The 72,089-nt window shown below is 40.4% G+C and overlaps 1 protein-coding gene across 1 annotated transcript; it reads left to right on the top strand.

Moving 5' to 3' along the window:
• Positions 1-17,374: 17,374 nt before the first annotated feature.
• LOC126419010 (NADH dehydrogenase [ubiquinone] 1 alpha subcomplex assembly factor 3) lies at positions 17,375-47,492 on the top strand. The gene is made up of 4 exons (XM_050086062.1): positions 17,375-17,548; positions 17,678-17,795; positions 25,951-26,095; positions 46,988-47,492. Exons 1-4 carry the CDS (start codon positions 17,478-17,480, stop codon positions 47,242-47,244), a joined length of 591 nt encoding a protein of 196 aa, XP_049942019.1. The 5' UTR covers positions 17,375-17,477; the 3' UTR covers positions 47,245-47,492.
• The last annotated feature ends 24,597 nt before the right edge of the window (positions 47,493-72,089 follow it).

Raw genomic sequence — 72,089 nt, 5'->3', positions numbered from 1 at the left:
TGGGAGAAAAGGAAGTGGTGCTATAAACGATGAATTTGTTGGGAGTGTCCACTATGGGACAAGCAGAAAGGGAACAAGTAGTTGTTGATACTTACCGGGGACAGAGCGCTGCCAAGATGGTGGGAGCTGATGGCAGCAACGTCCAGAGTGATGTGATGACAGCTAGTGAGGGTGGCGGCTTTGTCAACTGCAGTGGTGGTGCCGACGATAACAGAGACAACTGTAGCAGTGGTAGCTACTGTGATAGCTTCGAGATAGCAGCAGTTGATGGGATGATGCACAAAATATATTGATGATGAGCACGCACACGCACAGAAAAAGTCTCGAAGATATAATAAACTACATAAAGGAACAAGTATGGATGCAAAGCATTTGGGAGTGCTCCTATCAGTGTATGCGATAAGGAAAGCAGCAGTAGGAGAACTACACTGAAGAGCCAAATAAACTGGTACACCTGCCTAATATCATGTAGCCCCCCTCCCCCAAGCATGCAGAAGTGCTGCAACACGACGTGGCACGCACTCGACTAATGTCTGAAGTAGTGCTGGAGGGAATTGGTACCATGAATATGAAACCTGCAGGGCTGTCCATAAATCTGTAAGGATTTGAGGGGGTGGACATCTCCTCTGAACACCATGTCGCAAGGCGTCCCAGACATGCTCAATAACGATCATGTCTGGGGAGGTTGGTGACCAGCGGAAGTATTTAAACTCAGAAGAGTGTTCCTGGAGCCACTCTGTAGCAATTCTGGACGTGTGGGGTGTTGCATTGTTCTGTTGGAATTACCCAAGTCCGTCGGAATGCACAATGGACATGAATGGATGCAGGTGATCAGACAGGATGCTCACGACGTGTCACCTGTCAGAGTTGTATCTAGACGTATCAGGGGTCCCATATCACTCCAACTGCATATGCCTCACGCCATTACAGAGCCTCCACCAACTTGAACAGTCCCCTGCTGACATGCAGGATGTATGAATACATGAGGTTATCTCCATACGCATACACGTCCATCTGCTAGATACAATTTGAATCGAGACTTGTTCAAATGGTTCAAATGGCTCTGAGCACTATGGGACTTAACATCTCAGGTCATCAGTCCCCTAGAACTTAGAACTACCTAAACCTACCTAACCTAAAGACATCACACACATCCATGCCCGAGGCAGGATTCGAACCTGCGACCGTAGCGGTCGCGCGGTTCCAGACTGAAGCGCCTAGAACTGCTCGGCCACCAGCGGCCAGCGAGACTTGTTCGACCAGGAAACATGTTTCCAGTCATCAGCAGTCCACTGTCGGTATTGACTGGCACAGGTGAGGCATAAAGCTTTGTGTCATGCAGCCCGAGTGGGCCTGTGGCTCCAAAAGCCCATAACGATGATGTTTCGTTGAATGGTTCGCACACTGACACTTGTTGATGCCCCGGCATTGAAATCCGCAGTAATTTGCGGATGTGCTGCACTTCCGTCATGCTGAACGACTCTCTTCAGGTGTCGTTGGTCCCATTCTTGCAGGATCTTTTTCCAGCTGCAGTGATGTCAGATATTTTATGTTTTACCAGGTTCCTAGCATTCGCGGTACACTCGTGAAATGGTCTAACGGTAAAATCCCCACTTCATCGCTACCTCAGAGATTCTGTGTCCCATCGCTCGTGCGCCGGCTATAGCACCACGTTCAAACTGACTTAAATCTTGATAACCCGCCACTGAGCAGCAGTAACCGATCTACCAACTTCGTCAGACACTTGCTGTCTTATATATGCATTCGATTAAAGCCATTGCACTGGAAATAATGACTAGGGAAAATTCTCCTGTGCAATATTTACTGACATGTAAGTTTTCCCAAGATCATATTGAACTCTTCTTCTCATGTGTGAGATCTAGAGGGGGTTTGCATAACAACCCAAATTCATATCAGTTGAAGTGTGCTATGCGCAAGTTGCTTTTAGGCGCTAATGTTAGCACTGTTGGGGGAAACTGTACAAATTTTAACATGTGCTTCAATGGTACCTGTAGGATTGTATGATTTCTGATTTCAAAAGTGTCCTCTTGTAGATGATTCTTGTATGTTTGTAGATGAAGTAGAAAAATGGTGCTCTCTTATTGAAGAGGGTACTCTGTTTTCCACATACAAGCAGAACATTTTGTACTACATTGCAGGGTATGTTGCCCTCACAATTTCAAAACAAGTTACATGTAAGGAATGCCTCTACATTCTTAGGCCACCCATTGTTTGTAATGACACAACATATGCACTTCTTAGTATTGCAGAAAAGAGCTCATTCACAAAATTTCTAAGCCGAGGCAAGCTTATTGAAACAAGTAATGTTGTATACTCTGTGGTGGAGCACTCAGAAAAATTGTTTCAAATGTTTGTTTGAGGCAAAAGCACTTAATTACTAAGATTGTCATGTGTGTTCTTAAAAAAATTGTGAACTATTCATTCCCTAAACTTGACCATGACTCTCATAATGAATACAGACTTGAAGATTTGCATGCGACACAGCTTGTACGTGAGATTGCATCCAGGTACATTCAGGTGCGGTTGAAAACAAATGGGAAAAGGTTTTCACTTGAGAAAATACATCACAATACAACTAGTGTAAGACAAAAACTCAGTCAGATTATTTTATTCAGTAATGTGTAGTGTCGTGCATGTAACATTGCAGCAGTGGTTAAAAATGTATGGAAATGACAAAAATAAATTTCGTGTTTCAAATGTTTGTGTTCTCATTTCAATACCCATACTCATGCTTAATGTTTACAGTATTCATCATTTTACAAACGATAAAAAAGTACAGATGTATGAAGGTGTTCCTTGGAACATTACAATCAGGGTAACTTTTAACTAAACATAGTATCTTTGTACCAATTGCTAATCTTGTTTCAAATGGCTGGTGTTCCACCTGTTTGTGTTATTTTGTACCAAATGTAACGTTTTTAGTACCTCTGTGATTCATTCAAATGTCTTTCCACCTACCTAAAAGCTCTTAGGCTTGTGATTTTTCTTTAATTGCTTTGACTGTGAAGTGAGCTTGTGACAGTGATGTAAGATGAACACAGCCAGGTTGATACAAATATCTTGATATTTCAAAGTAAATCTGGAAACTGAATCAACGCTGTTTTTACTTCTTATTAACTCCAGATTTCCTGTTGTTGGGGTGTAAATTTATTCAGAACATTAGATATGGGAAAAATACTATGTTTTTTAAGACTAGTTACCCAGAATGACTGAGTAATTTTGTACCAGTGTTAAAATTGAAATTTTACTCCAAGAGAACGTCTCTAGTACATATTTCCTCATTGCCAAACACACCTTTGCAATATGGGCGAAATTTTGCTGTCTGTTGTGATGTACATTGTGTGTGCAGTACTTTCAAAAAGACGGAAAAAGTGGTGCAAAGTTACCCAGATTGACAGAACTGTTTATATACGTTAGTTCTCAGTTAAATATGCACTTATAAATAACTGATTTCATCGCAATTTCCATGTCGGTACATGTGAATTAGTTCAGTAAAAGAAAAGAGCAATTTTCTTGTCAGTGTCACACGTAATTTTGGTTGTTTCGTACGGTGCCTGACAATAATTAGCATATTGTTGTGGATATCACCACAGAACACCAGTATAGTAGAAGTGCAAAGACCATGTTATTATACGGAAACACAGAACGACACCAGCGCTACTTGTGGCCTGACTGTGAACTTCAATACGAAAAAATATGGCGCGAAAATCTCTTATGTTTATTTGTAAATACGCGAATTAGATGACAATATTTTTCATTTAAACTTTGAATGTGGGCTGCATAATGCAGTAATAAAGGTTTTTGAGATCTTGCAAAGTAATATATAAAAGAAATCTCAATCAAAAACACACATTAACTACTCGTAGCTGCAGTTTACATTGTGAAAATTTTCGTAAATTATGACGTCACCTTTTGACTGTGAAATTTTTTTGTAAAACTCAATATTGCGATTTTGGCCGAGTGGCCGTTAACATGTGGAAATAAACGAGCTTTAGCACATATCAGACTAAACAATCATCTGACATTGCATGCATATATAAATGATTTTTACGTTTCCACATATCCTAAAGCACATTATGTCAACTCGCATGATCGAAAGTGGAATAGTAGGTTACACAAATAAATAACTACACAGCTAATGGATAACCAAGAGGTCATTTACAAAAAAAATCTGTGCTACAAGCCAAGGATGTACTGTAAAGTCTACAAAATCCGATTTATTATTTTTTCTGTTGATTGTTATTTATGGATATTCAGTCATCTGAAATTGAACTTCTGTGCAGTTCAAATAAATTTATGAAACACACAAAATGCTACTTTACATCAACTGAAAAACAAATTGGGAGCAGAGCAGGTAGACACTCCATGAATGTAGCCAAAATGTTTTTGCCAATGAGACATACAAAGAAAATTAACTGCAACACACAATTTTTTTTTTCTTTTTTCCCCAACTTGGCTGTTATTTTGGCAACACCCATCATGTTTAAACAATGAAAGAAGACACTGGTACAACATTTATTTTTAACATTTTTATTTATTTACTTCCTCTTTGAAAACACTGTTTGGTACACTACTGAAAATTAACACAAATTCCCCTTTACAACACTTTCTTCATTATACTTTTAGGATCCAATCATCACATCTAGGAAGTGTTAAGTTATGTGCCTGCTGAATTACCAGATTTTGTCATAACAAGTCAAAGGCATGATTTTGATACAAGAACATTTGCATATGTATAGGGAGCTTACTCTCATTGTACACATAATAAACAAAATACAAAGTCTTTTAACATGATTTGAACTTCTTTTTAAGTTGTTGCATACACAATTTCCTTTTGTTTGTAAATTTCTTTTCTTTCACATGCTTGTATATTATGAATGGAATACTTGTCTTCAGAAGTCTCTCTTCAATGTCATGTTTATTACAAATTGTTTCAGACAGAACAAATGTTTTTTTTTAAATTATCATGTAGTTTTGTTGTGTGACCATGACTATTTAGATACTCATACAGCTGATCATGGAGTGCCCTTAGGAAAATCATGACTCTTTCACTTGCATATTTCAAATGAGAATGCTCCTCACTATTCTCTTTAAATGAGATAAACAAATGATTTTCAGTCACAACAGAGGAGTAGTGACTGGTATTACATGTTTCACAATCATCTGGTACATCTATGGCTTTTAGTACATAGCCTGCTACATAGGCTAAGGATAGTTGATCTTCTACAGACTCGATGATACCATCTGAGTAAGAATAAATTTGCTCAGCCGTATCAGTGTCTTTCATCTCACACTCACTTAAATGTTCACTCCTACCACTAGCTGCCAAAAAGTGACACAAACTGCTCAAGGAAGTGTAATCATCATTTTCATGGCTTTGAAAGGCAAAGTCATATGATTGACAACACAAGTATTCAGAGCTTGTACAAACTGAAAACAAGTTGGGTTTGTATTAGCAATACCATGTTGTCTTATACAACAAAAGAAATTTTCTAAAGCATCTTGATTGAACGCCTTTAAATTTAAGTACTTAAAGCCAACCACTTTCAAGGTCTTCCACAAGAAAATAATAGACTGTAATGTAATCTGCCAACCTTTTATGAAGCTAAACATATTAGTCTTGTTTCTTCCCGTTTTTAAATCTATTATTTGCCAGCTGCCTATTTCCCTCAATATGCTATACCACATTTCTAAATGTGGCGAATTTTCTGATAAAGCACACCTAAATTGTTTTCCATCCCTGGGATATTGCTCATTACTGTTGAGTGAATCAAAGAGATTATCTACCTTTTCCACAAACTCAGCTGTGTGTATAGCTTCAGATGGCAATGTGTGAGTAGAAACATATGTTTCAATTGCAGCTGCAACAGTATGGCTCATTTGTGCAGCAGTAACTTTTACCTTCATTTTGACATGGGAATCAGAAAATTTAAAGTGTTGTGCTTTCAATTTGGGCAGAGTTTTGAACCTTTTTTTTTTATCCAAAAAGAACACTGTACTGATGTACTCAAACTTTGCTGCTTTGTGAGGTTCAAATTGAATTTTATTATCTATCAAAGCATTTCTAGTGTTTTTGAGCAGATGTGGTACATCATAAATGGTAACAATTGGTTGATTATTGACGACAAAATGAAATATACTGGGCTTCAACAAATTTGCTTCACACAGTTGCTTAAGGGCCTTTTGGTTTGTTGCATTCTGGTCACATACAGTACAAACCACTTTGAACCCAGTATTCTGTAGTTCACTTATGATGTGAACAATGAGTGATTTCAAATGGGTGTAGTGGAAAGTGGTTGGAGTAAAGTAATATGCTAGAACTTGTTTCCAAGTTCTGTGAATGCCTTTCAGCATAAAAACCAATGCTTGCCTAGCAGCTACAGGTGAACATCCTATATGACCCAAGTCCTGATACCCATAGATTAGCTGTTTGTGTGCATCATAGTACATACCATCATCCAGAGACATTTCATCAAAAAGTAGAGCACAATACTTGTCATTTTCATGCATATTACTTACTTCCCTTGCTAAAAAGTTTAATAAAGCTGGATTAAGTCCTGTATCAAATGGTATGTGGGAAAGCACTCCCTTGAGCAGCCTGACAGATGGAAGGGAGAAGTATGTGACCAAATATCTGTACAACCGGGGACTACGCTTATAAATAGATAAAGCAAATGCCTTATCTTGTATAGACCACCGTGCTGCTGTGGGCTGCATATTGGCATTTCTTAACTGACTATTAATAAAAGTTTTAGTCACATCATTCAACTCTTCTTCAATTAACTGAAATTTCCTGTCATTATACAACTCTCTTAGAATTTTCAATTTATTCCTCTCATTCTGTAGCTGTTTTTTCAATTTACACACTCTGGAAACTGTAATTCTATGCTATTTATATATTTTGTGTTTTCTTGGAGTTAAATCACGTTTAGAAACGCCAGATCCCATTACACCTGCACTACTTTCAACATCATAAACAGGTGAGGATAAAAAGCTGTACTCACCATCATCTGTGCTCTGTAAAGGGGGACTGCTTTGTTGTATTACTGTAGATTTTGCATTGTGACATGTCTCGTGCACACTTATACACTCCTGGAAATGGAAAAAAGAACACATTGACGCCGGTGTGTCAGACCCACCATACTTGCTCCGGACACTGCGAGAGGGCTGTACAAGCAATGATCACACGCACGGCACAGCGGACACACCAGGAACCGCGGTGTTGGCCGTCGAATGGCGCTAGCTGCGCAGCATTTGTGCACCGCCGCCGTCAGTGTCAGCCAGTTTGCCGTGGCATACGGAGCTCCATCGCAGTCTTTAACACTGGTAGCATGCTGCGACAGCGTGGACGTGAACCGTATGTGCAGTTGACGGACTTTGAGCGAGGGCGTATAGTGGGCATGCGGGAGGCCGGGTGGACGTACCGCCGAATTGCTCAACACGTGGGGCGTGAGGTCTCCACAGTACATCGATGTTGTCGCCAGTGGTCGGCGGAAGGTGCACGTGCCCGTCGACCTGGGACCGGACCGCAGCGACGCACGGATGCACGCCAAGACCGTAGGATCCTGCGCAGTGCCGTAGGGGACCGCACCGCCACTTCCCAGCAAATTAGGGACACTGTTGCTCCTGGGGTATCGGCGAGGACCATTCGCAACCGTCTCCATGAAGCTGGGCTACGGTCCCGCACACCGTTAGGCCGTCTTCCGCTCACGCCCCAACATCGTGCAACCCGCCTCCAGTGGTGTCGCGACAGGCGTGAATGGAGGGACGAGTGGAGACGTGTCGTCTTCAGCGATGAGAGTCGCTTCTGCCTTGGTGCCAATGATGGTCGTATGCGTGTTTGGCACCGTGCAGGTGAGCGCCACAATCAGGACTGCATACGACCGAGGCACACAGGGCCAACACCCGGCATCATGGTGTGGGGAGTGATCTCCTACACTGGGCGTACACCACTGGTGATCGTCGAGGGGACACTGAATAGTGCACGGTACATCCAAACCGTCATCGAACCCATCGTTCTACCATTCCTAGACCGGCAAGGGAACTTGGTGTTCCAACAGGACAATGCACGTCCGCATGTATCCCGTGCCACCCAACGTGCTCTAGAAGGTGTAAGTCAACTACCCTGGCCAGCAAGATCTCCGGATCTGTCCCCCATTGAGCATGTTTGGGACTGGATGAAGCGTCGTCTCACGCGGTCTGCACGTCCAGCACGAACGCTGGTCCAACTGAGGCGCCAGGTGGAAATGGCATGGCAAGCCGTTCCACAGTACTACATCCAGCATCTCTACGATCGTCTCCATGGGAGAATAGCAGCCTGCATTGCTGCGAAAGGTGGATATACACTGTACTAGTGCCGACATTGTGCATGCTCTGTTGCCTGTGTCTATGTGCCTGTGGTTCTCTCAGTGTGATCGTGTGATGTATCTGACCCCAGGAATGTGTCAATAAAGTTTCCCCTTCCTGGGACAATGAATTGACGGTGTTCTTATTTCAATTTCCAGGAGTGTATTTGCACCCGATGTGGTGAAACCGCCGCCACCACCACCACCAGTGTAACACAGATGGGTGGGGGGAGGATGATACAACACCAATTCCATGTGCTTTGGTATAACACCAGGATTTAGCCCGTGTCTAGTAAAGTTCACAAAATCTGCTTCATAAAAATGATCCTCACACACATAATAATAACTACAGTTGACACCTTCATCTATATTACAGATCAATTTCCACTTCTTTAAAGTCTCACTTTTTGATGCAGCTGGAAATTTATAGAAATGTTTATTCTTGTGTTTGGAATTTATTTTTACATAATAACTACTCCTGCATCCAGGAAACTTGCACGAGTATTTCAATTTCAATCTCAAACTGGATTCTTCTCTTCCTGTATGATCCATCCTCATGTGTCTGAAATGTTATTTGAACCAAAAATTAGGAACGAGAAAAAAGATCAGGTATGGTTTACATTGATTAATGTTGAAGAAAACTCAATGTGAAATTAATGTCACTATCAAAAATCATATTGGCTTATGTCTAAATGCAGCTATCCTGTACTGAAGTATTGATAACTGCTATCATGGTTTGTAATCTGATGTGTTATTGCTACAAATAGTGAAAAAACGAAACAAATTCTCATTTCTACTACGGATATGCACATCACTCTATATATAACTGTGTGAGCGTAGTTGCACTATATTCTATATTCAACACTACTTAGTTAAACAGTGCTAAACAATGCTATCAGGCGGTAGAAACACTGCTTATTGTACCATTTCAGTATATTTCAGCATCTAGATACCATGGTAGATACCAAATTCAACTGTACATACACTGCTTATTGTACCATTTCAGTATATTTCAGCATCTAGATACCATGGTAGATACCAAATTCAACTGTACATTATCAGTAACAGTTACAGCTGTAAATCTGTATTACATTGTGTTGAGCATTAAAGTGCGAGAAGATTTCTACTGCATTGGATATTGCCACAATAATACGTGTAAATGTTCAACTGCTTGAAGGGCCTGCTTTGTGTGACTTCAAAACAAATGTCGGGTCTAGTGCAGCAGGGGATACAACCTGTCAGCTTTGAACAATGACGTCATTCCTTAGTCATAGATCGTAATGTCTTCACTTCGAGGCATAGATAATAAAGCAGTTCTGTGTTCTAATAAGCACTATCATTAAAATAATTGAATGTAAATCTAAAAGTGATCGCTTGATATTGGGTGCATCATTAAACGTGCGACTTAATTAACTTAATTATTTGTTTTTTATTCGGCCGGTACTTAATATTTTTCGTAATGATATTAAGGTTTTTTGCTGTTATGTTTCAGTTTCGTTTCTTTACTGATTGCTTAATGAAGTAGGATCAGTTTATTCTATCTCGTGAGATTTTTTTTAAAAAAAAAAGCCAAAAAACTCTTATTACGTACTGAAGGGAGCTAGAACACTAAGAAGAATCGCTTCTCGGCTTTTGACAAGATATTGCTTAATAAAGTAGGATTTATTGTTTAATAAAGTAGGATCAGTTTATTCTATCTCGTGAGATTTTTTTTTAAGTCAAAAAACACTTATTACGTACTGAAGGGAGCTAGAACACTAAGAAGAATCGCTTCTCGGCTTTTGACAAGATATTGCTTAATAAAGTAGGATCAGTTTATTCTATCTCGTGAGATTTTTTTTTAAAAAAAGCCAACAAACTCCTATTACGTACTGAAGGGAGCTAGAACACTAAGAAGAATCGCTTCTCGGCTTTTGACAAGATATTGCTTAATAAAGTAGGATCAGTTTATTCTATCTCGTGAGATTTTTTTTTTTTAAAGCCAAAAAACACTTATTAGGTACTGAAGGGAGCTGCTTAATAAAGTAGGATCAGTTTATTCTATCTCGTGAGATTTTTTTTTTAAAGTGAAAAAAACACTTATGCTTTTGACAAGATCAATGTTTATCTCTCTCGCATTCCTTTGTTTCTCAACATTCTCCTCACCTCTTTCATCTCTGTAATACATGCTCTCTGGCGACTTGTGACGTCATTGTTCAAAGCCGACGGGTTGTATCCCCTGCTGCACTAGTCCCCAAATGTCTTATTATGTGAGAACACAACCTTTGTCGATACAACAGCAACAAATACTTTTTACCTGGATAGAGTGTTATGTGCTGTACAGAATATTTACTGTCGAAAACGGGAAATAGAACACACTCAAGGCATTATGAATCAATTGTAACACGTCCAATATTTGGTATGTAGTAAACGGCACAATAAATAATACTTATTATGTCACTAAGAGTATGTTGTTGTTGTGGTCTTCAGTCCTGAGACTGGTTTGATGCAGCTCTCCATGCTACTCTATCCTGTGCAAGCTTTTTCATCTCCCAGTACCTATTGCAACCTACATCCTTCTGAATCTGCTTAGTGTATTCATCTCTTGGTCTCCCTCTACGATTTTTACCCTCCACGCTGCCCTCCAATACTAAATTGGTGATCCCTTGATGCCTCAGAACATGTCCTACCAACCGATCCCTTCTTCTGGTCAAGTTGTGCCACAAACTTCTCTTCTCCCCAATCCTATTCAATACTTCCTCATTAGTTATGTGATCTACCCATCTAATCTTCAGCATTCTTCTGTAGCACCACATTTCGAAAGCTTCTATTCTCTTCTTGTCCAAACTATTTATCGTCCATGTTTCACTTCCATACATGGCTACACTCCATACAAATACTTTCAGAAATGACTTCCTGACACTTAAATCAATACTGGATGTTAACAAATTTCTCTTCTTCAGAAACGCTTTCCTTGCCATTGCCAGCCTACATTTTATATCCTCTCTACTTCGACCATCATCAGTTATTTTGCTCCCCAAATAGCAAAACTCCTTTACTACTTTAAGTGCCTCATTTCCTAATCTAATTCCCTCAGCATCACCCGACTTAATTAGACTACATTCCATTATTCTTGTTTTGCTTTTGTTGATGTTCATCTTATATCCTCCTTTCAAGACACTGTCCATTCCATTCAACTGCTCTTCCAAGTCCTTTGCTGTCTCTGACAGAATTACAATGTCATCGGCGAACCTCAAAGTTTTTGTTTCTTCTCCATGAATTTTAATACCTACCCCGAATTTTTCTTTTGTTTCCTTTACTGCTTGCTCAATATACAGATTGAACAACATCGGGGAGAGGCTACAACCCTGTCTTACTCCCTTCCCAACCACTGCTTCCCTTTCATGTCCCTCGACTCTTATAACTGCCATCTGGTTTCTGTACAAATTGTAAATAGCCTTTCGCTCCCTGTATTTTACCCCTGCCACCTTCAGAATTTGAAAGAGAGTATTCCAGTCAACATTGTCAAAAGCTTTCTCTAAGTCTACAAATGCTAGAAACGTAGGTTTGCCTTTCCTTAATCTTTCTTCTAAGATAAGTCGTAAGGTCAGTATTGCCTCACGTGTTCCAGTGTTTCTACGGAATCCAAACTGATCTTCCCCGAGGTTGGCTTCTACTAGTTTTTCCATTCGTCTGTAAAGAATTCGTGTTAGTATTTTGCAGCTGTGGCTTATTAAACTGATTGTTCGGTAATTTTCATATCTGTCAACACCTGCTTTCTTTGGGATTGGAATTATTATATTCTTCTTGAAGTCTGAGGGTATTTCGCCTGTTTCATACATCTTGCTCACCAGATGGTAGAGTTTTGTCAGGACTGGCTCTCCCACGGCCGTCAGTAGTTCCAATGGAATATTGTCTACTCCGGGGGCCTTGTTTCGACTCAGGTCTTTCAGTGCTCTGTCAAACTCTTCACGCAGTATCGTATCTCCCATTTCATCTTCATCTACATCCTCTTCCATTTCCATAATATTGTCCTCAAGTACATCGCCCTTGTATAAACCCTCTATATACTCCTTCCACCTTTCTGCTTTCCCTTCTTTGCTTAGAACTGGGTTTCCATCTGAGCTCTTGATATTCATACAAGTCGTTCTCTTATCTCCAAAGGTCTCTTTAATTTTCCTGTAGGCGGTATCTATCTTACCCCTAGTGAGATATGCCTCTACATCCTTACATTTGTCCTCTAGCCATCCCTGTTTAGCCATTTTGCACTTCCTGTCGATCTCGTTTCTGAGACGTTTGTATTCCTTTTTGCCTGTTTCACTTACCGCATTTTTATATTTTCTCCTTTCATCAATTAAATTCAATATTTCTTCTGTTACCCAAGGATTTCTACTAGCCCTCGTCTTTTTACCTACTTGATCCTCTGCTGCCTTCACTACTTCATCCCTCAAAGCTACCCATTCTTCTTCTACTGTATTTATTTCCCCTATTCCTGTCACTTGCTCCCTTATGCTCTCCCTGAATCTCTGTACAACCTCTGGTTCTTTCAGTTTATCCAGGTCCCATCTCCTTAAATTCCCACCTTTTTGCAGTTTCTTCAGTTTTAATCTACAGGTCATAACCAATAGATTGTGGTCAGAGTCCACATCTGCCCCTGGAAATGTCTTACAATTTAAAACCTGGTTCCTAAATCTCTGTCTTACCATTATATAATCTATCTGATACCTTTTAGTATCTCCAGGGTTCTTCCATGTATACAACCTTCTTTCATGATTCTTAAACCAAGTGTTAGTTATGATTATGTTGTGCTCTGTGCAAAATTCTACCAGGCGGCTTCCTCTTTCATTTCTGTCCCCCAATCCATATTCACCTACTATGTTTCCTTCTCTCCCTTTTCCTACACTCGAATTCCAGTCACCCATGACTATTAAATTTTCGTCTCCCTTCACAATCTGAATAATTTCTTTTATTTCATCATACATTTCTTCAATTTCTTCGTCATCTGCAGAGCTAGTTGGCATATAAACTTGTACTACTGTAGTAGGTGTGGGCTTCGTATCTATCTTGGCCACAATAATGCGTTCACTATGCTGTTTGTAGTAGCTTACCCGCATTCCTATTTTCCTATTCATTATTAAACCTACTCCTGCATTACCCCTATTTGATTTTGTGTTTATAACCCTGTAGTCACCTGACCAGAAGTCTTGTTCCTCCTGCCACCGAACTTCACTAATTCCCACTATATCTAACTTCAACCTATCCATTTCCCTTTTTAAATTTTCTAACCTACCTGCCCGATTAAGGGATCTGACATTCCACACTCCGATCCGTAGAACGCCAGTTTTCTTTCTCCTGATAACGACATCCTCTTGAGTAGTCCCCGCCCGGAGATCCGAATGGGGGACTATTTTACCTCCGGAATATTTTACCCAAGAGGACGCCATCATCATGTAATCATACAGTAAAGCTGCATGCCCTCGGGAAAAATTACGGCTGTAGTTTCCCCTTGCTTTCAGCCGTTCGCAGTACCAGCACAGCAAGGCCGTTTTGGTTATTGTTACAAGGCCAGATCAGTCAATCATCCAGACTGTTGCCCTTGCAACTACTGAAAAGGCTGCTGCCCCTCTTCAGGAACCACACGTTTGTCTGGCCTCTCAACAGATACCCCTCCGTTGTGGTTGCACCTACGGTACGGCTATCTGTATCGCTGAGGCACGCAAGCCTCCCCACCATCGGCAAGGTCCATGGTTCATGGGGGGGCACTAAGAGTACTTCGTGGCAAAAAGGAAGACGAATCAAAGCCAGAATTATATTCCATTACAGGATTCGGAAAGTTGAATACAAACTATGTCAAAAGCTGCTAGCATGGGATTCTCTATGAAATACAAGGAAATATTAACAGAAATAAGAAATATACTTACCCTGTAAGTAAACTGAGCAACGGAAATTGCATTTATTTGCAGGAACAAATATACAAGAGTCCACAGAACGTAATGTGATGATACAACCTCGTGTTTATATGAAACAAAAGTAAAAAAGTAAATACTGAATCATCACACCATCAAATATTACGAATGCATCCAGAAATTAAGCAGAATAATAGCAACATACTTACGCTGCAATTTAAACGAAAAATCACGATCACGTTGCTACGATACCAAAACAATTATGGAAGACTATAAATTGCTAAACTTGCAGCGCTCCAAGTGGCCTGGGACCAAACCAACGTCGTGTTACCAGAAATCCCTGTATGAGTTTCACCCCCCTGGGATATCACGTTTAAATAAACCCCATTACGTTTTTTGTCGACGCCAAAGATGATGTCGCCACTGTTAAGTGCATTACATATGTAAATAAAACTGTTCCTTACGCCTGGGAAAAATATTGTTTCGCTTTTAGGTACTTTATATTTACGATATTAAAGTAGACTTTAGTATTCATGAGCGTGAAACGAAATTGGTAGTTCATTGCTTTAATGTTAATCTAGTTACTTTTATTACCGTCAAGAATGTAAATACTTTCGAACGAAAACAAGTGCCGCCTTTCTAACTAAAATATCACATACAGTTTCTTGCCTAACTGCAATATGGCGGCGCTAGCACACGACGGCACGCGGTGACAGTCGAAGTTCGCCATCCAGTTATAGAGATCACTGTTGAATACGCATGCCTATACCAGTTTCTCTTACGCTTCAGCGTAGTATTAGAGAGTACCCTAGCCAGTTGCTGCTGAGGTAGGATGTAGGATCTTGTTTACAAGTGCGTACAGGTACTTAGTTTAACAAAAAAGCACCCTGTTGATGAGAGAACATACGGTACCTCAAACGAGCACCCCATTGGTAAGGAGATACGCCTCACACAAGCTTTTTACACACTTACTGGCCACCTCTGGTTTTCTTTTTTTTTATCTAATATATTTTGCTCAAGATAATAGCATTTTGGAACTTAATTGTAATTTGTGGATCACAGCGCCATTCATCGTGTAACGACAAAAGTGATACATACTGAAGCCACGCAACTTCTCCCCGCAAATCCGAATTGACGGTAACAATAGGATGTTTCCATTAAGATTTCAAAGTTGCTCCCACCCCGGGGGTGGGGTTGGGAGTGAGGGGGTCAACGTAGATATGGCCGAATAGCACTTCTAAAAATATTCAGCACGTATTTTTCCAGTTTTTAATCCGATGCGTAGTTTAAGAGATATTTCGTTGTCTCAAAATAAAAAAAACTCGCTCTGTGTGCATATATTATTTACGTAATGTATCTGATATGTCCCATACTGTTGTACTGAATGGTTTATGGACGAATAAATAAATGAATTATTGACTTAGAACAGACGTAAGTCATGAAGGTTACCAGTACGGCGATGTCATGAACATTAGCCGATCAGGGAACACAATTCCTTGGCAGCCTCGGGATGGAATATCGCGTGGGTCGCAGACATGAACAAAGCTCTCAATTCATGCTTGTGAAAATCTTCACGTTTCTCCGAACAGTTACACCATTAGTAGCGTATTTAGTGAAAAACATACAGCAACTGTTTACAGCTTATACCTCTGCCCAATTACACTGCACTGAAATTCTGTAGATGATGAAATACAACTTCGTTGGGCTACCAAAAAGCCGGACATTTTCTGAAAAGCAAAAATGCCAGCTGGACATTAAAAACAGCGTCGAAAAGCAAGACGGTTCGTAATCCTAAAGGCCCGTCCACACGCAACGATCGGTCTGCGCACATCACATCTGCGCAGACAGATCGTTGCGTGTGGACAGGAGATTTGCACCAACCTGAGGTGTGTGCAAACCTGGAAGTTGGAGTCGGAGGTTTGAGCGAAACCTCTCAAATCTGTGGGTTCAAACCACATCTGCGCAGACAAGTTGGAGCGTGTGAACATGAGATCGCCGCAAATCTGGCGCGAAACAGCTGTTTGCTCAGTCTAGTGTTTGTATTTGTGCGCACAGGACATTAAAATGGTTGATACTCGTCAGTGTTCTCGAAATTTTGTAAGTGAATTCATTGAAATATGTAGAAACCACCCATGTTTGTGGAAGATTAAAGTAAAGAATATAGTGACCGAAACAAAAAGACAGCAGCGTACAATGCTCTAATTGAAAAATTGCGGGTATTATTTCACTCAACTCTTGTTTCGATATTGCAGTTGAAAATTCCAAATCCTTGTAGCTCCTTCCTGTTGCTAGGAATCTTAATCTTACCACCAGCCGTTCATGAGGAGAAATTGCCCTGCTCTATACAAGTATTTTTTCTCATGATATGAGCGGTTACAAGTTTTAAGAGATAATTATAAGTTTCGACACCCATCCGCAAATAATTTCGTCAGTCGTTAGGTTCGCCCTGCAACTCTCGCAGTAAATTTACGTGAGAAAACTGCTTTCGCTTTAGCAGCCACTGTCTACAACATTTTGACCGCTTTCTCTGTTTCCTGCGGTTGGTCTGAATGTTTTTTGCCACACAAGTTGCGAACACAGACCACAACAGAACTTCCTCCATTTCTATATTTCAAAATAACTGAATTAAATTTTTGACGTTTACGTGGAGTATAGTCGCTTGCCATTGATATTTCTTTTCTACACCGACAGATGACGGGCGGGTAGTAGATCGGGGTTTGTGTGGTGTGAACACACCACATTTGCAGCGATCTTTTGCATGTACAGACATCTGCCCCGATGTCTGCGCAGACAGATCGTTGCGTGTGGACCGGGTTTAAGTGGAAATCGGCCTCCTACGCAACGCTCCCGTAGGTTATACAAAGACAAGATTCGAATAATTACAACAAGCACGGAAACATGTAAGGGTTACTCTTCCTCATTGCATACTTAAATGGAACGTGCGGAAACGCTGCTCACGTTACACAATTGGAAGTTACCTCTGGCGTTCAAATTACATGTTGCAGAGTAGATGTTTACCAACGAGATAATCGACATATCGCAACCGCGGAACTTGTACTCCAGTGATCTCCATAGTATAGAGATCACTCGTGTAGTCCAAACGAACCAAAACTTCACCACGAAAGATATTTCATTGCAATCTGAAGTCTGGCGGGTTGCTGAAACCAGTTGCAGCAGCTAAGTTATTTGTGTAGTCGTTTTTGTGTGGATTTTTGCCGTGTTATTTATGTTTAGTTTAGTTCCAAACCTCTCATGGAGGTTTGCAGTGCTCAGTAGGAGGCATGTCACTGTACTGGGGTATGCTTTCATTATTACGTGAAATGTAGCGTATAAATCACTGTGTTTACCGGTTATTGGGTTATGGATATAAAACTGTAGGAGCGATTACTTCAGTTTTCGTGAACGGGACTTACTTTCTGTTGTTAGGAGAAACTACTTCCGGACTCCTCCTTCGTTGCACAGCTATGATCCAGATGGCAAGACAACTGTGCAAATTCTCAATAGAGAATTTGACCTAGGCTTAATGATTAATTCTTACAGCCAGGTAAATGCTCACTAACTTTGCACTCAGATTCGAGAGACCAGAGACTGAATATACAGTTATACACAATGTAGTCAATGCTGAATACTCCTAACATCTGAAAAATGTGTTACATGAACCCAACCGAGAGTAGGGCTAATACTTTTCCCAAAGAACTATGAGCGGATTCCATATTAAATTCCAGTCGTTTTTTGGCTCCTATGAAAGGGGCACCCTTAAGAATACAGAAATGTAGTTTAATAAGTTGTCATCTCGTTGACTGTTGTCGTTGTGGTCCTCAGCCCCAAGACTTGTTTCGTGCTGCTCTCCATACAGGTCAATCTTCTGCAAGCCTCTAATCTCTACATAACCGTGCAGCCTCCAACCATCTGAATCTGCTCAGTGTAGTAAATCCATGGCCTCCTTCTGTAGATTTTGCCTCCCCCACCTACATACGTCACCACATTCACAATTCCTTGATGTCTCAGGACTTGGCCTATCAGTCGATGCTTCCCTACTACCTGGAATTCAGGCAATGTTAAGTAAAGTTTCATTTTACCACAGCTCATTTTCCCAATTGTAAATGTCAAATGAAAAGTGGGAACAGTTTAGCCACACAATTTAATGCTTCAAGCATTTTAAACAGGACATTTGGCACTGTCAATTTAAATTTACAATTTCAGTGTGACATATTTGAAAGAATGGAAAAGCTTCTGCTGCTGGGCAGTGGTGTTAAGAGCACTGGTAATTTATTCATGCAAATGTGCTCCAGGTGTACTTTACACTATAGTAATCACTGCCTTACTTGTATGAAAGGTTTATTGCACATTTGAAATGTGGGAAAAAGACTAGGTCATTAGCGTGTGTTAACTCTTTGAGTAGTGGTACATGCAACATTTTAAGTGAGTTAGAGTGCAGTATTACACCCATGTATCCCTCCCCTTGAAATCTTGGTTGTTGTGACGTTGATCTGTATCACAGCCCAACTTATAGTTTGGTTGAAAAATGGTCTTTGATTGTGAGTTGGTGAAGCGAATGAATGCCAAACAGACTAACATGTTGCGTAGTCTAATATTTATATTCGTGCAATATTTAAATGCACTTTGCCACAAATTTTCATCGTAAAAAGTAAAATTGCAATTAAATTCTGAAAATGTGCAGTAGATAATGAATAAGTCTCTAATGGATATTTTGATGCATATTATGTGCATAATCACACATAAACTACAAAAAATGTTGCGAGGCTGGGGGAGGGGGGGGGATGTTGTCCACTGCGCAACTTTTACCAACTACTGTGGTTGTGGTGCATTGCTTTTCTCAAAGTTCATCGATAAAGTCTCAGACCATTTTTTATTTAATTGTCCTGGAAATCTAGTGTTGTAATGCGTACAGTAACATTGACTAGTTCTTAAGAAATAAAAAATTTCTTACAGTAAATGACAATTATGTTTCATGTAGTAATAATAATACAACTACTGAGAACACTTTACAAGTATTGCAGCAACAAGTTACACAATTTTGTTTGGTAGATAACTTACTTCCTCGCAGAGTGGAAGCAGTGCTCAACCAGCTATCTTTTACTGATGGCTTGGATTTATCTGTAAATGCCTATTATTATTTTTATTAAACTTGGTAATGCATTATACAGTTTGTTGTTAGGGTGGAGTATGTCTTTCTTGGAATAGTGGCGTATTTGTCTGCTGTGTCTATGACATTTACTTGTCTTTGCACAGATTCAGTATGGGTGATACACTGATTACTACTATTCATTTTTTCTTTTATAGTACATAATTTTTGATTAGGTACATTCAGAGAATCATAGAATTTTGTTTTCTTTAAATAGTTCTCTGCATGATGTTTCCTGAACTACTTCTACTGCTGAAACTTCCTGACAGATTAAGACTGTGTGCTGGACTGAGACTCGAACTCGAGCCCTTTGCCTGTCACGGGCACGTGCTCTACCAACTGATCTACCCATTCATGACTCACAACCTGTCCCTGCAGCTTCAATTCCGCCAATACTTCACTTCTTACTTTCCAGGCTTCACAGAAGCTCTTCTGTGAACCTTGAAGAACTAGCACTTCTGGAACAAAGGATATTATGGAGACACAGCTTAGACACAGCCTGGCGGATGTTTCCAGAATGAACTTTTCACTCTGCAGTGCTAGTGCTAATCTAATGACCTTTTTCGGAAGTCTGGAGGATTTGTGGCTTGCTCCACAATTTCGTCAAAATACTATCCCATATTCAGTACTGAATAGTCGTGTGCAAAATGTTTGCAGTCCTTAAATTATTGTATTAGGTGTTGTCCTTTGTTGTTGTTGTGGCTGTCAGCTCAAAGACTGGTTTGATGCAGCTCTCCACACTATTCTATTTTGTATAAGCCTCCTTATATCTACACAGCTACTGCAACCTACAGCCAACTGAACCTGCTTACTGTACTCTAGTTGTGGTCTCTCTCTACAACAGCCCCCCCCCCTCCCCCCCCCGCCCCCCCCCCCCCCCACACACACACACCCCTCGTCCATTACCATAGTCACCGTTCCGTGATGCATATGGGTGTGTCTCATTATTTCGTGTAGTAAACGTGTGCCACAAATTTCTGTTTTAGCCTAATTCCAGTCAGTATCCTAGGATTTTTATCCATCTCTTATTACTTCTTTCACCTGTGGCAGTGTTTGTTGATATGAAAAATGCAGAGTTGCACCATGGTTTGGTATCCACATTAAACTGTACGTCACTGCTATAACTGGCTGGTTGAGTCAGTTCAAAGAATGGAGGAAGGCAACAGCATACCATCTCCAATAGGACCATGCCTAGTAAAGCTCTGTGGTGTTCAAAAGAATTTGTATTGACGACTGCTTTATTTTCATCCTCTCCTCTGATCTGCAGCATTCTTCTGTAGCAACGTACTCCTGTCTGAACTGTTTATTATCCACATTTCACTTCCTTTCAGTGCTACACTCCACACACATACCCTCAGAAAAGACTACTTTACACTTAAATCTACATTTGGTGTTAACAGGTCTCTAAATCTACAGATATTAAAACCATAAGTTTGCCTTGCATTATCTTATCTGTTAAGATAAGTTGCAGGATCAGTATTGCTTTCACATTTGTCTGAAGCCCAAACTGACGATCTCCAAGGTCGGCTGCTACCTGTTTTTCTATTCTGTAAATTTGTTTCACTATGTTACAGGCATGATTTATTAAACTGAGAGTTCTGTAATATTTAAACCTGTCTGCAAGTTCTGCCTTCTTCAAAACTGGAATTATTACATTCTTCGTTAAGTCTGTGTTTCACATGTCTCATATATACAGCACATCAGGTGGAACATTTTTATCATCACTGGGTATCCCAACGACCTCTATAATTCTGAGGGAATAGTGTCCATTCCAGGAGCTTTGTTTTGACTTAGGCCTGCCAGTGGCCTGCCAAATTCTTTTCACAGTATCATATCTCCCAATTCATCTTCAGCTAGGCCTACTATCTCTTCCCTTTCTACAATATTGCCTTAAAGTTCATTTCCCTTATATATCCTATCTGTACATTCCCTCCACCTTTCAGCTTTCCCTTCTTTGGTTAGTATGGTGTTGCTACCCAAGCTCTTAATATTCAGACAGGTGTGTCCTTTCTGTTCAAATTTCATTAACTTTTCTTGTTGGCAGCATATATCTTTTCCCTAGTCGTGCATGCTTCTACAGCCCTGTCTAGCATTTCCTGCTTTGCTGTTTTGCAATTTTCAACCTAATTTTTTTCTTTATTCCCCATTTGCCTGTGTTTTTATGTTGTATCCTGTCATCAATTACATCCAATATCTCTTGTGTTAGTCAAGAACATATGCTTTTGTCTTTTCTAATCTGCAGGCATTTTCTTATACCAGGAGTGGTCCAGCTGTTTCTGTTGCTTATTTTTAAATTGCTAGTGTGAAGTAGAAAAGTTATATCAAAATATTGTTTAAATGTATCTATGAATATATTAAATATGGATATAACAGAGGGAAACATTCCACGTGGGTAAAATATATCTAAAAAGAAAGATGATGTGACTTACCAAACGAAAGCGCTGGCAGGTCGTTAGACACACAAAATTCAAGCTTTCGCAACCCACGGTTGCTTCGTCAGGAAAGAGGGAAGGAGAGGGAAAGATGGAAGGATGTGGGTTTTAAGGGAGAGGGTAAGGAGTCATTCCAATCCCGGGAGCGGAAATACTTACCTTAGGGGGAAAAAATGACAGGTATACACTCGCACACACACCCATATACAACCGCACATACACAGACACAAGCAGACATTTGTAAATATACCAGATATACTTCCTGGACTATAAATTTGAACCCAGACTCTTGATTTAAGTGCACCTAAATGCTTCATGTTACTAATTACTATAAGATCTAATTTTGTACATTGTTTATTATTCTGCGAGGTATTGCTTTCCAAGTAGAAACTTATGATCTGGCCATAGTGGCTTGTTATTCCTGTTCTAAATATTTTTAATTTGTGTTGCTTCTGATTGTCATTGACTATTATTTGATTGACAGTGGGCTGTGTACAGGAAGTTTCTCATGTAGGGGAATATATTGTAATTTCTAGGTTACATGAAAGTAACTGGATTTATTATTTCAGTTCTTCTATTATCTGATTTGCAAAGTTTATACTGAAATCAGCAAAAACTGAGTAAAGTTTGCATATTTTTTGCAGTTATTGTATTTTCTAGGTCTTGGAGAATTTTTTATTTACATCTTCATCGGATCTGTATAGGTATACTACAGTTATTGTGAATGCTGATGTTTTCAAATCTTTTTTCTGTAGTTAGTAGCTTAAGTTGCTTATAGACTTGGATCCTGTTCCTATCTTAACAAAGATGCAGTTTCCACCACAACAAAAGTGCTTTCTGCAATGTAGTCTGCCAATTCATTGTCACCTATATCTACTATTACTGTATCTCTGTCAACCAGTGTTAATTTAGTCACATGACAGGAGCAGCACTCATTAACTCATATGGACGTATTAATAAAATCAAACAATGGAAAAGCCAGGATGGAATGTAACAATATTGAGAAGGAAAGCTGCTACTCTCCATATAGCAGAGGTACTGAGTCGCAGATAGGCACAACAAAAAGACTTCTGTAATTAAAGCTTTTGGCCACTAGCCATCATCAACAATACACACACATGCAAACGCAACTCACCCACATGACTGCAGTCTCAGGCAACTGAACTACACTGCCGATTGGTAATGTCGTGGGTGTGGAGAATGAAGGTTTGCAAGGCAACAAGAGAAACACAGGAAATAAGAGAAAGAAGGATGGACATTGAGTATAGTGATGCAAAAGAAAATAATAATGAAGGAAAACAGCACTGGGTTAGGATCAAAGAAAAGCTGTCAGGCAGATATCAAACAGTGGAAAATCCAGGATGGAATGTAACAAAATAATGAGAAGGAAAGTTGCTACTCACCATATAGCAGAGATGGCAGTGTGGTTTCAGTTGCCTGAGACTGCAGTCGTGTGTGTGTGTGTGTGTGTGTGTGTGTGTGTGTGTGTGTGTGTGTGTGTGTGTGTGTGGTGTTGTTGGTGGTGGTGGTGGTGGTGGTGGTGGTGGTGGTGGTGAAGGCCAATGGCTGAAAGCTTTAATTGTTAAAGTCTTTTTGGTGTGCCTATCTGCAACTCAGTATCTCCGCTATATGATGAGTAGTAACTTTCCTCCTGAACATATTAATAAATAAGGGAAAGGCAACCACACACCTATAGTGGGCTTATGTGTGGCACATAGACGAACATAATAGGTAGCAATATTCTTCAGCTTTCAAGCTCTGGCCTTTTTTTTAAAAAAAGTACAGATGCCTAGCCACACGCTCCTGCAGCTATGGCGAGACTAATGACTAATTGTAGATTATTGAGAGCAGTTGCCTGAGATGATGGAAATGGGGAGGGGACAGGGAGGATGCAGGAAGCAAGGAGGAGGTAGTGGAATAAAGTGAGGCAGGTCTTTTGACGCACGACTTAGTGGCTTGATGACGAGGTGCGTGGAGATTAGATGGTAGACCATACAAGAGGGAGATAGGGAGGTGGGGAAGGAAAGAAGAGGGAGACAGAAAGACAGAGGGATCACAAAGGGAGCAGAGAGAGATTGCCCATGTGGGTGGGGACAAGGAGATGAAGAGCAGTGCAAGAAGGCAGTAGTATATGATCTGGACAGGGTAGGAATGATTTGGGCAGTAACAGACGAGAGAGGGAAGAAGATACATTGAGCTAGTGGGAAACAGGTTAGCAGAGGTTTAGGCCAGAGGAATTGTGAGAGTGCAAGATATGCTATGTAGACAATTCCCATCAGCATGGTTCACAGAAACTTGAGCTGGCAGGGTGTATCCAAATGGTTCGCATAGTGAAGCAGCTGTTGAGGTCATTTGTGTCATGGTGTGCATTATGATTGGCAACTGGATGGTCAATTATGCAGTTTCTGACCAGGCACTCATGTGAGAAGACAGTTAGTTACAAGTCAGGCTCATGTAGAATGCTGTACAAGAAGCCTGTGACTGGAATGTGGAAAGGGGGGGGGGGGGGGGTGGAGGTTGTATGTGATAGGTCTTGCACCCCCATCAACCATGAGGGAATGACCCATGGGGTTGCAGGATTGGAATAGAGACGGACAGGGATATTCTGTAGGTTGAACACTACTTTGGGTGACATGAATAGGATTTTGGGTATGTACACCTCATCTCAGAGCTCGACGAGAGGCAGCTGAAGCCCTGAGAAAGGGGTTGACATTTTTGAGGCCAGGGTGATACTGGGTGGCGAGAGGAGTGCTGGTCAGTGGCTGATTAACTTATTTATCAGCATCAGAGAAGGAGATTACAAGGGAGTACTTTCTATGGATGAGGCGGATAGGATTATTGTCTGTCAGTAACTGCTCTGGCAAGGTTGTCAGTGTTTTAACAACTCCTGCTTTCCACTGCAGATGTGGAATCCATGGTTGGCAGTGCTATAAGGAAGAGAGTTTTTGACGTGGAAGACATGACCGCTGTCGAGCTGGAGGTACTGTTAGTAGTGACGTGGGACAATCTGAGAGGTGAAGATTGATATCCAAGGAGGTCTGCTGTTGAGTTGAGAAGGTCGAGGTGAAGAGAATGTGAGAGTAGATGATGAGGTTATGGAAGAAAGAACATACATTGTTGCAATGCCTGGACTCACAGCAAAGACAACATTTTCTCTTTTCTTTTTATCAGTTGTGTTGTGCCAGAAGTGTTAGGAACATTTAGGAAGTTAGTACTAATTTAACCTACAACACCTGTGTTAATATCCATGTCTCCACATTTTATTATGTTAGTTTTGGGGTTTGAACTTTCCAAGACTTCGGTTAATGTGTTGAAAGTGTCCACTTTTCCACAAGGTTAGTGGCACACTCATAGAATGACTATCTATTTAGAGATGTGTAGCTTTATTAGTTTGAGAGGTGCCAATTCAAATTATCTTCACGAAATGTTATAAGGTCTTCTGTAGCTTTAAAATGTGTGCCATCTCTTACATAAATACACGATCCCCAACCCATTATGGTCAGTGCTAACTTGCACAGTCATGTGACAAAAGGACTACCAGCATATGCCATAGTTCAATACCTACATGCCAATGTTCTGTAATGCATACCGCTGTGCTGTTCAAAGACTGTAATTCAACTTGAAGCTAGTGTTTGTTTTGAAGAACAATAGATGAACACCGTTCATTGTAATGCACATGTAGTGTTTTAATATCCTTGAGACATTTTAATTCATAGGTTAATGAAACTTGTAAAGGTGATGAAATATGTGTAACATTGGCTGTGTGGTTTTCAAATATAATGTGTAAGTGATATGAATTGTGATTAGGGTGTATTATGTTGAAAATATGTATCACTTACTAAGTGTTTAGGCAGTAATGTGGTTTTGTAGCTGCTGATTCTGATGAATTTTCCTGTTTCACAGAATTTAATTTTTGATATTTATCAGTGTTCAGGCAGGAAATCAATTTTACATCATTATCATATCATCACACAAGTCACTAATACAGTTTCCACATAGTGGTGGTAGAATCGCCGCAAATATTTTATGGAACTTTGGCTTTTGTGAAATTTTTGCAGTTTGCACATGTCTGTCTTCCTCCATTTCAAGATGAATAATTATATTTAAAAAATATGTTTCAGATGGGATTTAGACTCAATAACGGGTTGTTCATAGTGGGACCTATGGCAATCTTTCCAAAATCTGTTCTCAGCTGGAATGTGTCAGGCCCAGATGAAATAAATGAAGATTCCCTTTGCTTGTTTTTCCTTCTTGAACCAAAAATAGGTGAGCTTTCGTTTTCTTATGATTTTGCTGTTGTTGTAATGACTAGGGACATGACAATGGTAACATCTCTTTTGGATGAAATTAGCTTCAAAGTTTACATAAATTAACTAATTTGATTTGACCTATAGATTTAAACACACATGAATTCTTAATATTTACAAGGTATTTTACATATTGTACTTGGCAATTACTTCATTGATTGCTACTGTTTCATCAGTTTTTTTTAGAAGAAAACAGAACTGATATTTTATGAGTGAAATGGTATCAAATGTGAAAAAAATGGTGCTAATATAATTTGTAAGTGAATTGTGTGCAAGGTGTGAGTGTCTGCGTAAGAGGATATACAAAATTCTGTTAGTCCAGTTAATTTCACTTTTTGACATACCAGTAGGACAAGAGGCATGATAAAATTTTCATGTAGTTGTATTACAACAGTCACCACAATGATGCAACTCTTCAAACACAGCAAGTATCCCACTTAGGATGTTATAGTGCTACAAGAAAATGAACTTGAGTATGGGACTTACTTTACCAAATGTCTTGTGTATAAAGTAAATTGGGAAAAAATTGTGACTGGCATCAGGAAATGAAACCACCTTGTTTTTTATGGTACGTGTTCCGTATGCCATTTGCAGTTCTAGAGTACTCATTTTATGTTCTCTGTAACAGTGCATCAGAACTTCACAGAGCTTAATGGAAAATTTGACAAATTGCATTGCACTGTATGACTTGTATGAGACAAAAGTTGTGAAAAGGTTCATACTAGTAGGAAACGTGGACTACTTACGTTCTATGCAACTCATTTCTAGAATTCTCCTTTTGTGGATGCTGATGTAAAAAAGCTCAGGGCTCTGACATGTTTCTGAAAAATAATGTGGTATTCTTGTGCACAAGAAATGCATTTTAATTGTAGACTTATCCCTCAGATAATGCCTCCTTCAAAATTCGAGAATGACCACAAACAACAGTGAACAGAAGAACTGAGTTGCAGTTCACTTCACAACTTGAGGGCTACAAATAGTGTGATATTCATGTTGTTTTTAAGAAACACACATTCTGCACATAAGAGTGTGCGTACTAGGTCACAGGGCTGTTTCTCCCATTATTTGTAATATACACCCTAACCTCCAGTCTGACTGATATTTCTTGCACAAAGTCCTCTTGTGTGGTAAATCTTTATTCAAGAATCCACCAATATATGCCGTAGGCATGATTTCCAAGCTATTCGAGTAGAACATTTGCCTTTGCCAAAACTTTGACAGTACTTTTTCTGAAACTATCTTTGTCTCATTTTCTTCTTTTAGCATTGTTGTGCTTTCAACAACTGATATTTGTTTGTGTTGAGAAGTAGCAACAGTTTTCATAGGTGTGTTACCCATACTGGACAACACTGTAAATAAACAGAACTAAACCGGGCACAAGATACCAGGTCCAAATAATGTGATTTTTTTTCTCTAGGCACAATTTATCCTTTTTAGCTACATGTTGACATCAAATACAAAATGCCATTTGCAACACAGATTCTCGGACACATTGCTATAAAAAAATTTGGCATTAATAGTAACATCAAAAAGCTGTATCAAAGTAAAAAATATTGTCATATAACAATAATGGAAATTCCTGGATGAAAAAGTATGAAATATAGGAGAGAGGCAGCCACTTACCTATATAAGACTGGTGCATTGTGCACAGAAACATTTAACAGGAAACAGTTAACATTAGCTTTTGAGCTCTTGCTCTTTTTCTAGTAAGAATACGCACTTGCAGACACCCAAATGCGAATGTCCACATTTGTAATGTTGTATATGTTTGGGTGTCTGTGTAGTTGGGTGTGAGAATGTGTGTTCTCTAGCTAGAAAAGAAGCAAGAGCTCGAAAGCTAGTGTTAATGTGTGCCACACACCAGTCCTCTGTAGGTAAGTAGTTACCTTTCCCATACTTTATTTAAATATTGCATATATTAGTTTTGGCACTTAATGTTGCTGTAACACTACAGCTCTGAGGATGCTAGGTGTGTTATTAAATATTTTTACTTCTTATATTATCTGTTTTAATGATGATAATCAGTGTTTGAAAATATAATGTAGTATGTATAGATAAAAAAATCTACTCGCCAAGTGGTGGCAGGAGAGAACACATATAAAAGATATGGGAACACCCAAGCTTTTGAAGCCAGTAGCTGCTCATCCTGGCAAAAGGACTGAAGGGAAAGGAAGAGGGATGAAGGAGGATTGATATGGTTCAGGAAATGGTGAGACTTCAGAAAAGTCGCCAACAATCCTGGGTCAGGGGAGACATACTGGACAGATTGAGAGGGAAAGATTGATTGTTGGTGCCTGTGCCAGAAGAGATTTGAATACCTGAGAACTTAAAGCAGGGAGAGAGGCTAATAACTAAGCCATAGATTACTGAAACAACGTGGTGCAAAAGCCAATAAGATTCGAAAGCTAAGTGTATTACACACGGAAGACAGGTGAGGGGGTGGGAAAAAATAGGCAGTTTGTAAAATAAAAGGTTTAGAAAAATAACGAGAGTGGAGAAAAGTTATAATTACTGAAAAGAAATGTTGATATCACAGAAATTAACATAAATTTGGGGCAGATGGGTGACGAGAACCAAGCACATGTTGTAACGCCACTTCCCGCCTGTAGAGTTCTGAGAAACTGGTGTCCAGAGAGAGAATCTAAACACCAACAGGATATTGTGTGTTACCCGTATACAGGGTGTTACAAAAAGGTACGGCCAAACTTTCAGGAAACATTCCTCACACACAAATAAAGAAAAGATGTTATGTGGACATGTGTCCAGAAACGCTTAATTTCCATGTTAGAGCTCATTTTAGTTTCGTCGGTATGTGCTGTACTTCCTCAATTCACCGCCAGTTGGCTCAATTGAAGGAAGGTAACGTTGACTTCGGTGCTTGTGTTGACATGCAACACATTGCTCTACAATACTAGCATCAAGCACATCAGTACGTAGCATCAAAGGGTTAGTGTTCATCACGAACGTGGTTTTGCAGTCAGTGCAATGTTTACAAATGCGGAGTTGGCAGATGCCCATTTGATGTATGTAGTACGGGGCAATAACCGTGGCGCGGTACGTTTCTATCGAGACAGATTTCCAGAACGAAGGTGTCCCGACAGGAAGACGTTCGAAGCAATTAATCGGCGTCTTAGGGAGCACGGAACATTCCAGCCTATGACTCGCAAACGGGGGAAGACCTAGAATGACGACGACACCTGCAATGGACGAGGCAATTCTTCGTGCAGTTGACGATAACCCTAATGTCAGCGTCAGAGAAGTTGCTGCTGTACAAGGTAACGTTGACCACGTCACTGTATGGAGAGTGCTACGGGAGAACCAGTTGTTTCCGTACCATGTATGGCGTGTGCAGGCACTATCAGCAGCTGATTGGCCTCTGTGGGTACACTTCTGCGAAAGGTTCATCCAGCAATGTGTCAGTCCTCATTTCAGTGCAAATGTTCTCTTTACGGATGAGGCTTCATTCCAATGTGATCAAATTGTAAATTTTCACAATCAACACGTGTGGGCTGACGAGAATCCACATGCAATTGTGCAATCACGTCATCAACACAGATTTTCTGTGAACGTTTGGGCAGGCATAGTTGGTGATATCTTGATTGGGCCTCATGTTCTTCCACCTACACTCAATGGAGCACGTTATCATGATTTCGTACGAGATACTGTACCTGTGCTGCTAAAACATGTGCCTTTACAAGTACGACACAACATGTGGTTCATGCACGATGGAGCTGCTGCACATTTCAGTCGAAGTGTTCGTACGCTTCTCAACAACAGATTCGGTGACCGATGGATTGGTAGAGGCGGACCAATTCCATGCCCTCCATGCTCTCCTGACCTCAACCCTCTTGACTTTCATTTATGGGGGCATTTGAAAGCTCTTGTCTACGCAACCCCGGTACCAAATGTAGAGACTCTTCATGCTCGTATTGTGGACAGCTGTGATAAAATACGCCATTCTCCAGGGCTGCATCAGTGCATCAGGGATTCCATGCGACGGAGGGTGGATGCACGTATCCTCGCTAATGGAGGACATTTTGAACATTTCCTATAACAAAGTGTTTGAAGTCATGCTGGTATGTTCTGTTGCTGTGTGTTTCCATTCCATTATTAATGTGATTTGAAGAAAAGTAATAAAATGAGCTCTAACATGGAAAGTAAGCATTTCTGGACACATGTCCTCATAACATATTTTCTTTCTTTGTGTGTGAGGAATGTTTCCTGAAAGTTTGGCCGTACCTTTTTGTAACACCCTGTATATCCTCTAAGCCCATTCATCCTAACTAAGTGGATGGTAGTCATACCAATGTAGAAGGTCAAACAGTGTTTGTATAACAGCTATTACACAACATGTTGATGTTGTTTCACAGGCTGCTCCTCATTTGGTAGTATACATTTTGTGTGTTATAAGGCTGGTACAGATGGTAGCAAGAGGATGTATGAGGCAAATCTTACAACAGGGACAATTGCAGAGGTAGGAGCCATAGAGTAGGGAAATGGGTGCAGAAGGAACATAGGATTTGAGCAGGATATTGCAGAGATTGGTGGCAGGAGGGGAGGGGGGGGGGGGACAAAAAGCTGTTCTAGCTGTGGTGGGCAGAATGTCAGACAGAATGGATGTCATTTCAGCATATGATTTTAGGAAGTCATAGTCTTGTCAAAGGAGCTGATTACTACATTCATTACTAGCACTGTGTGCTCATAAGTTTTTTTGGAGAGGTCAGCAGTACTAGGACTGGATATGATAGTCCAAAAAATCTGCTTTTGAACTAGGCCAGTGGAATAATATGTGCAGTGAAGGCTTAGGTGAGAAGAGTGAAGCATGACAACTGTCAAACTGTTACTACTGTTGTTTGTGTCTAGCTTTAGTGTGAACAGAAGTGTGTAGCAACATCAAGGAAAGTGAGAGAGATTTGAAATGGGGCAATGTGAAATTTAATTGGGAGACTATATTTTGAGATTTCACATACTTCAGCTGGTCAGCCTCACCATGACTCCATATGGGAAAGGTGACATCACTGTATCTAAAACCAAACCAGAGGCTGATGGCTTGCAGATCCCAGGGAAGCCTTCTCCAGACAGCCTATTGAAAGGTTGGCATAAGAAGGATCCATCTTGGTTCCCATGGCTATACCCCTGATCTATTTGTAAGTCTGCTGCTCAAAGGTGAAGTAATTGTTCGCAAGTATAAAGTTTACTAAGGCGAGTAGGAAAGATGTCATAGGTTAGGAATCAGGGGGGGGGGGGGGGGGAGGGGGGGGGTGCTGGATAAAGCAGTGTTCAGCAGTAGACAGATCATGCACATGGGGAAATGTTGGTGTAGGGGGAGATGGCATCAATGGTAACTAGTGTGGTGAAATTGGGAAAGGCACAAATTTCAGGTGATTTAGGAAATGGTTGGTGTCTTTAACATAGGAGGGGAGTCTTTGTACTGTAAGTTGCAGGTGTTGATCAACTAAGATAGGGATATATCAGTGGGTGCTTTGAAGTCACCAAGTATGGGATGGCCAGGGGGATTCAGTGTGTGGATCTTAGGAAGAAGGTAAAAGGTGAGTGTGTGTTTTGGGTGGGATAAGAAGTTCTATGGATCGACGTGCTAATCCTCGTAAGGGGCCTGTGGTTTTAATGAGGGACTGCAGGTCAGTTTGTACCACAGGGACAGGATCATGATGGCACGGTAGATCCCTTGTCCGCTCGGAGGATAATGATGGAATCATCAGTTTTTAGGGAATGAAGCACATGGAAATCTACAGAGGACGGGTTAGGGTAATGATGTAGGTACCTGAGAAAGGGAGGTCGACCAGTTTGAGATTTTATGAATTCTTGGAAATCCTTTAAGGGGTGATTTTGAGGTAGCGGTGGGGGATCAAGTTGGATTCTTGGTCAAAGCTGTTCAAGCCAGGGCTCAATGTCAGGTTTGCTTTTGCAGAGGTTCTGAGATTGGATTGCAAAGTGATACTTTTTGTATTAAGGACAGTAGGTCCTTAATCAAAGCAGCACGATTAACGGCAGATTTAGGGCTAAAAGTGAGACCCTTGGATAATTTGGGGGGAGGGGGTGGCTTAGGTTGGAGGTTGAGAACACTATACAGTTGAATCTACTTGTGCTCCTGAGTTTCCATTGCTCTGGGTAGCAGTGGTGAAGGTGGGGGATGTTAAGAAGGTTGGACACAGTCGGTGTGTAGGACAGGAGTGGTGGCTGATAGTGTGGTATTTAGAGAGCTGGAGTGGGACAGGATTTCCTGGAATCCATAAGCCTTCAGCCTCTGGTTTGGTCTTAATACACTGATGATATATTTGCCATAAGGACTCATGGTAAGGCTGACCTGCTGAAGCTTTTGGAATCTTTAAATACACTCTCACAATTAAATTTCACATAATCCTATTCTGAATCTCAAGCTGTTGACAACATCCTCACTGAAGGTCAGCTACACATTTCTGTCCACGTTAAAACTACAAACAAACAACTGTACTGACACTGTAACAGTTACCATTCTTTTTGTGTCAAACATTGCCTCCCTACAACCTTGGGATTAGAGGCAAACGTATTTGCTCACATGCAAACTCTTTACAGCAATACGCCATGATTCTCACTTTAGCGTTCATTGTACGTCATATTATTCCACAGGCTAGTTCAATAGCAGATTTTTCAGGCCATTATGTCCAGTCCTAATACTGCTGATCCCTACAAACAAAACTTCAGAGTACATCTCTTGTTGCCTAGTATTGTGCCGGCCTTGAAAGTATTAATCAGCTACTTTGACAAGGCTGTGACTTTCTAAAATCATGCCCTGGTATGAGGTCCAATGTGTCTGATATTTTGCCTGCTAAACCTAGAGTAGCAAACCTACACCCCCGCCCCCCCCCTCCCCTTCCCACAAATCTCCAAACTATCCTTCTCAGACCGTATGCTCCTGCACCCATTCCCCTACCCTATGGCTCCTACTCCCGCAATTGTCCCACTGTAAGACTTGCCCGATACATCCTCCTACTACCAGCCATGTAACTCGCAAAACGTGTAGTACCAAATGAAGAGCCACTTATGAAATGACCAGTTGTGTACTAGCCGCTACGTAAACACTGTTTGGCCTTCTACATTGGTATGATTACCACCAAGGTATCAGTTAGGATGAATGCGCATGGAGGGTGCATACTGATAACACACTACATCTTGATTCAGAGTGCACTTTAAAACCCTCCCCATAGGGTTACCACTCTTTGGTGAGTTTGTGCTTGGCTACCATGGTACCCCAAACGTAAGCAGCTCTCCCCGTTCCATGCTGCATATCTATCCTCTATGTGTTCCTTCTCCCCTGCCTTCATCTTATACCATTTCTCCGCTTCAGCATTTGGGGTTTCTCTTTATTTCTTCTTCTTCCTTGTGCACTTGTGAAGGCCAGCGGGGACAGGCAGGTAGGGTTCGCACATACCGCTGGTACAGGCCAGGCCCAGGGAGGGGTGATAGCATGAGCTGTGACCTTCCCAAATTGCCAGTAGGTCCCTCTGTCAGGAGTTTGGTGGGAGGTGTAAGACCAGAAGTGTGAACAGTCGCCTGAGGTAGGTGAGCCCCCTCTGAGGAGACCCTGAGTTGGCAGGAGTGCTCCATTGGAGATACTGGGAACCATGGGGAATTTTTTTGCAGTGAACCAATCACTTTCTCACTCTGCATCCACTAAACATAAATGGAATGAGGCTAATGATTCAAAGACACTCCCAGCTGCGCCTCGGTACCTCAGCCTATCACACCTCGGTACCTCAGCCTATCACATACTGAAGAAGATCAGACCTTTGCTACAGTTAAACTGCTTATTATTCAAAAAGGTGTTCATGCAATTGCAGGCACTGTGAAATCCTGTTCTTGTTTATGTAATGGAACTTTGCTTCCGGAGGCAAATTGTGATTTTCATTCCCAACAGCTGCACACATTTTCACTCCCCCACAGCTATCCTGTTTGTGTCGAGGCCTGTCGCTGAATTCTTCATGTAATGTTATTTACACTCGGCTGCTTGATGGTCTGACTGAGGGAGAAATCCAAGCCGTCACTGCAGTCCATCTGGTAATGAATATGTTTGATGCAACGTTAGTGCCAACATGTACTCTTTTTCTCATGTTTGATCAAGTAGTGCTTCCATCGAAGACCAAAGCAGGCTACGAAGTCATCACAGTCTGATTGTACATTCCAAACCTTATGTGTTGCTACCAGTGTCAACGTTACAAACACACTCCCGTGTCCTATGAAAACGTGGCCAAATGTGTTACTCCTGGCAGTTGTACTCACGAGGGCAATTGCCTGCCTCCTCCCCACTGTATCAATTGTAATGATGACCATGCCACCTCATCCCAAGAATGTCCTGTGTATCTCAATGAGAGGGCATTCCAGGGGATCCGGGTGAAGGGAAAAGTACCTTACCTTGACCCTTGCAAGTTGTTGGCTAGTTGAAAGCTTTCCCATTGTACTATCTGGCTCTTATAGTGCCGTTCTTGCTACATCTCGCTCCATGTAGCATATGGCCATGCAGACTTGCGACTGCCAATTCAGCACTGCAGTTCTAAAATTACTTAGTATCATGCTAGCATCCCCGTCTCCTTCACCTCCAGCTGTGCAACAAGCCACCAGATCTTCGCCCCTGGTGACGAAATCACCTGCTACACAGCCGGCAGGCCATAAATGACAAAAGGAATGTTCCTACGTAGACTTCTTACGTCCCTCCAGTCAACACACATCTGAGACTATATCTGCCAACCGCAAAGGCCCTAAGAAATTAAACAAAGGCAAATGGTCTTCTCCTTCCCCATGTTGAGATCATCTTCAACAGTGTCGCCATGTGATACACTCACTCAGCTAGACTCCCATTTCACCAGTGCACACCACCTATTGTTTTTCTGCACTGGAATGCACAGGCAAACCCAGGGAGAATGCTGATGCCTCTGTAGATCTCATGTAACAGGATCTCCAGCATCTGCATCCTGTGGCAGAGAGTTTTCGAAGGCTGGCATTCGGCAGCCACCAGGGGTGACTACCCTTCATTTGTTTCCTCCTCTCCATTCCCCATTATGTCTCTTCTCCAATGGAATGTTCATAGCATTGGATCCAACAAGGAGGAATTATGGCTGCCCTTGGAATTGCAGCATCCACATGCTTCCTGCCTCCAAGAAACAATTTTGCATTCTCACGACTGCTTTGACCTCTCACATTTCCTTTTGGTAATCTTTGACCTTCCCTTCATCCCATCTGGGATGAAGTTCATAGCCAAACTGTCTCACTGAACACTCAGCTGCAAGCTGTTGCAGTCTGCATTATCCTTAGTTGCTTCACCTTTTCTCTTTGCAACGTCTACATCCCTCCATCATTCGGTGTCACCAGGGTAGGCTTCCTTCAGCTTACCTGTCATCTCTCTCAACCTGTTTTGTTGCTCAGTCTCTTTCATGCACACCTTCTTGGTTGGGGTTCTTCCAGAACCTGCCCGAGAAGTGTCCTCTTGGCTGACCTTTTCAATCAACTCAATCTTGTCTGTATTAACACTGAAGCACCCATGTTCCTTTCAGACTGTCCGCAAACCAATTCCCATTTGGATCTGTCGTTCTGCACTGCCCAGCTTGCCTGTCATCTCGAATGGTCTGTTTGTCTGACACACACTTAAGCGACCATTTCCCATGTGCTATCCATTTTCTGACTCCTATCCCACCTACGCGTAAACCCAATTGGCAGCTTTCTAAGGCGAACTGGAGGCTTTACTCCTCTCTGGCAGCCTTCGACGAACAACATTTCCTCAGTCGTGATGATCAGGAAGAGTACCTTATAAAGATTATCCTTACTGGCACAGAACGTTCTGTACCTTGCACTTCATCTTTACCGCGCTGCCCCCCCCCCCCCCCCCCCCCCCCCCCCCCCCCCCCCCCCCCCGGTGGACTGTAGTGTATTGCGATGTGATTCGCACACAAAGATGTGCTCTTTACCTTTTTACCTGTCATCCTATGATGGCAAACTGTATTCATTATAAACAGTTGTGTGTGCAGTGTCATCACATTCTTCACAGTATTAAATAGGCTAGCCAGATTTCACTTACTCATTCTTTTTACTCCCACTTCCATTGTGTGGGGGCAGCCTCCGTCGACTCTCTGGGACCAAGGTCTACTCCATGATTTCTGGCCTGTCCGTAGCAGATAATGTCATTGTGGACCCTCTAGCTATCTCCAACACCTTAGGCCACCATTTGTGGAGATTTTGAGTGCCACACTCACTCCATCTTCCTCCCTCAGAAACGAGCAGAGGAGGCTCAGGCAATTCCCTTCCCCTCTCAGAATCGTGCATGCTTCAGTGCCGCATTTACTATGAGGGAGTCAGATTGTGCTCTCAGTTTATCCTGATCTTCCGCCAGACGATGTTCACACTCGCATTTGGGAAGATTGCATGTTTCCCAGATGCTGATACATACCTATACCTAATGCTGGTAAGGACAAACACCTTCCTTCTAGCTACTTCCCCATTTCTCTCTCCAGTTGTGTTTGCAAGGTGATGGAATGTGTGATTCATGGCCAGCTGGTATGGTGGCTCATGTCTCACAATCTGCTAAGCACTGCACACTGTGGATTTCGAGTGTGCTGTTCTGCAGTTGACCATCTTGTCACTTTGTTAACTCATGTCGTGAATCGTGTTCTGAAGAAATACCAGATTGTGGTCGTGTTTTTTTATTTGGAAAAAGCCTATGACATCTGCTGGAAGACTCCTACCCTCTGTACTCTAACCCATGGAGCTTCTGAGGCTGTCTGCCCCATTTCCTTCAGGAATTTTTAAAAGCCCAAGTTTTCAAGGTACATGTGTGTTTGGCCTTGTTGGACCCCTTTTTTGCATGAGAATGGGGTGCCTCAAGGCTCTGTCATGAGCATCATCCTCTTTGCTGTATCCATTAACCCTGTTATGCACTGTCTCCCACCAGACATCTGTGGCTCCCTTTTCATCGATGACTTTGTGATCTACTGCAGTTCTCCATGGACTTGTCTCCTTGAGCGGTGTCTTCAGCGATATTTCGATTGGTGTTACTCGTGGAGCATCAAAAACGGCTTTCACTTTTCTACTGACAAAACCATTTGTAAGAATTTCTGGCAGCACAGTGGGTTTCTTCCACCATCTTTACATCTTGGGCCTGTGACTCTTCTGTTCACTGAAACTATGAAATTCCTGGGGTTCATGCTTGATAGAAAACTTTCTTGGTCCTCCCACATGTTTTACCTGGCCACATGCTGTACCCGATCCCTAAGTGTTTTGCGTGCCCTAAGTGGTATTTCCTGGGGAACGGATCGGACCACCTTCTCCATTTGTACCAATCCCTTGTGCGTTTGAAACTAGACTATGGGTGTTTCGTTTATTCATCTGCCCGTCCATCCACCCGTCTTATTCTGTCTTAATACAATCTACCATTGTAGAATCCATTTGGGGCCTGGGGCCTTTTACACTAACCCAGTTGTGCATTTCTATGCAGAAGCTGTTGAATTACCACTGTCGTACCGGCATGATGTTTTCCTGTGTAGATACGCATGGTGTTTGTCTGCCTTGCCCAGCCGCCTGTTGGACACCCCTTTTTCGATGACTCCCTTGACTACCAGTGTGGGGCACATCCTTTTTGTCTGTTACCTCGCAGAATTCGTTTTCGACTCCTGCTTTGGCACTTCGCACTGTCTGCCATGTTCCTGATGGGTGTGAACCATTCACCACCTTGGATTTTTGCGGCAGCCTAAATTCATCTTGGATTTCATTCGCTTCCTAAGGGAACTACTCCAGATTTGATCTAGTGTGGTAAGTTTCTTGACCTTCACATGCAACTTAGTGATAGCACCTCCATGTACACTGACGACTCTAGGACTGACTGTGGTGTTTGTTGTGCCTTCATCTTTGGCACAAACCATTTTTGGCATCGGCTTCCAGGACATTGCTCAATATTTACAGCAGAGCTCTTTGCACTCTATTAGGCCACCCAGTATATCCAGTGGCACAGGGTTTCTAATTGTTTCATATGCTCTGATTCTCTCGGTGCCTGTCAGAGCCTCTGTGTGCTGTACACAGTCCGTCACTTACTACAACTGGTCCAAGAAAGCTTCCACTTGGCCACTGTTGAGGGAGCTGCTGTGATGTTCATGTGGGTTCTGGTCACGACAGCTCTTCCAATCCTTCAGATGATATCTATGTTGCTGTCCGTTTGCAGCTGGTGTCACTTTGGCATCACCACTGTTTTTTTCTTCATGGGAAAAAAGCGCCAGGGAATTAAACCTCTACCACCAGCGTAGCCGACCTCCTCTCGGCCCTCTCACTGTGAGGAATTCATTTTAGCTATTTTGCGTATTGGGTGCTTGTATTTTAGCCCTCATCATTTGTTAAGTGTTGATACCCCATCACTTTGTGCTCATTGTCGTCAGCCTCTGACAGTTGGTCATTTCCTGAGAGAATGCCCTTTTTTTTTTTTTTTTTTTCCCCCACTTACGTTCTAGTGTATGTTTGCCGTCTGAGTTATCAGCCGTTTTAGCAAATGATTTGTGGGCTGTCAAATGCATTTTACTTTTTATCCTTTGTAGCAATATGGTGAATGACATTTAATCTTTGGTTTGGGACCACTCCTGTCTCTACGGCGTATTTTGTGGACTGTTCTCCAAGGGGAAGCCCATGTTCTTCTCTTTCCTTCTGTTGATTGGGCTTAACATGTTGCTGCTTTTAACTCATTTTTGGATTAGTGTTGTTATGACGTGCATTTATGACCTCAGTTGTTTTTGCTCCCTCAGAAAAAAAAATCACTCTATAGCACGATAGGCGTAACATCGGTGCTTTTTTCACCACATGTACCATCTGGATTCACCCCTGGACACAAGCTCCCTAAAACTCTGCAAGTGGGAAAAGGCATTACACCATGTGCTTAGTTCTTGCCACTCACTTGGAATAAATTTATGTTAATTTTTGTGGACTCAGTATTTCTTTTCAGTAACTATTGTGGTGTCACCACCAGACACCACACTTGCTAGGTGGTAGCCTTTAAATTGGCCGCGGTCCGTTAGTATACGTCAGACCCGCGTGTCACCACTATCAGTGATTGCGGACTGAGCGCCGCCACACGGCAGGTCTAGTCTAGAGAGACTCCCAAGTACTCGCCCCAGTTGGACAGCCGACTTTGCTAGCGATGGTTCACTGACTACTTACGCTCTCATTTGCCGAGACGACAGTTTAGCGTAGCCTTCAGCTACGTCATTTGCTACAATCTAGCAAGGCGCCATATTCAGTTACTATGTCTTCTGAACAGATAATATTGTGAGTCATGTACCGTCAAGAGCGACGTTCATCATTAATGGATTAAAGTTAAGTACCAAACTAATTTCGTCCACTTTCTGAATTCTAATTCCTTGTCATGTTCCATACCTCACATCAGTATAGTTCTTCCCTCCTCACGCTAGCCTGCGTGAGGTAAAATGCGTGCATTTCGGCCTCCTCTAGTAACACGGTGTTGGCTCTTCAGCCAACACAACTACTATAACTTTTCTTTGCTCCCATTTATGTTCCTACATCTTTTATTTTCCAATCTATCTATTTTTTTCCTCACCATCTCACGTATTTACCACATATAATACACTGTTATTGACGCTTGCATCATGTTGGGTTCTGTACCTAAGTGGGAACACTTATAGGATTTCTTCTTTGTTTGCCTGCCTGACTGTTGAGGCCCCTTTTTCTCAGCAATGACAAGGTGTATCAACTTCAAAATTATGTCACATTCTGAGTTCTGTGGTCCTTTGGCATTCTAAAACATTTAAGCTTCTAATTCAAAATAATTAATACATCTGCCATTATGTCACATATTTTGACACTCCCAAAGTTGCCCATCAAAATGTATAGGTCCTGTTGACCTATACTCATGAAATTCAACAAGAAGCAGGGTTTCACAGTACCAGTAAAGGAAAAAAAATCAAAAATTGTTAAATTGTAATATTGGTTAAAAATATCTGTTTGCCATTAGAACAGCATATCAGAAAAATATTACTACACACAAATATAAAATGTTAGTTGCAGTCATGTTTATGTAAGTAAATAAAAAGTATTTTATTTAATCTTCTTTCTCTACATATATAAACTAAAGTCCCCTGCTTGCTTCCTTTCGTATGTCTGGGCTAGTCTCAGGAACTACTGTAGGCCGACTGATTTTGATTTTGTCTTGGAATTTCCAGGACTTACATCTTGCCAGTGTCAATATTAATAACAATCAAAAATCTTTTGAGATTTTCGATTCCTGGAATGGTGAACTGTCTACATACATGATTAAGTTTGTACAGAATCCTCAGTATGCTAGTTCTTCTTGCTCTTGGTTACTTTATTTTTGTCCCATTAATATCAGTCTTGCTTATTACTCTACCTTCCACCTTTAAGTTCTCAGGTATTAAAGTCTCATTTGGTGTAGGCACCAACAATCATTTTCCCTTTCATCCTATCCAGTAAGTACCCCCTGACCCAGGATTCTGCAGGACTGTCCTATAACTCTCCCCATTTCCTAAACCTTGCCAGTCCTTTCCCTTCATCCTTCTTCCTTTCTCTCCAGCCTTTCTGCGAGAAAGAGAAGCTACTGGCTCTGAAAGCTTGCACATTCCCATATTTTTTATTTGTGTTTTGCCCTGCTGCTGCTGCTTTGTGAGTAGATTTCTTTAAAATCCACCCATACTACATAATATCTTCTGTGTTGACATACTGGACCCATAAAAAGTTTGAATTAACATATTTAAACACTGTGTTCTGCTACATTCAGGTCACACACATAGTTTGTCACATATTTCTTTAGTGTTACTGCGAGCTAACACACATTCAGCAGCTGGTTTACTTAGAGCAGCTACTATCATATTTTTCATGCCAATACACGTTCACACTTATCATTAATAGTGTCTTCCAGTTCATATGAATGAAGGAAGCACCATAGAGATGTGCCATTTCCATTTTGCCCAATCATTATGTCCTGCAGGTTTTTCAATATTTACTTTACAACTGACATTGGTAGCTATTTTCTTATAGAAGGTTCCTATTACTGTATGACTTATTACGCCAAGTTTTGAGATTGCAGCCAGATGACATCAACTTCTTCCCACGATATTTCAGCTGACAACCATTCAGCCATCTTCTGGTGTGTCTTTCGTCTTGGAGGTTGCTAGTTTTCATCGCTATCTTTATACCGAAAATTGAGGCCGAGATGCGTTTGCGAAGGCAGCCATTACAGAGCAATCCCTGCCTTTGAATATTGCTCCATTTGTGGTGCACAGGCGCATGTGTAATGGTGATACTACACGCGCGCTCTCTGTCAGAATGCATGCTCATTGAGTTAAAATTCAGATGTCAAATTAAGAAAATTAACTGTCGCTAGATGTGTCATCAGTCATAAAGCGTTTTATTTCTGAAGATATCACTGGCTCCCGCATCTTATCCAGGTGAAAGCTGCCATCACCATGAATAAGATCTCCTTAGTAACTGAATCCCAGAAGGATCTCATTGAGGCCAAGATTTCCATGGTAGTATAAGAAAGAGGGCATTAAACATCACAGAGGTTGCTCATGTATTGGCTGGCTTTGTGTGTACATCATGGCCCCAATTTTTTGGTACAAAGCTAACAATGTAAACTAGCAATCTCCAGTGCAAAACACTCACCTGAAGATGGCAAAACGGTTATCAGCCAAAATATCATGGCAAGAAGTCAGTGCCATCTGGCTACAATCCCAAAACATCATGGAATACTCTATACCAGAAAAATTGCACAGAACACCATATGACTTGTTTCAACAAAAAAATTTCAACTACCGGCTTGTGCAGGATTCCTAAAACCATGTTAAGTTCATTTTTATGTGGCCCCAGGAAATATTAAGTTTGACCTACACTGTTTCATTTATGAATTAATTATTCATGGGATATGAAACTATTCAGTAACAAAAATATTACAAATGTACCATAGGATGACAGTTTACATTGAACCCTTAAATATCTTTCCTTTCATTACAAAAAAAATCTAACTTTGGGCGTTAGGAATGCTGTTTTGAAAGTCTTTGGTTGCAATTAACCTAATATGAAAGTGAAACATGGGTGACAAACAACAGATAATAAGAAAATTGAAACTTCAAATGTGGTGCTACACAAAAAAGGGTAGATCGAATAACTAAATATTACTGGTGAAAAAATAGCTTTATGGTACACCTTGACAATGAGAAGGGTAGGTTGACAGGGTACATCCTGAGGTGTCGAGGTATAGTTCAGTTAGTAATATGGGGGAGTCTGTGGGAAGGAGTGGAAGGGGAGAGGGGGATAAAATTGCAGAGCGAGATCAAGGCTTGAAACAATAAGTAACGTCAAATGGATTTTGTTTGTCGTAGTTACTGAGATACAAAATGGCTTGTACGAGGTAGATAAGTGTGTAGATTGTGTCAAGCCAGTTTTTTGGGCAGATGATACTAATGCAACATACAGTTTGTCATAACTGTCCTGATTAGCATTTTTTTACACACACACACACAGTTACAACTACATGTAGACTCCTCATGATCTCCAATACCTCACAAGGGAAAATTTTGTCTATGGGTCCATGAAGAATTTTCTCTGGAAATTGCAGTGCCTTAGGTGTACTTTCTTATTTCATTGTTCACTACTTGTTTTGTGGTTACAGCGTGACAGCTTGGATGATTTTGACAAGAATGTGTGTTTGAGATAGCACTGCAATCCTGAAACTAGCAGCAGACAAAGGAATTTAAAAAAATGAAAAAGCTATAGCCTTGGAACTCTTATGACCAGCCAAAAAAACTATGTATTGTATGTAACTTTTTAATGCTCCGTTGTATCTTTTGCATCATTTGTTTTGTTTGTATATAAAATCAGTTTGTATCAAATAACATACAAAGCCTGACTTCTCCTTTTACTGCCATGTTGACCCCAGTTGTCCTATGTATCCATATCATAAATCCATAAGTCCACTGCCGTGTCTTCCTGTTTGTATGTGAAGGTTTATCTGAGGAACTGCTGTATGGACAGACTCATTCATGAAGCAGGTTAGCATATGTAATTCATTACCGTTACACCAATTTCAGTAGTAGCCCCTTTCCTTGGTGATATGTGAGAATTGTGTCTTATCTTATGAGTATGGATAAGAGTAATGAATGTGTGTATAGTGTAGTATTGCATTTTTGTTGTATATTACTGAGGGAAGGGGGAGAATGAAACCTGGTGCCGCCATGTAGCCTGCTCCTGTAGAATAGAACCAAGGGGCCCATTGAGCTTAATGTCCCCATCCAACGGCAGATCTACACCAACAATGTCACATCTGCTGACTTCATGAGACGCTTTGGAGAGACATGAAATTTAATCACAGGAGTTAGTACAAAGACTGGCGACTAGGGACTTTACACTACCCCCACTCCACCACCTTGCCAACCAAATACTGGCAGTGACAATTTCATCCACCGTAAAGGTGTGAACTGGTGTACTTCAGAGTCAAACACCACTGCACAGGTCTGTATTACTGACCTCATCTGCAGAGCCGGGTATGACTTGGTTGTGTGCACATCACATCCAGACATGATAGTTCCTTTCTGACATTGTGTCCCATCTACACATTGACCATCGTACTGCAGTGATTCCATACAACTGACTGGCTTATACACATCACTTCATTGCCATGACTTAGTCAGTGGTGGATGGCCTCACAATCATCCGGTGCCAGTTCTTGTACACTGCCTACAGTGTTGAAAACTAACCAGTGTCCTCTTTTAGTGTAGTGACTAAAATTTTGTCTAGTTAGCTTGTAAGGAAAATCATTTCTTATGTTAGTCCCCATAGTAAAATAGTGAGAATGCTTGACCAAAAAATGAAGCATCCATCTTTGCTTCTGGCATTACCAAGGATTTTTTCCTGTGTGTTTGGTCTGAAACATGGCACACATAGCATTTTGGGGGTAGTTGGAAAGCTACTTGAAGGAGAAGATAACACCTACAGCTTTGAAATACTGATATGAATGGACAGAAAAGTGGTGTGATATCAATATGCCCTTGAATACCTATGTCTATTGATGCCACAGACAGATGATAAAAGTAGTCAGCCACCACTGCGTGGCCCTGTGCATCATCATGGTGTTGCGCATTTCTTGTTCTTGTAGACACCACTATTCCCAGTGTTCTCCATAACTATCTCGCCCTATATTCTGGCTCAAAATAACACTCCACATTTATGTTGTGTTTGCTAGACTAAATTTACACATCCTGTTTCTTTATTTACATATAATGTCTTTTTTTTTTTAACTTCTAAGTTGGACAAAACATACTGCCTCTAGAGGTGGCCCTCCTGTTTTATTTATGCTGTGCTCATTATATTCCATTTTAGCTGAGTTTCATTATGTGGATAATGCATGATCAGTTAGAGACATATTATAAATCACTCAAAATAGTATTAAATAAAACAATTTATTTACCTGTAACTGGGTATGACTCATTTTCAGGAAGCGAACAGATTTCTTGCGAAAATTATATAAAAACAAATAATGGTGCTTAATAGCACATAACCATTAAACTTTATGACAAGATTATCACACTAATGAAAAGAAAGTGTTTTTATTAAAATAATACAGAACACCACCTGCAAACAAAACTGAGTATAGCCTAAGGACAACACGTTGGTTACAGTAGTTTGCATCTTTTTTGGCTGCAACCTTCCCTGGTTTCACAACAGGTACCACTGAGTGTCTATGGTTGGCCTAATCGTCGATTTCTCATGATGATATCCATTATTTTATGACATAATTTTTTGTGTGTGGATGAAAAAGTATTTTTCTGGAAATAACTGTTACACAAGTACACTTTTTTATTTCTTTATTCGCTACTTGGTTTGGTTGCACATTGAGAAAGAATACCCCTTCCACTAGGTGGTTGAACTACCTGTGGGATATTGTAGCGAATAGTGCCGTGTGGCTTTTATATTTTTTACCGCATTCTGAATAATGTTGCCTGATTTCTCAGTGGATCAGTGTGGACTGTTCAACATTTTTACAAAAATGGTAAACCACTAAGTCATGTAACACTGCACAAGAAATGTGGTTGTAAAAATATTCTAACCATCGGGCACCAGAGACGAATGTCCTCCCTTACCTGTGACAACTGCTTTTTGATTTTACAGGAATTACTACTGTCAGTGAATGCCGGTTCATCTTGGCCAGTTTCCAAGCAAACAATGCAAAGGGAACTGCATGCAATGGACATACAGTATAGGGTAGTTTGTAAACGGCTATTACTCACACTGAATGTGAAGTTGCATGTCTTCAGTGGCCAAACAGCCCAACAGAGCAACTTTATCACTAATCATCACTTCCTATCCAAAATGCTAATGGCATTTTCTTCTGAAATCCACACAACGTCCAGATGGAGTGATGATCGGCAGAGGGGTGTGTGAACATGCCGAGTATTGTGGCATCATGAGGAGGGCACTGTTGGTGTCTTGTCTGATTAGTAGTTACCAGCATTGTAGATGCAGAAAACTGGTTTAAGACTATCAATGGAAATCATAGTAAAAGTGTCACTGACATCGCTCTTAAATGTCTTCTCTTTTGGCTAAGAACTGCGACGGGAATTAGGGAATATGTGAACATCATTGTGGAAAGAGGTCTTATGGCTCAATAAAACCATTTGGTGTATTGGTGAAGAATTTGCCAGGTAACTGGACTGTGTGTCTGTAGACCAGTTATACTGTGTAACATGAAGATCTTCCCTGGTGGTGTTGCACAGACCTGATAGGAGAAGGGATAAACTGTCTGTCCAACACTGTTTCTCAGACACACTGTTAATTGGTGGTATAAGTGCTCGACTGAGGCATTTGCTGTTAGATGATAAACTGCAGTCTGAATATGCTTCTTGCTCAGCAAAACAGCAAAGATGTGTCCTACAGATGAAGACAGTGGGCCAGCAATGTCAGTTTGGACAAATTCAAATCATTGGATAGCTGGGATGAAAATGCCAAGAGGTTGGACACTGATCACAGAAGCTTTACAGTCTGTATCGAATATATTGCTTCACCCTACTTATACCTCCCGAGGAGATCACGAATGTAAAATTAGAGAGAATCGAGCGCGCGCGGAGGCTTTCCGACAGTCGTTCTTCCCGCGAACCATACGCGACTGGAACAGGAAAGGGAGGTAATGACAGTGGCACGTAAAGTGCCCTCCGCCATACACCGTTGGGTGGCTTGCGGAGTATGAATGTAGATGTTTGCTATTTGGCAAGTTTTAGTTCACTAGAATGCATCTGAGGCTGTGCAATCCTGCGCAGACCTTCCAGTACTTAATGGATGAAATTACACGTGACCCTCACTTCTGCTATGGGACCCATCTATATTGATGTCTGAAACAAAGCATGCAGCCTTCACATCTCTCCCATCAATAATTGTAGTCTTGGAGAGGATAACCTCTCATTGCTCTCTGCCACTTTTCTGAAGGAAAACAGAAGGGAAGGAATGGAGTACACAATTGGTATAATCTGATATGTGTGTGCACTGATAGAGATAAATGCGCACTGATAGAGAGTAAACCGGCAAATGCTAAATGTTTTTTGGACAGTAGAGGAAATGCACGGGTTCCATGTTGCTGTGTATTTCGAGCTTTGTTGTTGTACTGCATAGTGGTTTTAATTCAAATCATTTGTTAAGTTTATGCATTACTTGTACTATTAGACAAGCGGAATCAGCTTTTAGTTTGTTAGGTTTTTATTTATTTATTATTTATGTTAAAATCTTGTTATTTATATCTCCTGGTTTAGTCTATTAAAGGCTTACTTCTCAGTGTGAATTATTCATTGTTTCATTTTTTGTATTCCAGATTTGCTTGTGCTGGGAATTGGGGATGCAACATACGATATAAATCTTAGAAAAAGAGTGGCAGACATTGTAAAGCAGCACCGCATAAATCTGGAAGTTCTTCCAACTGAACGTGCATGCTCTACATTTAATTTTCTAAATGCTGAGGGACGTTATGTAGCAGGAGCTCTCATTCCTCCAGTTCATATTCGCCCAACTGATGATGATGTAAGAATAACAAAGTTAAGAAGAAAAAAGCTTTTAAGTGATGAAGATTAACTAAGCTGTTTTCTCTGTGTAGAACGGCTTGTATTTAGCTTACATTGTGTCATCCAGCTATTTGTCATTAATGTTTGTTTTTCTGTAAAGAAATATGTATTTATGAAATACCGAGGATGAGATTCTTTTAAATTTGACTCTCTAATGTGCAGCTTTAATTTCATGCTCTTGTGCTAATCTGTTGTATTAATATGTACATGATAGTTCAATCACAAACCACAAGACATAAAGATGATTCAACTACAACAGTATGCGTATTATCATTTACCTACAACATGATCCTTTTCCATAATTGTTTATCAAGTTTGCTATAGAGAGCCCTATTTCTGCTGCTGCTACTGCTGCTGTTGCCGCCACCATGCCCACCACCATGACAATTACTACTACTGCTGCTGCTGCTGCTGCTGCTGCTTGTCGAACATAAAACATGAACTGAAACATAAAATTATCAACCCAAAATGTCAGTATCATGAAAATGATGAGGAGATGTTGAGGCACAGACAGGCACACAAAAAGATTGCTATACATGTGAGTTTTTGGCTTCTGGCTAGAGGACCACCTCCTAATGTACAAAACACACACATTGCCACAAGCACAACACACACACACACGATCACTATGTGTGGCCACTAAAGCCAGAGCCAGTGGTCGTGTGTGTGTGTGTGTGTGTGTGTGTGTGTGTGTGTGTGTGTGTGTTTTTTCTATGTTAGAAAAAGGCCTTTTGGCCAAAAGCTCACATGTATAGCAGTCCTTTTGCATGCCTGACTGACTTGACATCTCCTCTGTATGATGATTAGCATTCTATACTTTTCATAATATTGTCGTTATTCCGTCCTAGATTTTCAACCCAAAAAGTGTTTCTCTGCGGCTTTTATTTCCCTTAATTGTCTCTCAAATTATTATACACAAGATGGCCGCCAAGTGAGATCACAGGTATTTTCTTCGTTCGCTACATGAACTTATTTAAGAGGAAATAGTGTCAAATTTAAATTTTCTTTGTTTTGTATACTTGCTGTAGTGTCCGTTCTTGTCACACAACTGAATATTAGCATCCCAGCAGAGCTTTTTCCTGAAAAAACTTGTTCTTTAGCTTGTTGTTGTAGTGGTCTTCAGTCCTGAGACTGGTTTGATGCTACTCTATCCTGTGCAAGCTTCTTCATCTCCCAGTACCTACTGCAACCTACATCCTTCTGAATCTGTTTAGTGTATTCATCTCTTGGTCTCCCTCTACAATTTTTACCCTCCACACTGCCCTCCAATACTAAATTGGTGATCCCTTGATGCCTCAGAATATGTCCTACCAACCGATCCCTTCTTCTAGTCAAGTTGTGCCACAAATTTCTCTTCTCCCCAATCCTATTCAATATCTCCTCATTAGTTATGTGATCTACCCATCTAATCTTCAGCATTCTTCTGTAGCACCACATTTCGAAAGCTTCTATTCTCTTCTTGTCTAAACTATTTATCGTCCATGTTTCACTTCCATACATGGCTACACTCCATACAAATACCTTCAGAAACGACTTCCTGACACTTAAATCTATACTCGATCTTAACAAATTTCTCTTCTTCAGAAACGCTTTCCTTGCCACTGCCAGTCTACATTTTATATCCTCTCTACTTCGACCATCATCAGTTATTTTGCTCCCCAAATAGCAAAACTCCTTTACTACTTTAAGTGTCTCATTTTCTAATCTAATTCCCTCAGCATCACCTGACTTAATTCGACTACATTCCATTATACTTGTTTTGCTTTTGTTGATGTTCATCTTATACCCTCCTTTCATGACACTGACCATTCCGTTCAACTGCTCTTCCAAGTCCTTTGCTGTCTCTGACAGAATTACAATGTCATCGGCGAACCTCAAAGTTTTTATTTCTTCTCCATGGATTTTAATACCTACTCCTAATTTTTCTTTTGTTTCCTTCACTGCTTGCTCAATATACAGATTGAATAACATCGGGGACAGGCTACAACCCTGTCTCACTCCCTTCCCAACCACTGCTTCCCTTTAGTGCCCCTCAACTCTTACAACTGCCATCTGGTTTCTGTACAAATTGTAAATAGCTTTTCGCTCCCTGTATTTTACCCCTGCCACCTTCAGAATTTGAAAGAGAGTATTCCAGTCAATATTGTCAAAAGCTTTTTCTAAGTCTACATATGCTACAAACGTAGGTTTGCCTTTCCTTAATCTTTCTTCTAAGATAAGTCGTAGGGTCAGTATTGCCTCACGTGTTCCAACATTTCTACGGAATCCAAACTGATCTTCCCCGAGGTCAGCTTCTACCAGTTTTTCCATTCGTCTGCAGAGAATACGCGTTAGTATTTTGCATCCGTGACTTATTAAACTGATTGTTCGGTAATTTTCACATCTGTCGGCACCTGCTTTCTTTGGGATCGGAATTATTATATTCTTCGTGAAGTCTGAGGGTGTTTCACGTTTCTCATACATCTTGCTCACCAGATGGTAGAGTTTTGTCAGGACTGGCTCTCCCAAGGCCGTCAGTAGTTCTAATGGAATGTTGTCTACTCCCGGGGCCTTGTTTCGACTCAGCTCTTTCAGTGCTCCGTCAAACTCTTCACGCAGTATCATATCTTCCATTTCATCTTCATCTACATCCTCTTCCATTTCCATAATATTGTCCTCAAGTACATTCAACTTGTATAGGCCCTCTATATACTCCCTCCACCTTTCTGCTTTCCCTTCTTTGCTTAGAACTGGGTTTCCATTTGAGCTCTTGATATTCATACTCTTCTCCAAAGGTCTCTCTTAATTTTCCTGTAGGCAGTATCTATCTTACCCCTAGTGAGATAAGCCTCTACATCCTTACATTTGTCCTCTAGCCATCCCTGCTTAGCCATTTTGCACTTCCTGTCAATCTTGTTTTTGAGACGTTTGTATTCCTTTTTGCCTGCTTCATTTACTGCCTTTTTATATTTTCTCCTTTCATCAATTAAATACAGTATTTCTTCTGTTACTCAAGGATTTCTACTAGTCCTCGTCTTTTTATCTACTAGGTCCTCTGCTGCCTTCACGCCTTCATCTCTCAAAGCTAGCCATTCTTCTTCTACTGTATTTCTTTCCTCCATTCCTGTCAATTGTTCCCTAATGCTCTCCCTGAAACTCTGTACAACCTCTGGTTTAGTCAGTTTATCCATGTCCCATCTCCTTAAATTCCCACCTTTTTGCAGTTTCTTCAGTTTTAATCTACAGTTCATAACCAATAGATTGTAATCAGAGTCCGCATCTGCCCCTGGAAATGTCTTACAATTTAAAACCTGGTTCCTAAATCTCTGTCTTACCATTATATAATCTATCTGATACCTTTTAGTATCTCCAGGATTCTTCCATGTATACAACCTTCTTTTATGATTCTTGAACCAAATGTTAGCTATGATTAAGTTGTGCTCTGTGCAAAATTCTATCAGGCGGCTTCCTCTTTCATTTCTTAGCTCCAATCCATATTCACCTACTATGTTTCCTTCTCTTCCTTTTCCTACTACTGAATTCCAGTCACCCATGACTATTAAATTTTTGTCTCCCTTCACTATCTGAATAATTTCTTTTATTTCATCATACATTTCTTCAATTACTTCGTCATCTGCAGAGCTAGTTGGCATATAAACTTGTACTACTGTAGTAGGTGTGGGCTTCGTGCCTATCTTGGCCACAATAATGCATTCACTATGCTGTTTGTAGTAGCTTACCCGCACTCCTATTTTTTTTTATCCATTATTAAACCGACTCCTGCATTACCCCTATTTGATTTTGTATTTATAACCCTGTATTCACCTGACCAGAAGTCGTGTTCCTGCTGCCACCGAACTTCACTAATTCCCACTATATCTAACTTTAACCTATCCATTTCCCTTTTTAAATTTTGTAACCTACCTGCCCGATTAAGGGATCTGACACTCCATGCTCCGATCCGTAGAACACCAGTTTTCATTCTCCTGATAACGACGTCCTCTTGAGTAGTCCCTACCCGGAGATCCGAATGGGGGACTATTTTACCTCTGGAATATTTTACCCAAGAGGACGCCATCATCATTTAATCATACAGTAAAGCTGTATGCCCTCGGGAAAAATTACGGCCGTAGTTTCCCCTTGCTTACAGCTGTTCACAGTACCAGCACAGCAAGGCTGATTTGGTTATTGTTACAAGGCCAGATCAGTCAATCATCCAGACTGTTGCCCTTGCAACTACTGAAAAGGCTGCTGCCCCTCTTCAGGAACCACACGTTTGTCTGGCCTCTCAACAGATACCCATCCGTTGTGGTTGCACGGCTATCTGTATCGCTGAGGCATGCAAGCCTCCCCACCAATGGCATGGTCCATGGTTCTTGGGGGGGTTCTTTAGCTTAAGTCCCAATAATTGTGACGTAACCTGAAATTTTGCATAACATAAAAACAAAAAATTCTATTCAAGTTTTCTTGATAGTGAAAATTCTTTTAAAAAAGACAGGTACTAGTTTCATCAGTGTCTGTTGTTACAATAAAAGTGTAAATAAACATTTCTAAATAGTATTTAACTAATACATTTTGTATTGTTTACTAGTTAGACAGACGCGATCTAGGCCTATATTTTCCAAGTTATGAAGGTCAAAAACCTGACCAAACACGCCTGATAACATAAATTCTCTAAAAGCAAAGTAATTACAAATTCATTCTTCTGTCATTGTATCTCTAATTCAGTATAAAAATAACAACCACTGCACACAAGACCTTTCTGTCATTTTTTGTTTACACACTGCCAATCTCTCATCCTTGACAAATTTAAAACATTCCTTAAACTTAATTATTCTTTCGAAACTGACCGTGAGTGAGAAATGTGAGAGCTGTTATAGGGTAGTGAGTAGAAGGATTTGTTGCCAATCTGATAGGAAATATTTTCACTGTGGGGGGGTTGGGGGGGGGGATGAGGATGGAGTGGAGAGAATATTGGGAGAACAGAAGAGGCTCTCTCCTGGAACTGCTGAGTATGCAGTAGGAACATTTTGAGTAGGGAACAGGGGGAAAATCAGTGCCCTTCAGGCACAGTTGGAGGAAGCAAGGAAGGAACTCATAAGGATAGAGGGAGATAGGGGGGAGGAGGGTGATTGGGAACTGGCAGCTGGTAGGAGGATAGGAAGAAAGAGAACACAATCTGATAGTTTTATGATTAACACCAAAAACAGCTGGTATCTACCATTGCCAGAAGTGGAGAAGAGCCTCAGGTAGAATGAGGAGCAGGAATTGTGCAGCGCACTTCAACTGAGGCCAAGAAGTCTAGGAATGTACAAAGTCTTAGGAAGAAGAGTGCTGCTGCCAGGTAGAAGCCATGGGTGAGGTGAAGGTTACAGGAAAGTTTAGGGGCAGTGTACCAGGCCACCAGTATCTTCAAGCCAAATGCAGGGCTAAGTCATGTGATAGAGGACCTAGGGTCTTTATGTCTTTACAAAAGAGGACCATGTTGCGATAGCTGGTGGAGTGGGAAACAGTTTGGACAGGGATGGGGCATATGACATAGGTGGTAACCTGGACAAGATAGCTTCCCTGGCTCATGGCACCAAAGTACACTTTGTTGAGCTGTTCCGGCGTCATGATCGACCACACCTTGATGGAACTGTGAGGTGAATCAATGTGGTGTTAAGGATGGCTCTGAGGACAACCAACTTTGCTCATGTTTCTCGGGACAATCAACAGATGGGGTTTCACTAGGCATGGCCTACACTTAAACAGGACTGGGAAGGGAAGATTGGTACAGCTGATTCATGAGAGTATAGGGGGTGGATCTCGGGCCACACATGGTCATAGGTAGGAAAAGCAGGTCTCTTTTAGGATAAATCCAGACAACAGGTTCCCCTGCCTAAAGAGTATCTCCATCAGTTTAAAAAATACTCAAACAATCTCTCACAAGACAGATTTTAACACTTCAAATATCACATATAACTGATGTCACAGACTTAACAATCCTCTGTCAAAACATGCAATCAATAAAAAATAAAATACAACTATTTGAAGTTGAGCTCCAATCACTGAACTGCTGCACAGTAGTTTGTGTTACTGAGCACTGGCGTAGAGACACAGAAATCCAACATGTAGTATTATCATTGTATGAAAAGGCAAACTCTTACTGCAGAACTACTTCTACTTCAAGGGGTGGAGGATCATGCATTTATATCAAAAAAGGAACACAGTTCAAATCAAGACATGACCTCAGTACAGTAAGTGAAGACAAACACTTTGAAATATCAGCTATTGAATTAACAGGGCTTGATATCACCAAGAAATTAATCATTTTGTGTGTGTGTATAGATCTCCCAGTGGTAGTGTGGATACTTTTTTCAATAAATTAACAGAAGTTCTAGATAAAGTCTCAAGGACAAAGGTCAACGTAATTCTGTGTGGGGCATTAACATCAACACTAATATCATAATTGAATCCAGCAGCACCTTCATAAACATCCTTCAAAATTTTGGTATGTCCCTATTGGTCAATAGTGCAACAAGGGTTACTAAAACGACTGCATCAGTAATTGACCATGTGGCCACAAATATGGACAGGGGAAAATGTGATGCAGCTGTAAAATATCTCGGATTATCAGACCATCTCTGTCAAATAACGACAGCAAAATCAGGCATCGAATCATTCCCTAAACAACAAGCCTACAAATGACATCTATCAGAAATCAAAATAAAAGATTTTTCAAAAGAGCTAGAAAAACAAATCTGGGATGAAGTGTAAAAGGAAACCAATGTGAATATGAAATTCTCCACATTGTTTAAATTGAACTTTGAAAAGGCATTCCCAAAAGTATGCATGTCTGTACCAACGTCTCACAAAAACAGATGGATAACAGCAGGTATTAAGAAGTCCCCCCAACACTTAAACACCTTAGTTCCATGAAAAGGATTCACAATGATCCAGAATTCTTAAATTTCTATCATAGATACAAGAAGATCTATAGGAAGTTGCTGATTGCTGCAAAAAAGTCATTTAATGTCAAAATAATAAATAATGCAGAGAATAAAAGCAAAGCAGTCTGGGATGTTATAAAAAAGGAAACGGGAAGAGGCAAACAAATGCAGAATAACATACTGCTAAGGGAACAGGATAAGTAATAAATGATCCTCAACACGCAGCAAACCATGTATGAGCATTTTTCAAGTATTGCAGAGAAGTTACAGCAAAAATTCTTCAAAACAAATATAACACCTGTAAATAATGTTTCACTAAATACAATGATGTTACTTCCAACCACAGAGAATGAAGTCAATAAAACTGTTCAAAAACTAAAAAATAAAGTCACTAGGCTTAGATGAAGTACGAATGTATGTACTGAAACAATGCATAGGGATTATACAAGGCCCCTTAACAAATATAATAAATGAATCATTCACATCAGGGACAGTTTCAGATCAGTTTAAACAGGCAGGAGTTGTACATTTGCTTAAAAAAGATAATGCAGAAGACATAGAAAATTACCGGCCCATTTCCCTGCTGTCAGCCTTCTCAAAAACAATAGAAGCAATTATGAAAGACAGAGTAATGAATCACTTGAATAAATACAATCTTTTAAGTGAATCACAGTTGGTTTTCGAAGTGGCAAAAATACGGAGTCAGCCATAGTAGAATTCACAAAAGTTGTACTTGATGCTCTTGATAAAAATGAGTGTGTCACAGGCACAGTTTTGGATCTTTCTAAGGGGTTTGATACAGTCAACCACAAGATTCTATTAAATAAATTAGAGGCATTAGGAATAAGAGGGGTAGCTAATGACTGGTTTTGATCATACCTAACAGACAGGGTACAAAAAGAAGAAATAACACATACTTCAAATAGATCTAAACATTTAGCAAAACACTTATCAGAATCTAAATACATTAATATAGGGGTTCTGCAAGGTAGCATATTAGGACCAATACTGTTCCTGATATACACCAATGACTTTCCCAGTAGTGTTACTCACGGTGAAAAAATTCTCTTCGCTGATGACAGCAATATTATAGTCACTGAGAAAACAAGAGAACTCCTTGCCGAGGAAGCAAATGAAACTCTCAAGGAAATTTATGATTGTTCAATAAGCAATAAAGTGACATTGAACATAAAGAAAACTAATGCCATGATTTTCAATTTGAAGAGGATGAATGACCGTGTTAAATTAAATGTAGATGGCACCTCTATAGACTGTGTAACAAATGCAAAATTTCTAGGTATGAATATCGATTCTCAGTTGAAGTGGTGTGAACACACAAAGGTCCTTGCAGACAGAATGTCATCAGCATGTTATGCCCTTAGAATCCTATCATCAGTGTGTAACATGCAGTGCCTTTTAGTTACATATTGTTCATATGTACACTCAATTCTTAGCTATGGCATTCTTTTTTGGGCAACAAAAGCACAAAATATGAACACAATTTTCAAACTGCAGAAAAGAGCCATAAGAACAATTACCAAAAATACTAGTTGAGCTCTTTGTAAAGATCTGTTCAAAACACTAAGGATTTTAACTGCTCAATGTGAATACATTTACCAGTCGTGTACACATCAAAAATAAGATTGGTAATTACTGCACAAACAGCTCTGTCCATGACCATGCAACAAGAGATAGACTCAACTTACATTTACCAAGAAAAAATAAACATAAAACTCAACACAGCATTTTCTACCAATGAATAAAACTGTACAATAAGTTACCAAAAGAGATTAAAGAAATTGCAAAAATACACTTATTTAAAGAGGCAGCTAAAAATACCTGTTATGCAATACATTTTATACATTGCAGGATTCCTTAGATAAAACAGAGTAGGGGTTTGATAAAAAAAATGTTATACAAATAAATAATAATAATAATAATGACTATAAAGCATCCAAAATTCTACATAACACCTTCACTTTATGTTTTTTCCCCTTTTATTTCCTTTCTAGAAATACTTACCCCCAAGCTATGCATAGCACAATACTAACACCTCTTCCTCTTTCTGAGCTCAACATCTCACTCAGAATGGAGGGATGCTGACTCAGTTTTTCAGGATAGCAAATGGGAAGTTGCGGTACAGAAGATGGCCCAGAGATCACCTGTGTGTGTGTGTGTGTGTGTGTGTGTGTGTGTGTGATGGCCCAGAGATCACCTGTGTGTGTGTGTGTGTGTGTGTGCAGTGACTGATAGTGAGATATGAGTGAACAGTGTGGCATTACATTAGTTAATAAGCTATTTGTAAGAAATAGAATTCTGTAAATATATGTGTATATGAGTTAGCTTATTTTAAATTGATCTAAACTTGTAAATACTATGACATGTCCTATATCCTTGTAAAAAGAGACCTACAGATGAATAAAGCTACTACTACCACTACATATTTTCCCCATGTGTAATGTTGTTTATTAAGGGTACCAAAACAGTGTGTCAAAACAGTGAAAGCTTCTTAAAATTAAAAACGTCTGAGAAAGTAGTCTTCAAGTACCATGTCTGTAGTGGTGCAAAAACTGGTATCAGAAGGGCAGCCTCTGATCTGACATACTTTGCAGCCTGTTCGTCGAACTCTGCTAGTGGCATAGAGGTTTCAGCCAGATAAACCAGTTGGGAAGTGGCCTTGGAATAAAAATCTGAGAAAATTGTGCGCCATTTAGCACGTTGTATTGGTGTGTAAGTAGCATCTGCCCACAGATCTTTTCACAAGCTCAAACTGAAACCACACAAAGAAACAATAATGCATATACTGATGAGTTCAGATACTGTTGCTTCATATCAGCAATGCTCTCTGCAGTTGGGCTTCCACACCCTGTGATATGAGTGACCTGTCCCTCCTCTTTGTCTTTACATTGTACCTGCCTGCAACTCAACATGACATGTTTTGGTGAGTAGCAATCTATCCTTTTCATCATACACTGAAAATTATAAAGCGTAGTTCAAACAGCCTTGGCTACATGCGGCTCACACACATTGCCAAGGTTTTCGAGTACACTGCAGAAGTTTCACTGGAAAGACTTTACACATCCTCCATACAATCCCGATCCTTCCCATGCGATTTCTGTATTTTTGGAGTCCTGAAGAAAGACGTGTGGCCATCGATTCACTTCGAACAAAGAGGTGCATGCCTGGGTATAATAATGGTTACAGAGACAACCGCAAACATTTTTCCATGAATGCAATGACCGTCACATCTTACAGTTATGGAAATTACTTTTGAAATAATAAAGAGTTTACTTAGTTTATTTCCATCTGTCTCGTTTTCATTTGACTGCCCTGTATATACGAGGGTTGACTGAAAAATAATGCCTCCACCTTCGTAACTCTTCAACAGTTATCAGCATTGGTATCTGGCAGGTACTGGCTTGTTCTGTAGCCTCTTCTCTACAGCTCAGGTTGGCGGGAAGCCTTATCATTGAAAGGTTGTGCTGTTACAGTGTAAAGTATGGAACCCGTGCAGATGGTCGGTCAATGCGATTTAAGCAACATGCAGTCATTGAATTCTTGACGGCAGAAGGTGTCGCCCCAAAGGAGATTCACCAGAGAATGAAAGCAGTTTATGGCGATCATGTTGATGTGAGTACTGTGTATCGCTGGGCAAGTAAGTTTGATGATGTTGAGGCGGGAACATCTGACCTGCGTGACAAACAAAGAGTTGGACGTCCTGTGACGGCAACCACTGAGTTTCACAAGTAAAATGTTGACAGATTGATTTAGGACAATCGTCGTATCACTCAGAGAGAAATTGCAAGTACAATCGGCATTTCACAAGAACATGTGGGTCACATTATTGTTTTGCTTGGCTGTCAGAAGATCTGTGCACGATGGGTATCCCAGATGCTGACTCCTGAAATGAAAGTGCACAGACTTGAAATTTGCCAGGAACTCCTCTCTCGTTACGAGAATGAAGGTGATGCCTTTCTCCATTCAATTGTGGCAGGAGACAAAATGTGGGTACACCATTACGACCCAGAGATGAAACAACAATCTGTGGAATATCAACACAAAGACTTGCCCCAGAAAAAGAAATTCAAGACCCAGCCTTCAGCTGGAAAAATCATGGCCACAGTGTTCTGGGACATGGATGGTGTTATCCATGTTGATTTTCTTGATCGTGGAACAACAATAAATTCAGAGCGTTACATCACAATGCTGCGAACTCTGAAACAATGGCTAACAAGGGTCCCAAAGGAAAAGGGGAATGCTTTCCTGCAGCATGACAATGCGAAACCACACACTTCATGTGTGCACCGTCTGACTTCCATCTGTTCCCGATAATGAAAGACAATTTGTGGGGACCTCATTATGCTTCTGATGAAGATGTTGAGAGAACTGTGAGACTGTAGTTGTGGAAACAGTGTCTACTACTTCTGTGACAGCTTCAGAAAACTTGTTCATTGTAGGCAGAAGTGTATCGAATTGGCTGGTGATTATGTGGAAAATTGAATATTGGTAATTAAATATCACATTCTAAGGATTATTTCTGAATTTAATTTATTAAAATATTCCGATCCTAACCCAATTAACAAAGATGGAGGCATTACTTTTCATTCAACCCTCGTATAAATAATCTGACGGACAGGGTGCGCAGCAGTCAGCTACTGTGTGCTGATGATTCTATAGTATACAGGAAAGTATTGCTGTTGAGTGACTGTAGAGGGTATATGATGACTCAGATGGAATTTATGTTTGGTGTGATGAATGGCAGCGCATTCTAAATGCAGAAAAATGTATGTTAATGCAGATGAGTAGAAAAAATAATCCTGTAATGTTCGAATACACCAACAGTAGGGTTCTGCTTGACACAGTCTTTTTGATTAAATATGTAAGCATAAAGTTGTGAAGTGACATGAAGTGGAATGAGCATGTAAGGAAAATAGTAGGGAATGCTTTGGTTCATTGGGAGCATTTAAGGAAAGTGTAGCTCACCCTCAAAAGAGTCCACATATAGAGTACCCATCCTTGGATTGGATTGGATTAAAACAAGACTTCGAAGCAATTCAGAAGCATGCTGCTAGATTTGTTACCAGTAAGTTCAGTCAACAAGCAAATGTTACAGAGATGCTTCATGAACTGAAATGGGAATCTCTGAAGAGAAGATGATGATGTTTTGTGAAACACTGTTGAGGAAGTTTAGAGACTAGGCATTTGTAGCTGATTGAAAAACGGTTCTTCTGTTGCCCACACACATTTAGGACCACGAAGACAAAATAAGAGAAACTAGGACTTGTACAGAGGCATATTGACAGTTGTTTTTTTCCTCGCTACATTTGCTAGTGGAATAGGAAAGGAAATTGCTAGTGATAAATGGTACCCTCCGCATACACCATACAGTGGCTTGCAGAGTACATATGTAGATGCAGTGTCACTTGTCTCTATGATACGACTCTTGTGAATAGGTCTGGTGAAAGTGTCCAGTTTTTCAGACCAAGTGAGGTGGCGCAGTTGTTTGCGCACTGGACTCGCATTCAGGAGAACAAAGGTTCAAACCCACATACGGCCATTCTGATTTAGGTTTTCCATGATTTCTCTAAATCGTTTGAGGAAAATGCCGGGATGGTTCCTTTGAAAGGGCACGGCTGATTTCCTTCTCTAACCTGAGCTTGTGTTATGTCTCTAATGACTTTGTTGTTTATGGAACATTAAACATTAATCTCCTCCTCCTCCTCCCAGTTTTCAGCTGCAAGATATCAATATGAGTGAACCATACTGTGTGAAATACTTTGAGAAATTGTTGTTTCCCAACTTCCAGAAACAGCCTGATAATAGTATACAATATTTTGTGCGATCCTAGAGCAGTACTTTATCCCATGACAATGCTCTGTGGAGATCCTTTTCACAGAATGGTTCATAGATGATGTGGTTTCAGTAGCCTAAGAATTATCATATGCACCTAAGTGTGGTGAACATTTAATACTTCGTGACAAGTCTTATAACCTTTTAAATGTAAATATGCTTAAGATTTTTTTTTATCGATTCCAAATCCACAAGGGCCATTTCATTTGGGATCTGTGGAAGGGACATTAGCATATCTGTCCTTATTTTGTAAATACTTGTTGTATTTCTCACATGTTCCATGTACCAAAGGATCTCATGACTGTGGATCAACTGGAATAAAAAGTACATCTACTGTAATCCAGTCAAGTCAGTCCCAGGGCTGAACATTTTCCATATCGTGTTTCACTGAAATCGGCCTGATGGAATGTAACACTGTAGTCAGACTGTGTAGCAAGTGTGTGAAGAATGTATCAGAGCTACTGGACATTCATTGGATATGATTTGTCATGTTCCAGATAGAAGTCATTGTAGTGGCTTTGCTAAGACTATCACAAAGTATTTTCCAGCCAGCTGTTGTCTCTCATTTGATTACGTGTTTCATCGTCGCCCATATGGGATTGAATAATGTATAATGCTCAGCTGCAGGTTTTAGCCTATGTGCTTTCAGTGCCTCCCATCTTTCTACAATAGCAATGTTACAATCTTCATCGCACCAAACTGATGAACTTGTGTTGCTCAGATGGAACATGATACAGCATGGGACTGCAGTATTGGCTGAATGTTCTATTATTTGAAGGATATTGGCATAATCTTCATAAGAATGGTGGTATTCAATGTAATTGTTCAGTTTGTCTTTGTTTTATGTGCTTCCCAGTCAGTTCTTCTGGTGTTCCTTTTGTAGATAGGAGAGAGGTTTTTTATTGTCATGTGTATTATTGGAATGAGCCAAGGGTTCTTGCTGCACCTCCCTTGTGGCAGCTACTGCAACTGAGGAGAAGCAAATGTCTACTGCATTGGGACATTGTCCTGGTCTGCTAGGCCAAGTAGGTGTTCCACTGTTCATGAGTGGAAGATTGTTCCCATTCATCACCTCCACAAATGTTCTTCCTACTCTGCCAGTAGGTGTTGCATCTCTAGCTGGGTTATGTACATTGAGATAACTTATTATAATATAAAAATGTTCCCATTCTATTGTGGCCGGCTGTTACAGCAACCAGTTTAAAAGTTTTTCCTAACAAAAACAGTCTTGGTTGCAAAATTATTTTTTAATGTCAATGACACATTTCACACTTTTGGGGAATCATCAGATTGCATAAAAGTAGCTGGATACATGAAGCATGAGTCATAAAACCTCTTATAATGTAAAATAAACACCAAGGTAACCAGATACATAATCCATCTGTCATGAAACATCTAAACCACAAAGTGGACCTGGAGCCCATCACCCGGCTTCATTGTGGCAGTGCAAGATAGGGGCTTGCTTACAAATTAGTGTGCAGACATTACATAGTAATGTTTCTGTGCATGCCAATACAGAGATGGAGCCGTGTGCGGTTTGTACATAGTAATATTTGTGTGTCAATACAGACAATGTGCCATGTTCATTTTGTACTGTAGTTTTGTAAGCATGGGCATATCTTGTACTGGCACAGCAAAGCTGGCTGGTGTGCTCAAGGTCAACTTCATGGTTTAGATGCTTCATGATGGATGGATTATGTCTTCAGTTATGTTGGTGTTTATTTTACATTGTATGTGGTTTTATGACTGATGGGTCACATACCCAGGTACTTTTACACAATCTGTTGATGCCCCAAAAGGTTAAAATATGTCACTGACATTAAAAAATAATTTTGCAACAAAGACTGTTTCTGTTTTGAAAAACTTATTATTATCTGTAGGTGATCAATAGTGCTGATCAAATCGTGCAGTTGTTCATGAGTTTTATTCCTGTCTTGGGCTCGATATATTGATAAGAGGTTTATATTATGTGTGGAGGCTTTTAAATTCACTCCTCATGTGTTAGCAGTCCTTGCACATGTAGTTAAATACAAGGGCATATAGCCAGTTCCATTTTAAAAGAGATCGTAATGCCCCCAAGACATCTTCGCAATACTTGAGTGCTGTGAATTGAAATTTGTAGAGTCAGCTGTAACAAAGTCTGCAAGTATGCAGATTGAAATGTCTTGTGCTCTGAAGCACAATTATGATTTTTTTTCTTAATTGTTATATGTGTTAGTGAGAGAGGTGCCATAAGATAAAACTGTCATTCTTTAATTCTCAGTACGAGACCTGGCCCAACTTGGCTAAATTACATTAATCAGTATAATATCTTAATTAATTTTAACCATTTAAAGTAACTAGTTTCACTAAAGGTCAATTCAGGTAACTAACAATAATTATTTCCTCTTCCAGTCATGTTGTTGACATGTAAACAGATGTATTTACTGTGTGATTGATAAAGTTTGGAAAATAATCCATAGAAATCCTTAAAGTAGCCATGCAGCTAATTTCAAAAATATTGTAGGAACATCAGCACTTAATTAATTTCCAGGTATGCTGCAGTTTTTGCAGTTTCGTCGAGAAGGCTTATTTCAGTCGAAATTCTTAGTGTAACATAAAGTTCAGACAAAAACCAATTTTTCTGCACTATTCAATTAATCTGAGATGTAAAATACTAATTGTAAATCATCAAAATTATGTATTTAATGGAGTGAAACTTTAGTAGTCATTTTTGAAAACATATATAAGCACTGTGTTTGAAGATATTTTTAAGTCAGTCTGTTCGAGATTTACAGTGTGAAACCCATGTCAGTCGAAACAGTGATAATATAATAGTGCAGTGATGTAGTGGTGTGAATAAGATGGCAGACACTGAAGTAGGACAATAAACAGCAACTACTGATTAATATAAAAGTGCCACACGCATCGTTCATCTGAGTGAGACTGTTGTAGATTAGTTAAGTTATACTGCACAGTGACTATTGTCATATAATTAGAAGGTAAATGAGACTTAGCTATGTAATTAAGACACAGACTGGCAATGACTAAGTCAGTAATGAGGGAGTATGATGTTTATGGAAGCAAAACCTGTGAAACCAAATGTCTGTGCGTCAGCAACATTATTGGATGTAGATAGTGCTGTACCGACCCATGTTGACAGCTGATTTTTCACTGCAGTTGCTGCCACCGAGGAACTGGAAGCTGAAATATGATCAGATATGTCACAGAGCGATTGTTTAAAGTGAGACCGTAGGGAGTATGGGCATGGTAAGTGGAATGTGCTGGTGGTTGTTATGGACATATTACAGAGCAAAATATTTTATTATAAAGACAACCAAAAGATTATACTTGGCTATGCTATGTAGTTCAATAATTACCAACATACAAGAGAGCTTAATTGAGAAAATGTCAGAGCTCAATAAATTAATCTTTACTTAAAATGCTCATTAAGGTTATTTACATGTCACAGCAAGCTATAATAATGTTAACAACAAATGTTTCACAAAAGATCTCTTGGTAAACGATTCAATAAAATTTCCTTTAACAGTTTTAGCAACCAATGCTTCACAAACATATAAATTTTAAAAATGCTGCACCGTAAATGGTGATAGATTTAGTGTCCAATCTTTTACTAGACTTAACAACTAGACTAAAGACACAGTAAACTGTAAAAGCTTTTGCACTCAATCTTGCAAGAAACACAAACCTTAAAAATCAATTAAAAGTGATCCCATAAATTACAAAATTCTTAGTAATCACAACCTTAATGACCAAACTGAAGACACAGGAGAGTCAATTAATTACACAGTTTCCTTTTTTGCAAAATCTGGCTTTTACTTAGAAATAAACGCTAAGAGGCTGTCACTTGTCAGACCAATGACCCGCCAACAAACAAGCAATTGACAAGCCAGGAAAAGACAAAGGTTTAACAATGTTGACCAGAACCATAAACAGCTCCAGTTCAACATACCAAATAAATCCACGTGATGACTACAACTGTGCTCCAGTGTTGAGAAAACACCACGAGAGCCTCAACTGCTGACAACTGCAGCCTCGCAGCTGCTCCCTCAGCACTGGGTGACAGAGAGAGAGAGAGAGAGAGAGAGAGAGAGAGAGAGAGAGAGAGAGAGAGTGGGGAGGGGGGGAGGAGGGGGGCAGCACTCATGCACCCCAACTTGCCAAATGCCCAGTGCTGGTAGCACTGGGCATTTGGCAAGTATGATGTACTTGCAGCACCACTCTGTAGTCTGAAAACCACTCATTGACTCAATGGCTCAGAAAGAATGAGTTCTTTGATACACAGATTGAATCTGGAGTGCTTAATCTATAGAGCAATGCTAACTTCCCAGAGTATCAGTACAATGATGTCATAAATATAATTGACCATTTTATCTGTTATGGGTACACTGTCCAAAAAACTACAGTATGTGGCAGGAAGGGATTACTGGAAATGGGTGTGACATCATACTAATTTGGTATCCGATGGTTTTGGTATTCTGGAGGGTGCTATGACAGCGCCACTGGCATTTGTGGTGCACTGCATGATGGAATGTATGGATGGGGCCCAACTGCTCACTGCTGCAGGTGTCTGCTTGGGCTGTGGTCAGGGCAGGTGTCATGAACCTGAGCTGAAATGTCAGTAGCATTCCATGTGGTACAAAGATTCTCTGTCAACATATGGGGCAGCTAATACTATATGTGGAAAATGGTCCTGATTTCTCATACTAGTCACGGTATTGAATGATATGGGAGTAGTTTCAGCCCAGTACTTTCCACAATAATTATAAATGGTCATGGTACAGTACCAGAAAACATAGTGCACTGAAATCTCCTAAACAGAGAATAAGTTGGAAAAGTTTGTTGAGAAACTCTCAGAAAGCCTCTCTACTGAATGTTTCATGATGTGGTAAATATTTAGGTTGTGGCAGTTTTAGCTGGTTTGGTGGTCTACCATTCAGAGGTGTGTATGATTCAGCTATCCACACTTTCACCATTACCAAATTGATGATTCCTCAATACCTCAGAATTTATATATCAACTGATCCCCCCTTTAATTAAGTTGTGCCATAAATTTCTTTCTCCCCCGATTCTATTCAGAACCTCCTCACTAATACTATGATCCAAGCATCTGATCTTCAGTATTTCAAAAGCTTCTATTCTGTTCTTGTCTGAACTGTTAATCATCCACACTTCACTTCCATACAAGGTTATACACCATACAAATACCTTCAGAAAAGAACTGTTAACACTTAAATTTGTGTTTGAAGTTAACAGGTTTCTTTTTTTACAGAAATACTTTTCTTGTTATTGCCAGTGTGCATTTTATGTCCTCTCTACTTCAACTATCATTAGTTCTTTTGCTGGTCAAATAGCAAAACCCATCTACTACTTTTAAGTGTGCCATTTTCTAATCTAATTCCCTCAGCATTGAACTACGCCCCATTACCCTTGTTTTACTTTTGTCAGTATTCATCTTAAAACCTCTTTTTGGTAAACTATTCGCTCCAAACAACTGATCTTTAAAGTCTCTATGCCTGACAGAACCACAAACCTCAGCTTTCATTTCTTCCCCATTTGCAAATTTCTCCTTGGTGTCCTTTACTGCTCACTTAGTGTGGATATTGAATAACATTGGGAATATGCTACTACCCAGCATTCTCAACAACTGCCTTCCTTCCATGTCCTTTGATTATTGTAACTGCAGTCTGTATTGTGTAAATGCTGTAGATAAGCTTTCATTCCTTGTATTATACACCTATTACATTTAGAGTGTATTCCAGTAAATATTGTCAGGTTCCTTCTCTAAATCTACAAATGTGAGTTTGTCTTTCTTCAGTCTATCTTCTAAAATAAGTCATAGGGTTAGTGGCAAATATGCTAAATGTATTGTCACATTGAAACCACAATCAAGCCCAAATCCAAAGGCAGGGCCATCATTGAAGTAGAACACTTAGAACTGAAAGCACAGTTATTACTGAAGCCAATGTACAACCAGAACAGTGCTGACTTCGTGTATGGAATATTCCATAATACAACCATCGATTATTCCAGATACACAAACACAAGGTATTTCAAGAACAATCCCCAAATGATAGATATGAAATAACAAATAATTGATGAGTTGTTGGATTAGAACCAGCAAGCTGCAGCACACCAGCTGGCACCAGTGCTCCACACTGCTTACACCAGACGTTGTGGCAGCCTTGTTAGATATACTTTGATTTAAATAACTTTGCCATCGACATTTCAGCACGTAGAACAGTAGGGGCCAGCCGCCAGCCTCTCAGACAGTCCTTTTTCGAGTGCCACGTGTTTGCTGTGTTGCTTGTTTTGTAGGTAAAGGCGAGGCCTTCCCAAGTTTAGTCGGCAGAACATCAGTGATACTGCCCCCACCACTGCAATCTGTCAGTCACATAGCTATACCTCATAAAAGATGATGATTCATAAATGATAGCTGCAATCGCTTTAAGCCCTGATATTAAAAAGACACCTAATAAATGGTATATGCAGCTTCAAAAACACATCAGTTTCCCCCATTTGGCTATTTGCCACTTATGTCATCATCATGTAAGTTGAAGCTGTAATCCCGAAGCATAGATGCCTAAGTAAATTTACGATGTACCTCTTCGAGATATGTAGACATAATATTCCTTTTCACTGGGAGTTTTAGTTCTTTAGATGCATCTGGAACCCAATTATATTTCCTTAGAGTTGGGAGTCACTTAACTGTGAAGCTGTTCTTTCTCACTATCTTGCATTATCTACTTTGACAGGGAGCCAGTGACAGGTAATTAAATAACAGAGGGACACTCATCAGCATGTTGAACTCAAATGCAGAACTGACTTTATTAAAAGTGACTAGTTTATTGTTGGAATTCAACTTAAAATACTCTGCTTTTATTGTCGATGTTTGTAGATGTGGCATATCCAGTTTGCTTCACCTGAAAATTAGATCCTGGATTTTCCATATGGTCAGGCAATTAATTTCATAGTTTATGTTCTATAAAATGATGGAGCTAAAACATATAAATCTGTTATACAACACCTTTATTGCCTCAACAAGATTACATCACATACACCTGAACCACAGAAAATCTATAATAATATTTCAAAACCTGTTATAAAACGACGTGCCTCCAGCAGTTGGCACCAACATTTATATAGATTCTAACAATCAAAACATAGCTGTTTACATTGCTTAACATAGCAATTTTGATGATTTCAATTAAAAATTGAATAGTTTTAGAGGACGAGTTACAGAGTTTAGATTAATAAATTTGTTATGTTGCCAAAACGTAGAAAATGTAGTTGTACAATAATATATAATTTACAAAACAAAATAACTCTTTAATTACAGAATAGATTTCATTAATAACATGTTTCCTGGGTCTTTACATTAAACTGAATGATAATAGCAAATAGATTTTGCTATACAATTTGTTTTACTATTTGTTCACATTCATTGTGTACAGCCCAAATAAAAACTATATTTCCTAAGAATTTCATAATAAATCATCATAACTGTGTTCAATGTACCACAATTTCATCAATGCAGCCAATTAACAACATTACAACACGTACTCATTACGATTTGCTACATCGCAAAGTGGTATCGAATGGCTCAGTTGACCAGAAATTGCTGTTTTAATTAGGAGTTAGCATATTGTGTTGCTTTATAGCCTTCATGTCTTAAGTTCTAGGTACTCTTTTTTTTTGTTTTTAATAATTTATTTTTGCCATCTCAGCTGCACATAAAATAAGGTGTGAAACTGAGACAGCTCCTGCTTTCCGCTGCAGATGTTGCAACCACAGGAAGCACTGCTGTAAGGAAGAGACTTTTTGACACATAGCAGGTGACAGTTGTCAAAGTGGAGGTACTGTTGGTGGTTGATGCACTTGATAGGAACAGATGTATTTATGGAGCCACCTGAGAGGTGGAGATCTACATCTAGAAAGTTGGCTCACTGAGTTGAGAAGTACCAGGTGAAGTGGATTTGGGAGTTTTAGCATCGTGTTCTAGCACCCGTATGGTGTAAATTCGCATAGTCGTCAGTCATCTGTTTGTTTTGAATGGCTTGTGAGATAAAAGAGAGGGGAAAAAATTATTAGAGATAGAAAGGGCCTGTGACTGTTACGTATGGATTCAGGGGGAATTCGCCACAGTCCGTAAACAGCTGAAAGCTGTGGTTGACAGGCTACAGGCTGTTGCCCTGGGCCATGGTGACATTGCGACACCCAAGGTGAGTGCTTTGGTGCCTCTGGAACCTGTAGCATCACCTGGGATCTCTGATGCCACTGTGCCCTTGGATTTGGATGGCCCTGCCAGTCGTCACTTGCCTGATAGTGATTGGCGAACCGTGGCAGGGTCGTGAATCCCTGAGTGGAAGGCAAAAGTTGGTGCTGGCCACAAGGCTGTACCCTTACGCCTCTGTAACAGGTTTGAGGTACTGCCCACTGCTGAAAGTACTTCTGAGCCAGCAAGGGCAGCCCCTCCTGTTGCGGCAGTGGCTGGTCTTCCTGAGAGGTCTGGACAAGTGCAGAGGGTGGGATTGCTTGTCATTGGGAGCACCAATGTTAGGCGGGTGATGGAGCCCCTTAGGGTTATGGCAGCTAAGGATGGGAAGAAAGCCAATGTGCACTTCGTGTGCATACCAGCTGGAGTCATCCAAGATGTGAAAAGGGTCCTTCTGGATGCCATGAAGCGTACAGGTTGCAGCCAACTGCATGGATCGGAAGAGATTCTCTCTGGTTTCCAGCGGCTATCTGAGCTGGTGAAGACTACCAGTCTTGCTAGTGAAATGAAGGCAGAGCTCACCATCTGTAGCAATGTCGACAGGACCAATTGCAGACCTTTGGTACAGAGCCAAGTGGAGAGTCTGAATCAGAGGCTCAGACAGTTCTGCAACTGTGTAGGCTGCAGATTCCTTGACCTGCACCATAGGGTGGTAGGGTTTTGGGTTCTGCTAAATAGGTCAGGTGTCCACTACACACAGGAGGCAGCTACATGGTAAGCAGGCACTGCGTGGCATGGACTGGGCGGCTTTTTAGGTTAAACAGTCTCGGGAAGGATCAAAAAGGGCTCCAGTCTCAAAGGGTACAGGGCAAAGAAACGACAAGAATCGACCAAGCAACAGTCAGTATTGTAGTTGTAAATTGTCTTAGCTGTGTTGGAAAAGCACCAGAGCTTCAAGCACTGATAGAAAGCATTGAAGCTGAAATCGTTCTAGGAACAGAAAGCTGGCTAAAGCTGGAGATAAATTCTGCCGAAATTTTTACAGAGGTGCAAACTGTGTTCAGAAAGGATAGATTAAATAAAGTAGGTGGTGGTGTGCTTGTGTCTGTTGGTAGTAGTTTACCTTGTAGTGAAGTTGAAATAGATAGTTCCTGCGAATTACTATGGGTAGAGGTTATACTCAACAGCCATACCAAATAATAATTGGCTCCTTCTGCCGACCCCCCCCCCCCCTCCAAGTCAGATGATATAATACCTGAACAGTTCAAAGAAAACTTGAATCTTGTTACAAATAAGAAGTACCCCACTCATACATTTATAATTGGTGGAGACTTCAATCTACCCTCGATTTGTTGGCGAAAATACATGTTCAAAGATGGTGGAAGACAGAAAACATCTTCCAAAATTGTACTAAATGCTTTCTCTGAGAATTACTTTGAACAATTAGTTCATGAGCCCACACGAATTGTAAATGGTTACAAAAACACACTTCACCCCTTAGCCACAAATAATTCTGATCTAATAGAGAGCGCTATGCCAGATACAGGGACTAGTGAACACAAGGTCATTGTAGCAAGGCTTAAAACCATATCAACCAAAACCATTAAAAATAAAAGCAAAATATATCTATTTAAAACATCAGATAAAAATTTGCTTGATGCCTTCCTAAGAGCGAGTCTCCATTCCTTCCAAGCTAATTATGTAAGTGTAGATCAGATATGGCTCAAATTCAAAGATACAGTATCGACAGCAATATATAGATTCATACCGCATAAGTTAATAAGAGACAGGACTGATCCACCATGGTACACAAAACACGTCAGAACACTGTTGCAGAAGCAATGAAAAAAGCGTGCCAAATTCAGAAGAACACAAAATCCCCAAAACTGGCTATGTTTCACGGAAGCTTGAAATTTAGTATGGATATCAATGAGAGATGCTTTTAATAGTTTCCACAATGTAACATTGTCTCAAAATATAGTACAAAACCCAAAAAGATTCTGGCCATATGTAAAGTACACCAGTGGCAAAAAACAGTCAATAGCGTCACTGCGCGATAGCGATGGAAATGTTACCAATGATGGTGTCACTAAAGAGGAGTTACTAAATACAGTTTTCCGTAGTTCCTTCATGAAAGAAGACGAAGTAAATATTCCAGAATCTGAAACCAGAACAGCTGTTAGCATGAGTGACATAAAAGTAGATATCTTAGGTGTTGCAAAACAACTCGTATCACTTAAGAAAGGCAAGTCTTCCGATCCAGATGGTATACCAATCAGGTTCCTTTCAGAGTGTGCAGACACAATAGTGCCTTTCTTAGCAATCATATACAACCACTCATTTGACAAAAGGTCTTTTCCTAAAGACTGGAAAGTAGCACAGGTCACACCAATATTCAAGAAAGGAAATAAGAGTAACCCATTGAATTACAGACCCATATCACGACCTAAATTTGCAGTAGGATTTTGGAGCATACACTGTACTTGAACATTATGAATCACCTTGAAAAAAATGATTCATTGATACATAACCAACACGGATTCAGAAAATATCGTTCTTGTGCAACACAGCTAGCTAGCTCTTTATTCCCATGAAGTAATGAGTGCTGTCAACAAGGGATCTCAGATCAATTCCATATTCCTAGATTTCGAGAAGGCTTTTGCTACCATTTCTCACAAGTGAATACTAATCAAATTGCATGCATACGGAGTATTGTCTCAGTTGTGTGACTGGATTCATGATTTCCTCTTAGAGAGGTCACAGTTTGTAGTGCTAGAAGGTAAATCATCGAGTAGAACGGAAGTGATATCTGGTATTACGCAAGGTAGTGTCATAGGCCCTATGCTGTTTCTGATTTACATAAATGATCTAGGTGGTAATCTGAGCAGTCCTCTAAGATTGTTTGCAGATGACACTGTAATTTACCATCTAGTAAAATCATCAGACAATCAGTTCCAATTATCAAATGATCTAAAGAGAATTTCTGTATGGTGTGAAAAGTGGCAATTGGCAATAAACAAAGAAAGTGTGAGGTCATCCACATGGGTACTAAAAGAAATCCGATAAATTTTGGGTATATGCTAAATCACACAAATCTAAGGGCTGTCAAATTGACTAAATACCTAGGAATTACAATTATGAGCAACTTAAATTAGAAAGACCACATAGATAATATTGTGGGGAAAACAAAACAAAGACTGCACTTTGATGGAAGAACTCTTAGAAGATGCGACAAACCGACTAAAGAGACAGCCTACATTACACTTGTCCATCCTCTGCTTGAATATTGCTGCTCAGTATGGGATCCTTACCAGGTAGGACTGACAGAGGACATCAAAAAAGTGCACAGAAGGACAGCTCATTTCATGTTATCACACAATAGGGGTGAGAGTGTCACTGATATGATACGTGAGTTGGGGAGGCAGTCACTGAAACAAAGGTGGTTTTCTTTGTGGCGAGATCTATTTATGATTTCTCTTCCAAATACAAAAATATTTTGTTGACACCCACCAATGGTAAGGAAAGCGTTTCTGAAGAAGAGAAATTTGTTAACATCGAGTATTGATTTAAGTGTCAGGAAGTCGTTTCTGAAAGTATTTACATGGAGTGTAGCCATGTATGGAAGTGAAACATGGACGATAAATAGTTTAGACAAGAAGAGAATAGAAGCTTTTGAAATATGGTGCTACAGAAGAATGCTGAAGATTAGATGGGTAGATCACATAACTAATGAGGAGGTATTGAATAGAATTGGGGAGAAGAGGAGTTTGTGGCACAACTTTACCAGAACAAGGGATCGGTTAGTAGGACATGTTCTGAGGCATCAAGGGATCACCAATTTAGTACTGGAGGGCAGCGTGGAGGGTAAAAATCGTAGAG

The sequence above is a fragment of the Schistocerca serialis genome, chromosome 9 (genome assembly GCF_023864345.2).
Source record: "Schistocerca serialis cubense isolate TAMUIC-IGC-003099 chromosome 9, iqSchSeri2.2, whole genome shotgun sequence".
Classification (NCBI taxonomy): Eukaryota; Metazoa; Arthropoda; class Insecta; order Orthoptera; family Acrididae; genus Schistocerca; species Schistocerca serialis.
The sequence above is the reverse complement of the archived record's forward strand: the minus strand, read 5'-3'. Positions and strand labels throughout refer to the sequence as shown.

Excerpts from the sequence above, each read along its gene's own strand:
- LOC126419010 (XM_050086062.1), top strand. The coding sequence starts at position 17,478 with ATGTTTAGTTTAGTTCCAAACCTCTCATGGAGGTTTGCAGTGCTCAGT. Across the intron at positions 17,549-17,677 it reads AGGCATGTCACTGTACTGGG|GAGAAACTACTTCCGGACTC; the intron begins GTATGCTTTCAT and ends TTCTGTTGTTAG. Across the intron at positions 26,096-46,987 it reads CCTTCTTGAACCAAAAATAG|ATTTGCTTGTGCTGGGAATT; the intron begins GTGAGCTTTCGT and ends TTTGTATTCCAG.